Source organism: Eriocheir sinensis, unplaced genomic scaffold, assembly GCF_024679095.1.
Source record: "Eriocheir sinensis breed Jianghai 21 unplaced genomic scaffold, ASM2467909v1 Scaffold1263, whole genome shotgun sequence".
Taxonomy (NCBI): domain Eukaryota; kingdom Metazoa; phylum Arthropoda; class Malacostraca; order Decapoda; family Varunidae; genus Eriocheir; species Eriocheir sinensis.
In genome coordinates, this window is record NW_026110588.1 from 42,501 (window position 1) to 97,138 (window position 54,638).

At 51.1% G+C, this 54,638-nt stretch overlaps 2 protein-coding genes and 1 long non-coding RNA gene across 3 annotated transcripts in view; 2 read left to right on the forward strand and 1 right to left on the reverse strand.

Moving 5' to 3' along the window:
* LOC126989660 (uncharacterized) overlaps window positions 1-1,147 on the reverse strand; it is a 1,155-nt gene extending 8 nt beyond the window's left edge. Inside the window, exon 1 of the mRNA XM_050848269.1 lies at window positions 1-1,147. This exon is cut by the window's left edge and continues 8 nt beyond it. Within this exon, the coding sequence (XP_050704226.1) occupies window positions 1-1,147 (1,147 nt within the window).
* A 26,198-nt stretch (window positions 1,148-27,345) lies between these two features.
* On the forward strand, window positions 27,346-29,190 carry LOC126989662 (uncharacterized). The gene is made up of 3 exons (XR_007743576.1): window positions 27,346-27,404; window positions 27,685-27,832; window positions 29,023-29,190. It is a non-coding gene; the product is annotated as an uncharacterized LOC126989662 (long non-coding RNA).
* A 4,333-nt stretch (window positions 29,191-33,523) lies between these two features.
* On the forward strand, window positions 33,524-34,362 carry LOC126989661 (uncharacterized). The gene is made up of 2 exons (XM_050848270.1): window positions 33,524-33,709; window positions 34,069-34,362. Exons 1-2 carry the CDS (start codon window positions 33,524-33,526, stop codon window positions 34,360-34,362), a joined length of 480 nt encoding a protein of 159 aa, XP_050704227.1.
* The last annotated feature ends 20,276 nt before the right edge of the window (window positions 34,363-54,638 follow it).

Here is a 54,638-nt window from a genome sequence, read left to right on the forward strand (position 1 = left end):
GGGAGTAGTGATTCTCGCCGGCAGCGCGATCAGCAGCGTCGTTGCCCACCATGCCTGCATGGCTGGGCAACCAGTTTATGTGTACTTGTCGGCCGGACCTTCCCAGTTCCTGCAGCCGGGCGTAGATGCTCGGGAGGAGGGAGACGTTGTCATGCAATGGGTCCTGGTACAGTGATCGTATGGCCGGCACCGAGTGGCAGTGTACCAGGACCGGGTCCCTGCCCCACTCAACCGCATGTCCCAGCGCCCTGTTGATCGCTGTCAGTTCCGCCTGTGTTGAGGAGGAGCCGTCAGGCAGCCGGAAGATCTCTGCGTGGCCCACCGTGACGAACGCCGCCCCGACAGCCCCGGTGAGGTGGTTGACGGAGCCGTCTGTGTAGTAAGCGACTGCTTGGGGCACGGCCGCCTCCGTCTCTCTGTCCCTGGCCTCCCTCGCGAGGCTTTGCGGTGTCAGTAGGGCCTTTTTTTTGTTGGCAGAGGCTTGATGGTGGCCGTGAACGTGACTGGTGCCCACGGGGGAGGTGTGGTGTAGCCAGGGGGGGGGGAGCTCTGGGACAATCAGGAAACACTGGGAGAGGAGGGTGGACCTGAGTTTGGTCGCCGCTACCGTCGCCCAGGTGGCCGACGGCGAGCTGATTGACCCTCGCTGATTGACCCTCATGCATAAGCATTTGGTCCACCGAGGGGCCCCTAAGATGGTGCGGATCGCCGCATTCTGGGCCGTCTCCAGAGGGCGGAGAGCAGCAGGGTCCACCGTCATTAGGCATGGCGTCCTGTAGTCAACACAGGCCCTCACTGCCTGGAGATAGAATAGCCGCAATACCCGGTCGCTGGCACCTCCAGCAGTCCTGGCCAGGGCTCGCATGATGTTGGTGCGGGTCACTACGGTTTGACTAAGTTGGTTGACGTAGGGGCCGAAGGAGAGCCTGGAATCTATGGTGACGCCTAGATGTTTATGGACGTGCACCCAGGGGACAGGTGTGCCGTCAAGCTCAAGGGGCTCGGGGAGGCAACGGTGGTGGATAGCCATGGCCTTCGTCTTTCCCTTGTTTATTACGAGCCCGAGAGACGCACAGGTCTGTGACAGGCGGCGGAGGAGGAGACGAGCCCTGGCCACGTGGTTCGGGCCGGAAACCACCATGGCCATGTCGTCAGCGTAAGAAAGGACCTGTGCGTACCGGCTGTGGGACATGGCTGTCAGCTTTTCCACAAGCATGTTAAAGAGTACGGGACTCAGGACCCCACCCACCCTGTGGCGTTCCGTTTTCGAAGGTCCGAGTTGTGGACCTGCAGCCCTGGAAATGTACTGCCGCCCTCCGATCCTGAAAGTACTGGCCAATCCATGCCAGCAGGCGGCCCCGCACGCCCTTCTCGGCAAGGATGGACAGCACAGCAGGCGCCGAGGCCAGCTCGAACGCCTTCTCCAGGTCCAGGAACACCACCACAGCCTGTCTACACAAGACACCAGAGTGGAGGATGGACACACAATTTCTGGTGCCCATGCCCCGGCGGAAGGCAAACAGGTGGTGGTGAAGGGGGCCCATCGCCCACCGAAGGCGAGAGAGGAGAATCCTCTCCAGCGTCTCCCCCAAACAGCTCAGGAGGGAGATGGGGCGGAACTCACCTCCGTTACCGCTCTTGGGGATTGTGACGATGGTGGCAGTTTTCCAGGTTGCATGGACAGCTCCGCGTGAGTAGGAGGCGTTGTAGAGGCCAACAATTTCCTCAAGCATGGCAGACCCAGCATGGCGAAGGAAGGCGTATGGGATGTTGTCTTCCCCTGGGGCGGTATCGGTAGCAGGGATGGCTTTCTCCAGCTCATGGAGTTGTATGGGGGCGTCGGTGGCATGTCCCTCACGACAGGCCTCCCTAAAGGCCCTCATTCTCGCCGGGTACGCCGTCCTCTGCAGTTCCCTGGTGTTAGGGGGAAGTCTCTCAGAGGCAGCACGGGACACAAAGGCATCAACGAGCCTTTCTACCTCCTCTTGTGGCTGTGGGTGCAACGCCGGCCTGGCGACCGCCCCCCTGGCCACGGCTCTCAGTTTGCGCCAGAGCACAGCGGTGGATATACTGGCGTCAAGGGTGCCGCACCACCTCATCCAGTGTTCTTCCTTCACCCTGGCCGCGGTCGCCCTGGCAAGACGGATGGCAGCCTTTAAAAGGTCCCTCATCGCCTCCGTGTTAACCCGGCGGTTGAACTTCCGGGCCTGATTGATACGGTGGTTGGCCTCACGAGCCTCCGGACAATAATACCAGCGGTCACGACGGGCGGGCACCGCAGGCTGAGAACGGGGGATCGCCTCATCCGCCGCAAGTCGGAAGGCTTCAACCAGGCGCATCTCTGCCCCCTCTATGTCGTCTGGCCGGATAGTGTCGGCGAGGTGGTGGTTGACGGCTCTGCGAAACCTTGCCCAGTCCGCCAGGCCCAGTTTCCAGCGCACAGGTCTTTGAGGTGGCAGTGGCGGCGAGAGTGGAAGAGTGACGTCTGTTGCGAGATGATTGCTGGCAAGGCTGTGATAGATGGCCTACGTAGCACCAACGTCGAGTGGCCGCGTGACCAGGGATACATCAAGCACCCCTCCCCTGACATGAGTAGGTTCCCCAGTGTTCAGGATGGCGACCCGAGGCACATCCCCCAACGCTGCAGCAAGGTGACGCCCATCTCTCATGATGGGCGTTGAAGTCGCCCCCGATGAAGGTGGGCTCATCGCTGGCGAGGGTCAGGCCTGGTACAGCGGTGGGGTTGCTGTACACGCAGCAGAACGTGACAGTTGTGCTCGGAAAGGCCACCTTAACCGCCAATACCTACACGCCGTCACCGCATATCGCGGGGTGAAGCACTCTGGTGCAGGGAAGTACATCCCTGACCAAGATGCCACACCCACGCGTTGCACCGGCAACGGCATGGAGGTAGAAGGCCCTGAAGCCCTTGAAGGACACCGACTGGCCTTCCTGAAGGAGTGTCTCCTGCAGGAGGATGATATCGAGGCCGTCGGTGCCGATCGCTACTCGCAGGAGGTTGACCTTGCCTCGCACGCCACACACGTTCCATTGCAGGACTCTTAACGGCTGGGCCCCAGCGATGTCCCGGGGCTGGACACGGGGGCCGTCGTCTGCATGGATCGGATCGGAGGGCGGGGACGGCCGGGCGAGCCAGCCAATGGGAGCGCGAGCCGCCTCGCGTCCCCGCGATCCAGAGTAAGCGGCTCCGGTATAAAGGGGGAATCCGGAGGCTGGCGGCCAGCCTCCGGATTCCCCCTTTATCCTTTACATAAGACATAAATAAAAATAAACATGAAAATTACAAAAATAATCGGTTATCAAAGTAGACTCTAAACAAGCAGCCTGCCCGATGTACAATACATACATTACACTAGATACAAATGTTCAAAATTACACATGGGAAAATGTCTTGGTATTCAAAGGTCACCGGCGTAGTAGCTTGCGAGCTCCGCGTCGGTGAGGTCCCTGTCTGCGTTCAGGAAGAGGTTTTCGTCCACGCCTCCGACGTCGACCTCGTCCTCCGAGACGTCATCTTCCTCGAAGGTCGCCCACTCAACCTCCCGCTTGTGGTCGAAGTGGCGTGGGGGGTTGCACAGTGGGCGTGGCGTGCGGATGGAGGCTGGGAGTGGCTTCCCGTCACGGAGTGTCTTCCTCACTAAGGGGAGGGCTGTCTCGTGCGGGATCCTCTCGAACCTGGCCTCCTCCTCTTGCTCAGTGAGGTGCTCAGCGGATCAGGAGATCCACCAACTCGCCCTCGCTGAAGGTGTAGGTCCGTGGGGTCTGGGTCGCCTGGCAGCTACTGGGGGCCTCGCGGGGTGCTGGCTCCTCTGTAGTCGTCGGCTGGTACCTCTCCTCGGGTGTCTGGTCCCTGGTCCTCTTTTCGCGGGTACATCCGGGGACACTACTGGGGTGTCACCTCGGCGGTCACCGCTATCGTCTCCGTCCTCGTCTGCCGTGGTGGGTCCACCTCTATCTCCCTAGCGGAAGACTTTGGTGTCGGGACATAGCTCTGTGGGTCCCGTCCTCCTCTAACGTCTGCGGCGCCTCCTCTTGCGTCCTTCTGCTTGGGTTGTCGTTCTCTCCTCCGTGGGCGGCTGCATTGGCCGCGCTGCTGCCGGGTCCGCCGAAGACGTCATCCTCTGCAGCTCGGCTCCCGGGATTCTGCGGAGTCGAGCGGGGTACCTGCGGTTCCAGGCATGGTGCCCGGAACTGCAGTTGGGCACACAGCCACCGGGCGCGCCACGCCTTCCCGATGGCGGCGAACGCAGTCCCTCGTGGCGTGGTCCCTGCTGCACACGCCGCACACCTCTTCCGTCCTCGTAAACTGCCGCTGCCTGTGGCCGAAGGCCTGGCACTTGTAACAGCGCACAGGCTCCGGCACGTAGCGGCAGCAGATGAAACGTCCCCAGCATCCGAGGTCCAGCGGGGCTGGGACACGTCCACACGTCGGCAGGGGTCCGCTCGATCGGTCTTCCCTGCCGTCCTCGTGCCGCGTCCTCCTTCGGGCCCGCTTGCTCTGCACGCGGGTCCAACCGTCCCCGTCGTCAGGAGCAGACTCCGTGGGCCGCTTCCTTGTTGCCGCCATAGCAGAGGCGGGAGCGGAACGCTCAACCTGGCCGTCTGCAGGGGCAAGGCAGGGGGAGCAGCAGTGAGGAGAGAGGGTCTTCACTCACTACTGTCTGCGCTGGAACTGGTGTGAAGAAGGGGAAGAAGAAAGAGAAACCGAGCCGGGAAGCATCCACTGGCGGCCGAGACTTCCTATTGGGTCAAACCCCAGGAGGTGCGCGCGCAACCAGGATCCCACCACCGCAGGCTCTCGCTTGGAGGCCTCGGGACACTCACGAGTTCCGGCGCAGACAGCAGTGAGTGAAGACCTCTCTCCTCACTGCTGCTCTCCCTTACTTGCCCCTGCAGACGGCCCGGTTGAGCTTTCAGCTCCCGCCTCTGCTATGGCGGCAAGACGGAAGCGGCCCACGGAGTCTGCTCCTGACGACGGGGACGGATGGACCCGCGTGCAGAGCAAGCGGGCCCGAAGGAGGACGCTTCACGAGGACGGCGGGGAGGACCGATCGAGCGGACCCCTGCCGGAGTGAAGGCTGGTGTCTTCGGACCTCAGCACCCACTACCAGGCCATTCGGTGGATGGAGGACGAGCGGAAGCTGCGACTCCGGGTGACGGTCTCCCGCGCGGGGGACTTTCTCATCCGTGCGTGGGACTGGGACCACGCCACCACCCTGGACGAGATTGCTGCTGGACGGACCCGCGGCATCACCCTGGAGAAAAAGGAGGCGGCGGTGAAGGGTGTCCTGCTTGGATACCCTACCCACCTCCCATTGGACCCGGTGTTGGCGCACCCCTGCGTTGCAACTGCAGTGAGGTGCCACTACAACGCTGGCCACGGACGACGCCTGCCCACCCGGAGCGTGCAGCTGACGCTGCGGGGACGTGTCCCCGCCTCGCTGGACCTCGGATGCTGGGGACGCTTCACCTGCCGCCGCTACGTGCCGGAGCCTGTGCGCTGTTTCAAGTGCCAGGCCTTCGGCCACAGGCAGCGGCAGTGTACGAGGACAGAGGAGCTGTGCGGCGTGTGCAGCAGGGACCACGCCACGAGGGACTGCGTTCGCCGCCTTCGGGAAGGTGTGGCGCTCCCGGTGGCTGTGTGCCCCAACTGCAGTTCCGGGCACCATGCCTGGAACCGCAGGTGCCCCGCTCGACTCTGCAGAATCCCGGGAGCCAAGCTGCGGAGGACGACGTCTTCGGCGGACCCGGCAGCAGCGCGGCCAATGCAGCCGCCCACGGAGGAGAGGACGACACCCCAAGGAGAAGGACGAAAGAGGAGGCGCCGCAGACGGAGGAGGAGGACGGGACCCACGGAGCTGAGCGTCCCGACACCAAAGTCTCCCGCTAGAGAGATGGAGGTGGACCCACCACGGCTGACGAGGACGGAGACGGCAGCGGCGACAGCCGAGGTGACACCCCCAGTAGTGTCCCCGGAGGTACCCGCGCCGAAGAAAAAGAGGACCAGGGACCAGACACCTGAGACGAGGGACGCGCCGGCGACTGCAGTGGAGCCAGCACCCCGCGAGGCCCCCGGCAGCTGCCAGGCGACCCAGACCCCACGGACCTACACTTTCAGTGAGGGCGAGCTGGTGGATCTCCTGATCCGCTACGAGCACCTCACTGAACAAGAGGAGGAGGCCAGGTTCGAGAGGATCCCGCACGAGACAGCCCTCCCCTTAGTGAGGAGGACACTCCGTGACGGGAAGCCGCTCCCAGCCTCCATCCGCACGGCCCGCCCACTGGGTAACCACCCACGCCACTTCGATCATAAGCAGGAGGTTGAGTGGGCGACGTATGAGGAAGAAGACGTCTCGGAGGACGAGGTCGACGTCGGAGGCGTGGACGAAGACCTCTTCCTGAATGCAGACAGGGACCTCACCGACGAAGAGCTAGCAAGCTACTACGCCGGTGACCCGTGAATAACATGACATTTTCCCACGTGTATTTTTGAACATTTGTATCCTGTGTAACCTATGTATTGTACATCGGGCAGGCTGCTTATTTAGAGCCTGCTTTGATAACCGATTATTTTTGTAATTTTCATGTTTATTTTTATTTTTTGTATCTTATGTAAAAGTTATCAATAAACTATTAAAGCACAAAAAAAAGCAAGGTTTCTCAGACAGTTCCGGCGCAGACAGCAGTGAGTGAAGACCCTTTCTACTCACTGCTGCTCCCCCTGACTTGCCCCTGCTTTCAGCTCCCGCCTCTGCTATGGCAGCAAGAAGAAAGCGGCCCACGGAGTCTGCTCCCTGGACGGTTGGTCCCAGCCTCCATCCGCACGGCACGCCCACTGTGCAACCCCCCACGCCACTTCGACCACAAGCGGGAGGTTGAGTGGGCGACCTTAGAGGAAGATGACGTCACGGAGGACGAGATCGACGTCGGAGGCGTGGACGAAGACCTCTTCCTGAACGCAGACAGGGACCTCACCGACGAAGAGCTTGCAAGCTACTACGCCGGTGACCTTTGAATACCAAGACATTTCCCCATGTGCAAATTTTTACCCTTTTGTATCACGCGTACTTATGTATTGTACATCGGGCAGGCTGCTAGTAGAGTGCCTGCTTTGATAACGGTTTATTTTTGTATTTTTAATGTTTATTTTTATTGTGTCTTATGTAAAGGTTATCAATAAACTGTTGAATTAGGTTCCTGAGACAGAGAGAGCCTCCACGGTAAGCAACGAGGCAGCAATTCTGACTTTTTTTTATTTATTTATATATTTATTTATTTATTTATCTATTTATTTATTTATTTGTTTGTTTTTATTTATTCATTTATTTATTCATTTATTTATTCTTATTAATTTTTAATTATTTATTTTTTATTTATTTATTTAAACTTTTTTTTATATATATTTATTTATTTTATTTTATTTTTGTATTATTATTATTATTATTATTATTATTATTATTATTATTATTATTATTATTATTTTTATTTATTTATTATTTTTGTTTATTTATTCATTTATTTATTTTTCATTTTTATTTATTTATTTATTTATTTATTTATTCATTTATTTTTATTATTTTATTTCCTTTTTATTTTTACCTCCTCTCTCCAACACCTTCGACTATACATGCGTGGTTCGAATGACCCACTTTAAACAAATGATCCCTTTGCTATACAAAGGACCCTTCCAACTGTCACTTATTGTTCAACCTTTCGGTCTCCTTCAAGCCCCTCCGTTCCGCTCACCTCCTCTGGTTGGACCCCACCAAAAAGGTCTGTTTCTAATGCCTCCCACTTTACTTGCGTGGTTCGAACGACCTACCTTAAATAAATGATCCCTTTGCTATACAAAGGCATCTTCCTCCTGTCATTTAACTGTGCCGCCTTTTACCCTCATAAAATTCCCTCCGTTCCGCTCGCCTCCCTCCGACTATCAGGGCTGGACCCCATCAAAAGGTCCCTCCGCTATACGGAGTACTTCTCACACTATCCACTCTGCAAAATATACGTACAAACCACTATCGCCCTCTGACTTCCTTACTTTCAAATATTCACACCTTTCAATCCTTGGGACCTGGAGTGGGGTTGGGTATGTCGCTCATGGTACGCTGCACACTGGTTGTTGTAGCTGCACTGGGTGCGGCTCTGGCGTTTTGGGCCTATGGCATGTAGCCCGTGAGGGCTAACAACCCTCGAAACGGAAAGGAAGGCCCACTACTCCAACCGCGCTCCCCATTGGTCCGCGCTGCACCCAGCAGGCCAGGCCTCGGGAGGAGACTGCCGCTCTTCCCACACCCTTCTGCTGCTACTTTGATGCCTCCCTGACTCTGCTGCTGCTGCTGGCGCTGTAGCCCGGTACGATGCGACTGCAACCAGGAAACGTCGAGGATTCATCTACTGCATGATCGGGGCTGGAACACCATCGGTTTCCGTCATCCCTCGCTGACACAACAAAGAGCCCTTGCTCAAACAGAAAGATATACTGTGTTTGTTTGTTTACCTACTCCGCATCGCTTCTGCCTTTATCCACTTCCCCCTCTCATCCTATATCCTTTTTTGGCCAACGCCCCAGACGCTGCCCTGTGTGAAGGTGAACCCCGCGGCTATATGCACAAGGGGGGCTCTTCTAGCTGCCTTAAGCACAGGATCAGCAGGGCACCAAACTGCTAGATTAGCGCTCTGTCCCACAATCCCACCGTAGAAGTGGGCTCCCTTGATCAACATAGCATCGCGACAGAGCTAGGTAGGAGGCCGCTTTCCTTCCCTCATGCCATGGCGAGAGTAAAAATAAAACACCCCTCCCCTGCCGAGACACAAAACTGCTGCTCCTGGAAGTTTTGGGACAGCATAACATTTATGCCACAAGACTCGTTCCCCTACAAGATGGTTACTTCCTTATCACAAGCCGCGATGAGGAGGTTGACTTACTTTTCAACAACGACTGCAATGACGCCCTCAAAGCCGAAAACTTCACTGCAATAATGCCCCCGGACCTGAAAGCCAAACGCACTGTACTGCTCTTCAGTGTCGACGAAGACGCTTTCGCCCACACCCCCGAAGAAATCACCAATGAAATATACCGGTCACTGAATACACCGAGGACTCCATCGACTCGATGTACAAATTCTCCACCAGCAAGGTGCTGAAAATCACCTTTTGCACCACTGCTCCCGCGCTCAGAGCCCAGGACCTTGGGATAAAGCTCTTTAATACAAGAGTCCCCCCTCACCAAATACAACAAGAAGAATACCACGCCCTAAAAAACTGCATGCGCTGCTACAAGATCGAAGATCATGTTGCCAGCCAATGTGACAAGCCCAGGGATCACAAGGTCTGCTCTGAGTGCGCTGCAGAAGGACACACCTGGAGAGAGTGCACTTCCTCCCCCAAGAGATGCATCAACTGCGGTGGAGACCATCGGACCTTGGCATTCAAATGCCCTCTCAGGAAAGCTGCCCTGACCAAAGCAAAAGAAGAATCGAAGAATAAACCAACCTCCTACAGCCAAGCGGCCTCGGCTCCAGCCCCCCTCATAAGTACTCCTACCCAACTCATCCCTGCTGCAACGGGTGAGAAGATTTACACGGCAATGATGATTGCCATGTTCAAAGACGTAGCCGAGCCTGGATCGTTCGAGAACACACTGAACAGGCTGCTGAAGAAAAACAACATCGCCCAGCTCATTGTGGGGGAAGAGCTCGACTCAAGAACAATCCTCAACATCCCTGCAGCTCCTACTCCACCCCTCCCAACACCTTCAAGTCAGCTCCACGAGGACGTAACTGACCCCCCTCCCCCCCTTCAAACCTCAACCCACCTCCCATCCTCCCCTACCGAAGAAGCTACACCCTCCACTCTCCAAGCCCAACATAGCCTCCACTCCCCAAGAAAGCCAAACCCAAAAACAAAGCCAACCCACCCACACACTTCTTGAACCCTAACTTGGCCAAAGCCGCCAGCCTGGCACTCCGCGAATCCACCCTTCTCAAACCTGACCCTCAACGTCAGACACGCCACTCCACCAAAAACAAAAATTCATCGACCTAATCACCGTAGTGCAACATAACGTCCAACTGGAGGGAAAGACGATACCAACTGACTGAGACTTATACTAAGACCCTAAACGCCGACGTCATACTGATCAACAGCCACGGGGTCCCTGACGACACTCCACTAAAAATACACGGCTACACCGTACACAAACGCAACCACACTAACACTCCTTCTGACGGCACTGCCATAGCCGTCAGACACACCATTACACACAGGATACTTGAAGATTTAATTTCAGACACCCTTGCCATAGAAATAGACACGGTTACGGGCAAAATTCTCCTTGCTACACTTTACCAACCTCCTGCCCGTAACTACTTACCAATCCCCGACTTCTTTACACTATTCCGACGACACATTCCTGTATACTTGCTCACAGACTTAAATGCCAACCACCCTATCTTAGGATACAGACAAACAAACACTAAACGTCTCCAAATACACCACCTTATCACAAACAGAACACTCCGACACAATGGCCCACGGTCCTCTTCCTGCCAGATCCACGTCCGGGAGTATGAGTCGGGTCGCTCGCTAACCCTCGTGCCCACGTCCTGCCGGTGAAAAGCCTGGCGTCCTGTGCTAGAGAGGATAGTAACCTCCGTCTCGCAGGAGTGTCGGACAGTCTGACGACTGTTTTGGCTGCCCAAGCGGCTGCCACCTGTTCGATCCGGAGCATCAGGGGAGGGTGCTCAGCCTCGGCTCGCAGAGCCTCTAGCTTCGTCTGCAGCAGTCACCGCTTGAATCGCGTGTTCCCTCCCCTCAGTGACACATACGAAAATGGTCCACTGCATAGATGACTTTAAAATTGTATTTTCATGTTCATCGTTAGTACTTGTCTCTGTCCGCTTCGTGTCTTCAATGTTTATCTTTCTTGTACTCGTTTACCTTTGACTGTCTGTCTATGTCCTTTTGTTGTCCACCGTTACACATTGTTATACACATACACCAACACTTAAATGTTAACCTACACAAACAACATTCACACAGACGCATACCCACACAAACAGCTTCTCCTTGTGTTGTGTTTGTCTCAATGACTTGAGGTATTTTTGTCCAATAAAGTAACCCTGACGGATATGAGTTTCTCTATCCGTGAACCGATTAGCACTTAGAACACTCGCTACCACCAACAATTGGTGACCCTGCAGTCTTGCTAAGGTTCTAGGTGGCTTAAAACCAGTGCAGTTCAAGGGCACTTTCTCCGAGAGGGTGTACCTGAGTCAGAAGTATCTGATTCATTTGTCCTACCCTCTCCTGGGGCAATAAATCTCACCTCCGCCTGGGGTTCGTGGGATTGAGCCACGGGTCTGGAGAAATATTACGCCGTAGGCGTAGTTGCCACCTACAGGGTTTCTCCCCCGCCCTCCCCCAGGCACCCTCAGTGCCCCTTCCCCAGGCACCCTCTGCGCCTTCCCCCAGGCACTCTCTGTGCCCCTTCCAGGCACCCTCTCTAGGCACCTTCAACGCCTCCTCCAGGCTTCCTTAGTGCCCCCTGGTGCTCCTCCCAGCCTTCACCCATCCACCCACCCACCCATCCACCTCCTTCCTGCCTTTCCGCTGGTCCGGCGACTGAGACACGCACACTAGACTCAGTGAACACTCAAACACAGTGCGACACATTACTGAGACACAGTGCCACACACTCAGTGTACACGCCATACAGACTCAGTGTATACGCCACCACACACCACACAGACTCCGTGTACACGCCATACAGACTCAGTGTATACGCCACCACACACCACACAGACTCAGTGTACACGCAGACACAGTGTGACACCCCACTGGGATTACTAGCTGCCCCTTGGATTAACCACCGCCTCCTGGATCTACCACCGCCTTCTTGGATTATCCTACACTTGTGGATCTATGTGTACAGTGCAGTGTGTCCATCAACAGTTCAGTGCAGCAAGTCCCCAGCAACAGTTAGTGTCACAGTGTTCCCACTAAGTGTACAGTGTTGTTTTACAGTGCTTTCTTGGACACTGGTTCACTCCTGGGCCACTGAGGTCCCTAGCACGCGCCAGTGCCTATACTACACGCAGTTCGTTCTCTCACGGACTGCCGTGGCTCCTGGCCCGTTGTACGCCAGCGCCCTTGCCTACACCGTTCAACTTCACCATGTCTGACGACGACAACTCTTCCGCTGCGGCGGCGGTGTCCTTCAAAGCGCCGCCCTTCTGCTCACAGGACCCGTCCATATGGTTCTCGATTTTGGAGTGCGGATTCAAGACTGCCAAAATTACTAACAGCCTTACTCAGTACACTCACGCTGTTAGCCTCCTGCCCGCCGACGTCCTTCCACAAGTCTCTGACGTCATCGCCTCAGCCTACAACTCTGATCATGCCTATGAAGACCTGAAGACGGCCCTACTCCAACGCCTTCAGTCTTCTGTCGCCACCCGCCTCCGTGAACTTCTCTCCAAAGAAGAGTTGGGTAATGAGAAACCGACGGACCTCCTACGCCGCATGAAGCAGCTGCTCGGCGAAAAGTACCAGTCTTTCGACCCAGACTTGTTCAAACAGCTGTTTTACCAACGTCTGCCCCCTGCTGTCCAGCGCAGCCTCTTCAGCGTTAAGGACGACCTGAAGCCCGACGCCATTGCCAAGTTAGCACACGAATTAATGGCAACTCTACCTGGACCGCTAACTTCCTCAGTGTCTTCCGTCGCCTCCGAAAGGACCACTCAATTTGACGAACTCGTCAAGCAAGTCTTCCTGCTCGCGACGAAAGTCACCTCTCTTGAAGAGCGGCTCGATCGCCGCCGCTCTCGCTCCCCCACTCCTCACCGATGTCGGCGCCGCTCCCGTTCGAAAAGCCCAGGACTCTGCTGGTACCACAACAACTTCGGCGAGAAAGCTAAGAGGTGTACCACCCCGTGCACTTACAAGGCGTCAAACTTCAAGGACGAGCCCTAGTGCAGCATAGCGCTCGTCATCAACCCTCGGCGCTGCTCCACCTTCATGATTGCCGTTCCAACACAAAGTTCCTGATTGACACCGTCGCTGGTGTCAGTATTATCCCAGCAACCGCCAGTCAGCGAACTCTACCTTAACTCTTGCACCTGTACGCCGCCAACGGTACCAAAATACCTGTCTACTCGCGACACACCATGCAAGTGGACCTTTACCTACGACGTTGCTTCGAATGGACCTTCTACGTCGGGAACGTCTCGCAGGCAATCCTTGGAGCTGACTTCTTAAGGCACTTCAACCTCTTAGTCGACGTCAAAGGACGGGGGTTGGTTGACCCGCTCACTTCCATCTTCTCCAATGCTCAACCAGCACCAGGTGACAGCTCGCAACTTGCCGTCGTTCACAAGGACCACCAGTTCGCCGCCCTGCTCAAGTCCTTTCCCACGCTGACACAGCCCTATTCAGCCAGCCTGCCCGTCAAGCATCACGTTACGCATCACATAGAGACTACAGGACCTCCAGTACACGCCAAGGCCCGTCGCTTAGCTCCTGAACGCTACCGTCAAGCCAAGGCCGAATTCGAGTCTCTGTTGCGTCAAGGTATTGTACGACCCAGTAGCAGCAACTGGTCATCAGCCGTACACGTCGTCCCCAAGAAGAACGGCGACATACGTCCCTGTGGAGACTACCGAGCCCTTAACTTGCGCACTAAGATGGACAGATACCCGGTGCCAAACATCCAGGAATTCTCGTCTCAACTTGTTGGTTCCACCATCTTTTCACGTGTGGACCTCGTCAAGGCCTTTCACCAGATTCCAGTCCATCCTGACGACATACCGAAGACTGCCGTCATCACGCCCTTCGGTCTCTTTGAATACGTCAGGATGCCGTTTGGACTCATGAATGCGGCCCAGACCTTTCAACGCTTCATCGACGAAGTTCTCCGCGGCTTAACCTTCTGCTTCGCCTACATAGACGATCTACTCATCGCTAGCCCGGATGAAGCCTCTCACAAACAGCACCTTCACGAAGTCCTCACCCGCTTGCAAGACTACGGAGTACAGATCAACGTGGACAAGTCTGAGCTCGGTGTTACTTCCCTCACCTTCCTTGGTCACACTGTTACTCCAGAGGGCATCGCTCCACTCAACTCGAGGACTGAAGCCATCCAGCAGTTCCCGAAGCCGTCCACTCATCGCCAACTCAAGGAATTCCTGGGTATGGTTAACTTCTACAACCGCTTCGTCCCACACTGCTCTCTCATGCTCCAGCCCCTCTACGTCATGGTGAAGCCCTGCAAGCGTGGCCAGTCTGTCACTCTCGCCTGGACTCCGGACGCTGACGCCGCCTTTCTCGCTGCTAAGAAGGCTCTCAGCGACACAGTCATGTTGTCCTTCCATAGCAACAGACGCCTCCGACACTGGGACTGGTGCTGTCCTACAACAGTTCATCGACAACGCCTGGAAGCCGATCGCCTTCTTCTCCCGTAAGCTCTCTAAGTCTGAAGCCAAGTACAGCGCTTACGACCGGGAACTTCTCGCCATCTTAAAGGCTGTAAAACGTTTCCGCTACTTCATTGAAGGCCGGCGTTTCCACGTGTTCACCGACCACAAGCCCCTCACTACAACCTTCCTGAGGAACAAAGACTCTTATACCTCACGTCAGCTCCGCCACATTGACTACATCTCGCAGTTCACCGCTGACATCCGGTACATCAAAGGTGCGGACAACGCTCCAGCTGACGCCCTTTCACGCAACATTACCGCTGTGACGTCCTCTTCACTTGATTACGCCGCCATAGCCGCCGATCAGTCCGGCGACGCAGAGCTGGAGAAGCTTCTGGACAACCCGGCGCTTAAAGTGATGAAAATCACACTCCCATGCACCAAGGTCACTCTCTACACTGACGTCTCCACGGCCACCGCTACCAGGCCTTCCGTCAGCTTCATGACCTCTGTCATCCTGGCATTCGAGCCTCGCAGCGCCTGATAAAGTCCCGCTTCATTTGGGAGGGAATTAACAAAGACGTCAGACTGTGGACCAAAACCTGCAAAACCTGCCAAGCCTCCAAGGTAACGCGACACACACTCCCCACCCAGCACCTTCACGCCCGTCACGGAGAGGTTCGACCATGTCCACATCGACCTTGTTGGTCCCCTGCCACCCTCCGCAGGCCACCGCTACATCCTCACCTGCGTGGATCGTTTCACACGCTGGCCCGAGGCCGCCCACATCGCTGACATCACTACGGACGCCGTCGCCCACGCCTTCATCGCTACTAGGGTTTCCAGGTTCGGCGTCCCTCTCAGCCTCACCTCAGACCGCGGCGGCCAGTTCGAGGCTAACGTGTGGAACAAAGTTATGACCCTCCTCGGCATCCGCCGCTACAGAACGTCAAGCTATCACCCGCAGGCTAACGGCATGGTCGAGCGCTTCCAATGGCAGCTGAAATCCTCCCTCATGGCCTCCACCCAACGCGACAACTGGTCCCTGGCTCTTCCCTTGGTCCTCCTCGGCATCAGGTCCTCCCTGAAGGAAGACCTGCACCACTCTTCGGCTGAGCTAGTGTACGGCACCAACCTCCGGCTCCCAGGCGAACTTCTGACGCCCACACCTGACACCGCCCCCTGCGGCGTCCAGGACTTCGCCGCCCGCCTCAAAGGTGCCATGAGGAGCCTCCAGCCGGTGCAGCCTCGCTCTTCCCCGAAGAACACCTTCGTCAACCAGGACCTCCACACCTGCAACCACGTCTTCGTGCGCTTGGATGCCGTTCGGCGGCCCCTGCAGCAGCCCTACCAAGGACCCTACCGCGTCCTGAGACGGACCAGAAAGACTGTCACGATCGACAAACATGGTTCTCAGGACGCGGTCTCTATAGACAGGGTCAAGCCGGCGTACCTGCTGGCCCCAGACCAGGCGCCCCATCTCTCCGTCGCAGAAACAACACCGTCTGCACCAGTCCGCACCAGGAAGATATCGTTCCTTCTATGAAGTCACTTTTTGGGATATTCAGCAGTCACCGCTCGAATCGCGTGTTCCTTCCCCTCAGTGACACATAAGAAAATGGTGCACTGCATAGAAGACTTTAAAATTGTGTTTTCATGTTCATCGTTAGTACTTGTCTCTGTCCGCGTCGTGTCTTTAATTTTTATCTTTCTTGTACTCGTTTACCTTTGACTGTCCGTCTATGTCCTTTTGTTGTCCAACGTTACACATTGTTATACACATACACCAACACTTAAATGTTAGCCTACACAAACAACATTCACACAAACGCATACCCACACAAACACCTTTTCCTTGTGTTTGTCTCAATGACTTGATGTATTTTTGTCCAATAAGGTAACCCACTTTGATCTTTTTTTTCTTTCTTAGTGCCACCGCTCAAGAGACATAAGGGAGGCGGTGGTATCTTTGCTTCGCAAACAACACTGAATGGAGGACGTGAGGTTTGATGTACAATGTTTGACTGTCTGACACCTCCTCGAACCGTTTGACAAGCAGGTTCGACAACCGGGTTTGACGCACAGTTTGACCGTGTAAACCCGCCTTAACCTACGAGAAGCCAACTAACCTGCAACAGCGGGGGGCTACAGCTCTCCCACCCTCTAAAGGGCTCGGTAGGGGCCGCTGTTGCCCCTTGCGGGTTTTGGGGGGACGTAACTAGAACTCCGGTGCTTCCTATAACCATCCCTTTATCCTAAGGGGCCCCCTCGTGGCATCTGCCCTCGGGGTTCGGCGTCGTACCACACCGGAGTCTAAACGGCACAAGCACAAAAAAAGCAAAATAACAAAAATCCTCAAGCACAGAGCAGCAGGGAAAGGCTGCGGTCGCTTGTAACGTGCGACGCGTGACCAGTGACACAGACAGTGTACACTGGCACGGCGGAGCGCGGAGCAGGGTGAAGTGTGCAGCGCGGGGCAGGGAGGCGGCGTGCGCGAGGTGGAAGGTGCGTGGTGAGGGCTGGCAACTCAGGGGAGTGAGTAACACGTGATCAGGGAGCACTGACAAGGTGACTCACAGCCTGACAAAAGCAGAGCAGCTCTATCGCTCGCCCGCGAGAGCTGTTGCTAGACGATAGGGAAAAGGTGTGAACGGTGCCAGGTCCGGGAAGCCAATGGACCCGCCACTTTCTTCTTCTTCGTGGGATTTGCCCCCTAAATAGTGGGAACGGGCCTTTGTCTTACGGCGGCCACTTTCTTCTTCTTCTAATGATTTACCCCCTAAATAGGGGGAACGGGCCTTTGTCTTGCGACGGCCCGTCGCAGGGGGGAGCCCGCCGCTGGCGTGCGGCTGGTGTAGGGACACCTCCGCCGCCGCCACAGCCACGGATAATAGCCGGCGAGCAGCGACGGAGGCACGGGCTCTCTGGGCAGGCGCCCAGCAGACACCAGTAGCGGTACTCGTGCGAGCAGCCGACTGGTCGACTTGACCGCGGAGGGGTGGCCCAAAGCGAGGATTATCCCACGGGTCCACCTCGCCTCCGTAGAAGGGCCACCCGGCTGCTCGCCCGAGGAGTGCTGGCGTTCCACTGACGGCCACTTTCTTCTTCTTCTTAGGTTTTATCCCCCACAGCGGGAAACAGGCCTTGGTCTCGAGAGACAGCCTGTAGCTGCAAGAGGTGAACATAAGGTTCTCTATCGGGGCGGGGCACACTCCTCCACGAGCCGCAGCAGCTGGGCGTCACTGAGGTACCCGAGAAGGCTAGGGGCCGGTAGCCCCTCCAGGTTGTTAATTAATTACTGAGTGCCGTCACACCCGAGGAGGTAGTGGAGGAGTGGTTGGAGAACTTCCTCCCCACAGTGCGAGCATGCGACAGGGACTGGATCATCGGGATTCAGCGTAGAAGCACACTTATAGCAAAGACGCAGGCGGCGGAAGCTGGTTTCCGCCCTTCGTGGGAGGGGCAGCGGTATTTCGCGTTGACCGAAGTCAGTGGCTGTGGAATACCAATGCGCTGATGGCGAGCCCACCGCCACTGCCTCCTCGAGCTCCCTCCTGCTCTCGGCTGAGGCGTGCTTAGCTGCGCCCCGGGGGAGTAGCCTGTGCTTAACCACAGGGAGCAGTGTGGCCTCCGCAGCAGCCTGGTCCGCAGCCTCGTTCCCTGGAAAGCCGGCATGGCTGGGCACCCAGCTGAAATGAATTACCCGCCCCTCCCTCTGCATTCCTTGCATCCGGGCGTGGATGCTGGTAAGGAGGGAGATGTTGTCGGTAGCGGGTTCGGCGAGGAGGGACTGAATGGCCGGTACCGAATCGCAGTGGAGGATGACAGCCCCAACGCCCTCCTCCTCAGCGTGTTTCAGGGCCCAGCTGATGGAAACAAGCTCCGCCTGCGTCGATGATGAGCCATCCGACAATCGAATGAGCTCTAATAATAATACTAATAATAATAGGTTTATTAATGTAAGGCCGCCGTCAGGCTGAAAATACACAAATTAAATTTAAAATACAAGAAACTAATAGTAAATAGGCTACACTAGAGGAAGAGAGAGGGTGGGGGGTGGTTTGGGAGAGCTAAAAATAGAGACATAAGGGAGAGGGAGGATGGCGTGAAGGGGGAACTTAGAGGGGTAGCGGCGAGGTGCTAAACTCCACCGCGGCCCTTTGGGTATGACTGTCACTGGGCATTGTTTATCCTCCGCACCATCGCGGGCACTGCGCTACGTTTGTAACGGTCGGTTCGCGGCGCCCTGAAGGGGTTGAGTTTGTTGTAGTGTCTGGTGAAGCGGGTGGGAGGAGGCGCGTCGGGGGGCAGAAGGTGGCGAAGGCGAGGATGGTGAAGCAGGGAGATTCCGAATTTTCTGATGGCGTCCTGGTGCCTGTCAGAGAGCCTCGGGAGACTCAGGGTGGCCAGGGCATTGTCGTAGGTGCGGTAGTCAGGGCCTAAAATGACCCTGAATGCCCTCTTTTGAACCCTCTCAAGCTGCTGTTGTTGGGTGAGGGTAAGGGACGATGACGACGCCGGGGAGGCATACATTAGCTTTGGCAATATGAATGATGAATAAATACTGCACAGCTCAGCAGCTGGTGCCCCCAGCGTCCTGAGTCTACGCAGCATGTACAGCTTGTAGGAGGCTGCTCTGACGGTGTTGAAGACGTGGAGCTTCCAGTTGAGCTGGTAGTCCACAGTGATGCCTAGTAGTTTGGTGGACTGGACGACCTGGAAGTGGTGTGAGCCAATAGACAGCAGCGGAGGTGGCACATCTCTCTTGGACGTGCAAACGTGCATCACCATGGTCTTGGTGTGGTTGATAGTGGCACTGTTGTCAACCGCCCATGTCTGAAGGTTGTCGAGCGACGCTTGAAGAGGTGCATAGTCAGGATCCCTGTTGTTGACGGGGACGCCCAAGGTGCTGTCGTCAACATATTTCCAGCGATGCAGTGTGTCCATGAGGGCGTTGTTAATGAGCACCAAGAAGCAAAGCGGACCCATTTTGGTGCCTTGCGGGACGCCACACGTCAGCTGAAGAGGAGTGGAGACCGAGCCCTGGGAGCGAACTATTTGCTGGCGTACGCTGAGGAAATCAGTAAGCCACGGTATTAAATTAGGGTGAAGCCCCAACTCAATGACAACAGTGTGGTCTACAAGGTCAAAAGCTTTCCTGAAGTCGACAAAAGCAAGGGCAAGGGAGGTGTCTCGTTTGTCTAGGTGGCTGTGTATGAAATCTAGAAAGCTGACCAGGCAATGAGTGGTGGAGGAGTGCTTCATGTTGCCAAATTGTAGGATGTCTATGAGGCTACTAGTATCATCATAAGCCCAGTTAAAAATAAAATCTTCACAAATGAGGCTGGGAATGGGTGTGATGGCGATTGGCCTTAGGTCATTAAGGGACTGTGGGCTGGAAATTTTGGGGATGGGAGTGACAAAGGAAGTTTTCCAGTCGCTAGGGCAAGTGTTTTGTTCAAGTGAAGCATATATTATAGAGCAAATGGGGGTGGTAACTTCAGGGGCAAATTCCTTATAGACTTTGATTGGGAGGTCAGTGGGCGTGGTGGCTCTGTGCATCCTTAATTACTTTAATTTATTGAAAACGTCAACCTCCTGGACGGAGGGGGGTGGGGAGGGGGATGGTAGGTAAGCGGGGAGGGCGGTGAGATCAAGTTTTGGGAGGCTTTGACTGATACCCGCGAAATGGGTATTTATCTCCGCGGCCGCCCGGTCAGGTGATAAATGTTAAGTGCAAGGGAAGGAGGGTGAATGTTTGCCGAGTCCACAAAGAGACCTGACCTTGTGATACCACGGTCTGTTGTTGGCCTGTTTAAGATGGTGTATTTTTTTCAGGATAATAGGCCGTGACAAACGCTGCACCGATGGCCCCTGTGTGGTGGTCGACAAAGCCGTCGGTGTAGTAAGTAGCTGCCCGAAATTGCGAGACTTCCCCCACCCTCGCTGCGGCCTCCCTTGCCAGCCTCTCCTCAGACAGAATGGCCTTTTTTGATGGCAGGGGCTTGATGGTGGCGGTGAAGGACCGTAGAGCCCAAGGTGGTGGAGCCACATAGGCCGGGTGGGGCGCGTCAGGCGTCACGATGGAGGCACACGCCAGGGCATGTGGCCTTAGCCTAGCAGCTGCTACCGCCGCCCACAACATTCGTCGGAAAAGGTCTGGGTCTTGTAGGAGGGCCTGCCCCACGGAGTCACGGAGTGATTCAGACCCCCTGAGGCGGAGCAGCTTGACTAGGTGGCTGATGGAGAGCTGGTTGACCCTGGTGGAGATGGAGGGCAATCGGGCCTCCGCTCTTAGGCACACGCATTTTGTCCATCTTGGGGCCCCGAGACTGTGGCGGAGTGCCGCGTTCTGGGCCACCTCAAGCGGCTCGAGTGCAGCGGGGCTAACGGTGAGGAGGCATGGCGACCCATAGTCCACACAGGAGCCTGTACATAAAATCGCCTCAGCACGCTGCCCCTCGCACCGCCCTCCGTCCGTGCCAGGGCGAGCATGATGTTGGTGCGGCTATTCACCCTCGCACTGAGAGAGGCGATGTATGGCACAAATGAAAGCCGTAAGTCGATGGTCATGCCCAGGTATTTGTACGAGGGCACCCACGGTATCGGCTCGCCGCCAAGCAGGAGAGGCTCGGGAGGACGCCTCTGCCGGAACATCATTGCCTTGGTCTTTTCCGTGTTGACGACGAGGCCGAGGGAAGCACAAGCCTGGGTGAGGCGGCGGAGGAGCAGGCGAGCGCTGGCCACAGGATTTGGCCCCGTAGCCACCATGGCCACGTCATCAGCATAGCACAGCACTTTGCAATACCTGCTAGTTGGGAGGGCCGCCAGTTTCTCGACTAGCAGGTTAAAGAGAACGGGGCTCAGCACTCCACCCTGTGGCGTACCGTTCTCCAGGTGCTCAACAGCAGAGGTACAGCCCTAATAGCGCACTGCGTCCTGTCGACCCATGAGGTAGTGCCATATCCAGGCTAAAAGGCGGCCCCGTACACCTCTGTCCACCAGGATCGAGAGAATGGCAGGCGCCGATGCAAGCTCGAAAGCTTTTTCTAAGTCGAGGAACACCACTATCGCCGCCCTATCGAGGATGGTTAAAAGGAGGGTGGAGACGCAGTCCCGTGTCCCCTTGCCTTGCCGGAAGGCAAACAGATGGTGGTGCAGAGGGCCCATGGTCCAGAGGAGGCGAGAGAGGATGACCCTCTCCATCGTCTTCCCCAGGCAGCTGAGAAGGGAGATGGGGCGGTGTTGGCCATCTTCGCCCTTGGGGATAGGGGCAATGGTGGCTGTTTTCTATGCCGCGGGAAGGGCACCGAGAGTATAGGACTTGATAAAAGTAGCCGTTATTTCGTCCTGCATCTCCGCCCCAGCGTTCCGGAGGAATGTGCACGGTATGGCATCATCTCCAGGGGCCGTGTCGGCAGCGTGGTCCTCCTTGCAGACTGCCGTGAATGCCTCGATCCTGGCAGCGTAGGCTTCCCTCTGAAGCTCCCTGGTGGCCGGAGGCAGCCTGGCAGACGAAGCCCGGGAGACAAAGGTGGTAAGCAGTCTCCCGGCCTTGACTTGAGGCTGCGGGTGAAGCGGCGGCCTAGGCCTGGCCCCTCGTGCAACCGCTCGGAGCTTCCGCCAGAGCACGGCAGTGGATACACCGGCGTCGATGGTGTCGCACTAGGATAGCCAGTGCTCCTCTTGCACCCTCTCTGCAGTTGCCTTAGCCCGGCGGATGGCCGCCCGGAGGAGGCCCCTCGTGGCGTCGGTGTTGTGACGCCTGTTGAGTTTACGCGCCTGATTTACTCGATGGTTGGCCTCTTTTATGTCCGCATTGTAGTACCACCGGTCCCAAAGTTCCGCTTCGCAGGTCTGGTGGTGGGGATGGCCTCGTCAGCTGCACTGCGGAACATCTCAATCAGGCGCGCCACCGCCCCCTCTAAGTCGTCAGGCCTGTCGGTGGTCGCCAGATGACGGGCAACCGCCGCGCGGTACCTAGGCCAATCAGCCCTGCTCAAGTTCCAGCGTGCCGGCCGCTGCGGAGGCACAGGCGGTGCCACAGGTAGGGTGGTGATAGTGGCAAAGTGGTCGCTGGCTAGGCAGTCATGCAGGGCCCACGTCGCGCCGACAGCAAGAGGCTGCAACACCAGGGAGAGGTCCAGCACCCCCCTGCGGACGTGAGTGGGCTCCCCCGTGTTGAGCAGAGTGACAGTCGGCAGGTCCACCAGCGTTGTTGCGATATGGCGGTCGACACGGTTGTTCTGGCGGCTCCCCCACCTTTCGTGGTGGGCGTTAAAGTCGCCGCCGATGAAGGTGGGCTCATCGGCGGCGAGTGAAAACAGCTCGGATAAGTCGCCAACCGCAGCCTGGCCACTGTACACACGGTAAAGCTCTATGGTCGCGCTCGGCAAGGACGGCCACTTTCTTCTTCTTAGTAGGTTTACACCCTAAAAAGGGGGAACGGGACTGCGACGGCCCGTCGCAGGGGGGTAGGGAAGCCTCCGCCGCCGCCACAGCCACGGGTAAAAGCCAGCGAGCAGCGACGGAGGCACGAGCTCTCTGGGCAGGCGCCTAGCAGACACCCGTAGCGGTACTCGTGCGAGCAGCCGACTGGTCGACTTGACCACGGGGGGGTGGCCCTAAGCGAGGATGACCCCACGGGTCCACCCCGCCTCCGCAGAGGGGCCAGCCGGCTGCTCGCCCGAGGAGCGCTGGCGTTCCACTGACGGCCCTCAAACTCTTCTTATGGGATTCACCCCCTAAACAGGGGGAACGGGCCCCCGCCCCACGACGTCCCGCCGCAGGGGGGAACCCGCCGCCGCCACAGCCACGGGCAACAGCCGGCGAGCAGCGACGGAGGCACGGGCAGGCGCCCAGCAGACACCCGCAGCGGTACCCGCGCGAGCAGCCGACCGGTCGACCCGACCGCGGAGGGGCGGCCCAAAGCGAGGATGTCCCCACGGGTCCACCCCGCCTCCGCAGAAGGGCAACCGCCCGCTCGCCCGAGGAGTGCTGACGGCCATTTTTTTTTTTTTTTAAAGTGATTTACCCCCTAAAAAGGGGGAACGGGCCTTTGTCGATTGACGGCCCGTCGCAGGGGGGAACCCGCCGCTGGCGTGCGGCGGGTGTGGGGAAGCCTCCGCCGCCGCCACAGCCACGGATAGAAGCCGGCGAGCAGCGACGGAGGCACGGGCCCTAAGAGCAGGCGCTCAGGAGCAGCCCGTAGCTGAGCCGAGCGAGTAACTCAGCAGTCTATAGGTGGCCCAGAGGCCGGGAGAGTTGCTCGCTCGACGAGTGCTGGCGGTCCAATGTCGGCCACTTTTCGTTTCGGTTTGGTAGGGATTTACCCCCTAAAAAGGGGGAACGGGCCTTTGTCCATGGACGGCCTGTCGCAGGGGGGAACCCGCCGCTGGCGTGCGGCGGGTGTGGGGAAGCCTCCGCCGCCGCCACAGCCACGGGTAGAAGCCGGCGAGCAGCGACGGAGGCACGGGCCCTCCGAGCATGCGCTCAGGAGCAGCCCGTAGCTGTGCCGAGCGAGCAACTCAGCAGTCTATAGGTGGCCCAGAGGCCGGGAGATTTGCTCGCTCGACGAGTGCTGGCGGTCCACTGTCGGCCACTTTTTTTTTTTAGGGATTTACCCCCTAAAAAGGGGGAACGGGCCTTTGTCCATTGACGGCCCGTCGCAGGGGGGAACCCGCCGCTGGCGTGCGGCGGGTGTGGGGGAAGCCACCGCCGCCACAGCCACGGGTAGAAGCCGGCGAGCAGCGACGGAGGCACGGGCCCTCCGAGCAGGCGCTCAGGAGCAGCCCGTAGCTGAGCCGAGCGAGCAACTCAGCAGTCTATAGTTGGTCCAGAGGCCTGGAGAGTTGCTCGCTCGACGAGTGCTGGCGGTCCACCAGCACACTACTGCTCCTGACTTGCACACTCCGTGTACGTGTACACACGTTCTGCCTGTGCGCTACCTGTTTTGGTATTAAGACCAGTGCTACAGCTGCCAATTAGAAACTCCCACTCTTTCCGACGCCAAACCCTGAAGGGGTGCCAGCGTAGGGCACGTCCTCGAAGGGGGCCCTCAGAGGGCTGGTTATAGGAAATTGTGGGGTGGCCGTAAGGGACCCTGTTAGGTGACAAAGATCCTAAAGGGGCAACGACGGGCCCAGTCTGAAGACTAGTTAGCCATCCGTCGTTGTAGGTCACTGGCATCTAGCCCTCCCCCCTCCCCCTTAGCTAGCTATGTTCCCGTTGGAGGCGGTCTTGTTGTTAGGGTTTTAGGTGTACTGCTTCGTGCTTCTTCGTCATAAGAAAGCATAAAGGCCGGCGTAAGTACGCCCCCCCCCCCTGCTACCCGCTCTTCTCCCTCTCCTCCGCCCGCTCGCGGTGCTACTTCCCGGTCCCGCTCTCCTCCCTCTCCTCCGCCCGATCGCGGTGCTGCTTCCCGTTCCCGCTCTCCTCCCTCCTCCGCCCGATCGCGGTGCTGCTTCTCGGTCCCGCTCTCCTCCCTCTCCTCCACCTGCTCGCGGTGCTGCTTCCCGTTCCCGCTCTCCTCCCTCTCCTCCGCCCGCTCACGGTGCTGCTTCCCGCTCCCTCTCTACCACCGCTTCTCAGCACTTTGCTGCTAGTACTGATACTGACCCGCCCCCCGCTGACTCTGACTCTCTCCTGGCAGCCCTGCTGACTCTAACTCTCGCCCTGGCGGCCCTGCTGACTCTGACTCCGGCTCTACCGGCCCCTCCCCCTGCTGACTCTAACGCCGGTCCCGGCCCTATCGGCCATGCTGCTCCTGGCTATGGCCGTGGTCCCTGTTGCTCCGCTGCTCCTGACTCCGGCGCTGGCCGTTACGTTCACCATAAGCGTGCCCGCTGCTCCTCCTCCTCGTCCGCTGCCTCCTCGACTGAGGGCTTGCCTCCTGACGAGCCCGCCGACCCCTCTGCCTCTCGGGCGTGTAAGTCGCGGCGAGTTCATAAGCACATGAAGGACTTTGACTCGGAGTCGGGCTTGATGTCTTCATCCGAGTCAGAGATTATTGTGTATTATGACCTCAACCCGCTTCGCTGCCGAGTTCGAAACAACCCTAGACCTCGCCGAGGTGCTGGAGCCGCAGCTGCGGCAACGCCTCTCGCTCAAGTTCCTGGAGTCGGGGTGTGTGTTAATCACACCTGCAGACCGTGTCCAGCACGACACCCTGCTCGCGGTGAGGGAGGTCTCCGGCGTCCCTGTTCAGCTGAGGGTGGCTCCCGGGCCGAACACCAAGGGCGTGCTGCTGGCTTACCCTGTTGCCATGCCCCTCAAACCGCTGTTGCGCCACCCTCGCGTGTTGGAGGCAGTGCGCTGAACTACCCGGGACGGACCGACGCGCCAGGTCTTTGTCACCGTCGCGGGACCGCTGCCGGGCTCGCTGGACCTGGGGAGCTGGGGGAACTTCTACACGCGCCCTACAGCAGGGAGCCCCTCAGGTGCTACAATTGCCAACAGTTCGGCCACCACTGGGACAGGTGCAGCCGCCCCCCGGTCTGCTGCATATGCTCTGCCAGGCACGACACAGAGCGGTGCCTGACGAAGGACAAAGCTGGCCAGGCTATCACCAACAGGTGCTCGAATTGCCAGGAAGAACACCATGTCTGGAATCGGGCCCGCGCCAACAGGCGGGAGCTGGTCGACAACAGCGCACAGTCCAACAGCGCTGGGTCGTCACTCACCGCCCTGCTCCTCTCGGCACCTTCCGCTGGGGCGACCAGCAGCCTCACGCGTCCACGGCTGCTCCAACGGCCCGCCCCCCCCAGATGGCCCCGCCGGGCTCTCTTGGACCCCCGCCACCAGCTCCGTTCGAGGAGAGCTTCCTCCTCTTACTCCCCGCCATCTGCCACCGCCTCCGCCGGCCCAGCACACCTCTCCCAAGCGCCCAGCGCACCGCCCCGCGCCCCTGCTCGCCACCCTCTGCCCGCCAGCAGCCAGCACCTCCCCTCACCACAGCGACTCCACTGCCACCCCTCCTGGTTGTCTCCTTATCACAAGGAGATGATGGTGGGCCTGTTAGAGGGCTTCTGGAGGATAATAGCGACGGTACTCAAGTCGGACGCCGAACCGAGAGTGTTCTCGGACGCGGCCAAGCAGGTAGTGGGAAACCTCTTCCCGTAAACGCCGGCCCGGCAAACTGCCGAACCACCTGCCCAGGCTCCCTCCCCCAGCGGACCGTCATCAACCCCATCCACACCGCCCCCTCGTGCTCTGAAGACCCCCCCTCCGCCGCCTCTCGCCCTCGTGCGCACGAACAGTTCCGCGCTCCTACCGACCCCCCTGCCCGTTGCAACCAATCAGCACTCTCCGTTGGTGGCACCGCCCCCTGCTCCCACCACCCTGAACGCGGGCGGGCTGCCGACCCGACTGGTGGTGGACCGGGACCCGCGCTCCAGGAAGCTGTCCATGTAGATGCCCACCGCCTCACGGTCCTACAATGGAACATCTGTGGCATCCGCGGTAGGTCCAACCTCCTGCGTGCCGCAATGGTGCGAGAGTCTCTGGATGTGGTTCTCCTGCAGGAGACGTTCCTTCCAGAGCAGCGCGTGCCCTTCTTCTGGGGATACCAGTCTTTTTACCTCCATGCCGTGGACGGTCAGACACGCGGGTGTGGTATCTTGGTCAAGGATTCACTTCCTTGTTCTCGAGTGCGTCACCCCGTGGCTTGCGGCGACGGCGTGGAGGTATTGGCGGTCACCATCGCGATTGCCCGGACGCGCCTGTGGTTCTATTGCGTCTACTGTGTGCCGGCGGCGGAGGAGCCCGACTTTGGTGAGCTGTTCCAAAGCCATCTTTATATAAAAGCCTTAGCCTGGCCGCGAAAACCATCGATGACGTCACGCGTTGGGTCCGTTGGCTGGCGGTGGCCGGCGCGGGAGTGGGGGGGGACAAGGAGCATCAGTTGCATTTCAAACATTGTGGTGGTCGGATGTACTCGCTCCAACACAGTGACACTCCATGTACAAGGTGAGAAACTTATTTAGTTGTGAATTAGTACAGTACTTTATTATCATAGTACTGTATAAAACTGTAAAAATCACGTGAATATCATGTGTCATATCATTCCAAACACCGTGATGAATGCCACAGCCCCTGATATAAAAAAAGTAAAATATCTCCCTTTTCAGGATATTAAATTATAAATGTAATAACTGATGATGGAAGTTCCTATGAATTTTCTATTTGCTGAGGTGAATGATATAATACACCTTGACAATACGCATGTTAATTATCACTTTGTTTCTAGGTAGACTGAATCTACTGCAAGGCATCATGGACCGGTTTCATACATATGCATCTCTGGTTGGCTGGCATAAGCATGATCCTGTGAGCTAGTGTTACTCCTGGCAACTACTTTTGACTAGTTCTTCCTGTGAAACAGCTGTCTTTCAAAGGTGAGAATTTAAAATTTAACATTGCATAAAAAATTAATATATGACTGATAGGTGATAGGAATAAACAAGATAGGATTAGCAACGGGAGTACTTACTGTATAGATTTTAGAAACTGTAGCCACGTGCCAACAGGTGAGAACAGAATTATGAAAAAGGGAACATCTAGGATGATATACTTGAAATGTTTATGCTAAGGCTACAAGCCTGAGAAACAAGAAGGATGCGTTATTTAGTTATATAATGGAGGAAGATTTATGTGTAGTATGTATTATAGAGGCATGGATACCTATATAATGAAAAGTTTAAGGAGAGTAGGAAAGAGTATGATGTAGATGGGTATACCATATACCTATATTAATCAGAGAGCTGATAGGAAATAGTGTGGGTGTAGTGACTTACATGAGAAACACATTTCCCTTAGTTAGGTTAGGGATCAGATAGAATATAATCTTTGTGGGTTGATGATAGCGCAAATAAAAACAAGGTAGTAATTATATGATCTTAGTATACACCACCAAATCAGTCACATGAAGTAGATTAAATTATAGGTAGTAGGTGAGGTAAATAGGGGATTTCTAGGCGGGCACTTATTATACGGGATTTTGATCCTGCCTCAGCAAACTGGGAAACAATTGTAGGTGGTACTCGTGCAGAAAATAAGATCATAGAAAGTTTTCAGGATAATTATTCAGTGCAGGTTGTAGACATACCTACTAGGACAAATATATTAGACTGTATTAATTAACATTGAGCATTGTGTGAGGGTTGTTGAGGTGTGTGTGTGTGTGTAGTCTCTCTCTCTCTCTCTCTCTCTCTAGGTTATACCTAACTACTTAGATATGAGTATATACTTTATTTACACTCAAATGAACGCATTTGCTCAAAACGAGTAATGTAAAATTTAGTAGATATTAAAGGCGATATCAGTTGATTATATTAACTTATATTTTAATATACAATCTTTACTCCATACATTCCAAACGGGTTCTAATCTTTGATTACCACTTGTTATTTATTAAAATCTATCTATATGCCAGGCTCAGATTCCCCAAACAAGGGGGTTGGCCTTAGAAGAGGCATCGACAGATCCACACTTGGAAAGGGTCCAACCTATAAATAAATCCATAATATTTTCAATAACTTGCCTATCACATTGTTGCTACAAGGTTTCATAAAACTTGTATTTGCAGATGCCGAGGTCATGCTGTGTGCCAGGATGCAAGTCCAACTATAAATCTGCAGATGCCTCTGCGTTCAGTTTCCCTAAAGATGAACAGCGACGGCAGCAGTGGATGAGGGCTATCCACAGGAAAGACTTTACTCCAACAGAAAATACAATTGTTTGTTCCAAGCACTTCCAAAAAAGTTTCATCATTACAGAAGACAGTATGACACGCGCTGATGGAACTGTAGTAACAGCAAAGAGAGGCAGGCCATCTCTACATAAAGATGCTTGTCCAACCATCTTTGAAAACCAGCCCAAGTATATGTCCAAGGAAATACCAGCTCCTCGCACCACTCCACAGGAAAGGAGAGACAAGCTAGTTGAACGTGATGAAATGGTGTTCAGTGATTGGATTGAGAAAGACCAAATAAACAGCTTTAAAGAATTTTGTGAAGGATTTACTGAAAAGCTCTCTAAAGGTTGGCTGCATCTTTCCAGTGATGACTATGTGTCTTTCCTTAGAATTAACTGCGATGGCCAACCAAAGCTAACAGTGTCCTTTAAAGTTATGTCAGATTTAACAGTTTCAGTGTGGCTTGAAAATAATACCTTAAAACCAAGAAAGTTGAAGTGGCTTTTAGGAGAAGCAAATGCATGTGATTTGTGGTCAAAATTTGAGAATTTACTTAGTCACCTTAATCTTGAATCTGCATCAACTTTAACTGTCACTGATAAACTTACTCAGTGTAAAGAAACTATTGAAGAGATTTTGGAAACTGACAATGATGAAATGAGCTCCAAAAAGAAAGTGATGTGGTTCTGTGCTGAACAACTAGGTTTGATCTGCAAAGATAGTATGAAATACAGCTGTGATTTTTGGTTTGGTCTTACAGTGTGTTTATGACCAATCCATCACTGTACACAAGTCTGCGTGACAGTGAAGTTCTCGTTCTTCCTCACCCTAATTACCTTAGGAAACTGAGTATATCTACTGGTGCTAAGTGTCTAAATACAGAAAATTCACATGAACTGTTTCTGAAGGAAACATTTTCTAGTCTGAAAAGTGAAGAAAACTGGTGAACGTACTGCTTGATGAGATACATGTAAAGAAGGGTCTTTCTTATAAAGGAGGGAAAATTTATGGTGCTTCTGTGAATTCAGATGAACCAGCAACAACAATTCAGGCTTTCATGATTTCATCACTTTTATCAAAGCACAAGCATGTTGCTGCTTTGTATCCAGTCTGCAAACTGACAGCTGACACCCTTCTTGACTTAACACACAAAGTTTTGGCATTCCTACATGATATTGGATATAAAGTTGTTTCATTGATTTCTGACAATAACAGGGTTAATAGAAAGATGTTTGAAAAGTTATGTGATGGGCCTCTTACCCCCTCCATTTCAAATCCCTATGATTCAAGTGAGCAACTTTTCCTCCTGTTTGATTCAGTCCATTTGCTAAAATGTATACGAAATAATTGGTTCAATCAGAAGAAACCCATTCAAACTTTTGTAATACCTTCACCTTCCAACCTCACAATTCAAGAGGAAGCAAGTTTACAGCCACTGAAAGAACTGTATGCCAAAGAAAGAAAGAAATGTGTGAAGCTAGCTCCAGGCTTATCAGAAAAGTACTTTTCCCCAATAACTTAGAAAGGCAGAATGTACAGCTTGTTGTGAGGTTGTTTGATGAAAAGAATGTGGCTGCACTGAAAACTATGAATTTGCCAGGTGTGTCAGGCACTGCTGCTTTCTTGCAACAAATCATGTCATGGTGGCATATAGTAAATGTTAAAACTCCAGATAAAGGTGTTGCCCTCCGTCAAGCACAATGTGACCCCATCAGGCAGGATTCATCTACAGATCCAAACTTGCTGTTTCTCACTACCTTTGTTCAGTGGCTTGCAGCTTGGGAGGGAATGGAATTGGTGCAGCATGAAAGGATTGGTCAGCTCTCGCGAGAAACAGCTTTTGCTCTGAAGCACACTACAGCAACCCTAGTTAAGTTATGTGATTACCTCTTGAAAGACCATGACTTTCGCTATGTTTTGTTGGGAAAGTTCCAAACAGACAAACTGGAAGGTAGATTTGGACAATACAGGAAAATGAGTGGTGCAAATTATAATGTGGCTGTTGCTCAAGTAATGGAATCTGAGGGGAAAATCAAAGTGATTAATGTTCTTTCAATGGGTTCATCAAAATTTGGACCATTAACTCTCACTGAATTGAACCACTCTCAACTTGAATCTCAATCTCACTCTGAATCCGTAGACTGTCTGGAGAAATTCAAGGGTGTTGAGAAGTATGTCAAAGAGCAGAGTTTGTCAAAGCAAGATGAAAGTGTGATGATGTACATTGCTGGTTATGTAGCTCATGTAGTCAGGAAAAGACTTAAGTGTGACCTGTGTGTGAGTCGGATTTCTCTTGATAAAGTAATGGAGGCAGAAATTCCTGAAGAATGTCAGTATCTCCACAGTCTTGATAGAGGAGGCTTGAAATGGCCAACAGATTTCACTCTGTCTGTGTGTATCCACACCTATCAAATATTTCAAGCTCTCCTAAACAATTTTAAGACAGAATTTATTCAGTGCACCAGTAACCAACGACTAGCCCTCGTTAGGTTATCACTGAATTTTCAAGGGACTCTGGTTGATGTAGAGGAATGTTGTCCATGTAATACATCAGTAAGTCAACTTCTGAGGATGTGTATTTGGCCTGTGACAAATATTTTGTTGAATAACTTCACAAAATCATACAATGATACAGTAGGCCGAAAGGACGATAAAAAGGAAGCTGTCAACATTGAAAGAGTCTTAGAAGACAGTATATAGGTTATCTCTTAAGACATTTTCAATTAAGGATCAATGTAGGTATTTTATTGCAATGGAGGATGGTTGTGTGACTGATGATATATGCTCTGTAGAGTGGTAGGGATTGATTTATATAAATGCTTTCAGTATTTACGTATTGCCCTTTTTTCTTGAGCATATTTTCTATTTTGGGGCACAACATTTATCTACACAAATATTGTTTTGACCTGATATTTACTCCCTGAAATATTATTGATTTATTTTTTTCCATTAAAGTAAATGGTATGTTTTCATCAATATTTTTATTTCCCTGACTAATGCTATATCTGGATAAAGGTAAGTGATACATTTATTAGAGAAACCAGGATCTAAATTAAAAATATAAAAAAACCTAATGGAGATCTAGATTTACTATACAAGATGAAGTAAATATAAAATTACTACTAATACATGCAATCATGTACAGTAATAATAATAATAATAATAATAATAATAATAAATACTAAATAATTAAAAGGTAATAATAATAATAATAATAATAATAATAATAATAACAATAATAGTTATCATAATGATACTATTAATAATGTTAGTGGATAGCGTGAAAAAGGTGGATGAGAAATTAGAAGAGTTTTAGTGAGTGAGGCATTGCGGACCCAACGCGTGACGTCATCGATCCCAGGCTAAGGCTTTTATATCAAGATGGCTTTGGCTGTTCACGCTTGCCAGCAGGGAGCCCACTTTCATCGGGGGTGATTTTAACGCTCACCACGAAAGATGGGGCGATGTCAGGCGTAACCGGGCAGGGCGCCTCCTATCTGCCACCCTCGACGAGACCCCTTGGGTGTTTTCCCTTAACACTGGTGAGCCGACACACCAGCGGGGGGGGTCTTAGACCTCTCCTTTGTGTCGAGGCCCTTAGGGGTAGACGCGGCATGGTCGCTCCATCACCACCTCTTGATCGACCACATCGCCTCCGTGGTCACCCTCCCGGTACTGCCGACCTTTCTCACGCCCGGTCATCCGGTCTTTAATCTCCGCAGGGCTGACTGGGATAAATTCCGCCACTGTCTCACCACCCACCTGGCCGAATCTCCGCCCTGCCGAGGTCCGCCTGGTCGCCGCCTTCCACTCCGCGGTGGACTCCGCCATACCCGTCTCCCGGCGACCCACTTTCCACCACAGGGACAGGTGGTACTATGACGAGGAGATCCGGGTGGTAAACCACCGCGTCAACATGGCAAAAAGGCTGAACCGCCGCCATAAAACCGAGGAGACTCGACACCTCCTGGGGGCCGCGGGCCGTATAGCCAGGGTAACGACCGACCGGGTGAAGGAGGAGCGTTGGCTAGCCTGGTACGCCTCCCTCGACTCCGCCACGCCTGTCTCCCTCCTCTGGCGAAAGATTCGCTCCATTTGCCGAGGGGCCGTTAATAGGCCGGCGCTTCACCCCCGGCCTCGAGAGGAGGCTGAACGCCTCGCCGAGCTCTTCGCCTCCCGTTCTGCCTCCGCTCGTCTCCCCCCTGCGGTCCAACTGAGGCAACGCCGGGAAAACCCTGGAAGGTGGCTGGCGTACCAGCGGACTTGCCTCCTGTAACATCCAGCGGACGCTGCCATTCTCGTCCATGAGCTCCAGCGTGTTATTCCGGGCCGCAATACCTTGCCAGGGGAGGACAAGATCAGCTATTCCATACTGCGCAATGCTGGTCCAGCCATGGAAGCTGAGATACTCTACCTCTTTAACGCCTCCTACGCCTCTCGCACTGTCCCCGCTGCCTGGAAGTCCGCTGCCATTGTCCCCATCCCGAAGGCAGGGGATGCCACGCAGTACCGCCCCATCTCCGTCATCAGCTGCCTGGGCAAGACGATGGAGCGGGTCCTCTTCTACTGTCTCGAGAGGGCACTGGGTCCCCTTCTTCGCCACCTCTTCGCTTTTCGCCGGGGCAAAGGCACGCGGGACTGTGTGCCATCTCTCCTGTCGGGGGTTGTTGGCAGCAAGGCAGTGGTGGTCTTTCTCGATATCGAGAAGGCCTTCGAGATGGCCTCCACTTCAGCCATTTTTTTTTAATTTTGGCGGCTAAGGGCGTGTACGATCTTCTTCTCAGCAGGGTCGGGCAGTACCTATAGGGTCGGACGGCGACGGTCCGCTTCCAGGGAACTTCCTCAAGTTCGAAGGACTTCGAAAACGGGACGCCGCAAGGGGGCATTCTCATCCCTCTTCTCTTCAACCTCTTGGTGGAGTAGCTTGTACGCCTCCAGGGTAACGGGCAGGGCCGGGTCCTGAGCTACGCGGACGACATCGCCATCGTCTCCTCAGAACCCAACCACGTGGCTCGGGCCCGCGCCATGCTCCGCCGCCTCCTTGCCTCCTGCACTGAGTTTGGCCTCGTGCCCAACCCGGCCAAGTCGAAGGCCATGGCCTTTGGTTTTGTCCTTCCCCGGGACCCCCTCTACATTGACGCCGTCCTCGTGCCTTGGGTCCCTCAGTTCACCTACCTGGGCATGCTCCTCGACTCTCACCTTTCCTTTAAGTCCTGCATAGCCTCCGTCTGAGCGAGGATGATGTCCCGCATTAACGTCATGCGGGCCATGGCGAGTCCCTCCTGTGGGGCGGGAGACCGTGTTCTGCGCTCCTTTTATGTGAGCACAGTCCGGTCCTGCCTTGACTACACTGCTCCATGTCTCTTCACGCTGCCTCCCTCCTCCCTGGACCCGCTCGAGACTGCACAGAACTGTGCTCTCCGCATCCTGCTCGGCACCCCCCGCTGGACGAAATGCGAGTGTCTGCGGGTGGAGGCCTTCATCTGCTGCGTCGCCGAGCGTGTCAAACAGCTCGGTGTGGGCCACATCGTCACTCTGCTACGCAGCGCTGAGGCGGCTCCCCTTGCTGAGCGAGTGAGACGGTCTCTCCACCATGACCCACTCCTCTTTCGCCGGCAGACGTGGCAGTCCGGCGTCGCCCGGATCATCAGCGAGCAGAGACTGGCGCACATGTTGACAGCGCCCCTTGACCTCCCAGTGCCGGCCTATGTTCCCCCTCCTCCCTGGAGACCCCGCTCCTTTCTTATATCTCTCCGGCCCCTTCCTGCTAAGAAAGCACTCCTTTCCGCCGAGGAGCTTCGGCGCGAGGCTTTGGGACGTGTCGCTGGTGCGCTGCCTCCCCGTGCCGCAGTGTACTACACTGACGGCTCCATTCACCACCTGACGGAGGCTGTTGGTGTTGCTTTTGTGAGTGGGGGAGAGACTGCCCTTTTCCGCCTTCCCGATGGAAGCTCCTCCACGCAGGCGGACCTGGCGGCCGTCTCGATGGCCCTCCTCAACGCTGAAGAATCGGCTACGGGGCCTGTAATCGTCTACTCGGACTCTATGACTGCCCTTCAGGCCATCGCCCGGGACAACATTGTTGACAACGTCCGCCTCATCACCTCCATCTGGCGGACTCTGGGGGCCTTAAAAGCTGCTGGCCGACGCGCAAAACTTGTCTGGTTGCCAAGCCACTCGGGTGTTGTGGGCAACGAGGCAGCTGATGCAGCGTCGAAGGATGCTACCCTCCTCCCTGCAGTCAACATCCACCTGCCACCCAGTCTCAGCCACCTCCGCACCACCTTGCTGTCGAATTACGGGCGAAGCATCGCTGCTGCGCTGGAGCACTGTGTTACTGAGGGATCTCCGTCAGGCTGCTGGTACGCGGCCGCTACGGACATGGGACGCTGGCGGTTAGCTGTCACCGCCTGCGTCTCGGCTACAAATGCTCCTCGGAGCTTGATCCTGAAGACGTCAGGTGGAGGAAATGGGACCATTGTGACGAAGAACAAGATTGCCCGCTACTACATTACATCTTAGAATGCCCGCTCACAAGAGACCCTGCCCCTAACACTGAGGGACACTCTCCCCCTGAACTCCTCTTCCACCTAGAAGAGGGGGCCCTGGAACAGCTCGTCAGACGATACCCGCCACCTCGCTAAATCTTCATGGAGTCCACCTAACGGGCCGTCCATAGACTAGGGCCAGTTTCCCCTGGGGCTACCCAGGCCAGCTGGTCGAGTTCTGTTGTCGTTCATCAAACGGCCGCAGAAAACGTTACTGCTATCCAGGTGCCAGAATGGACGACATCACCGCAGCGTGCGATGATGTCACGAGAAATGCCGAAATACCGCCGCATGATCAAGCAGTATAAACGTAAAACGGATGCCAGTAACATCATAATCTCAGGAATCCTCCCGAGGGTCGGTGCCGAATCTAACTTTTACAATAAGGCCTTCAGCACAAACAACAGACTTCAGTCCCTTTGCTCACAAGAAAACGTCCAGGTCGCTAACTTGTGGAAATTTTTTTACTACGATTCAGACTTGTTCCTTCCTGATGGCATTCACTTAAACCCTGTTGGAGCAGCTCGTTTCGGGAGGCTACTCTGTGACCAAGTGGCTCTTCGAAAGCCAAAAAACGCGTAGGCGAGAACACCAGCAGCTCCACCGTAAGGGTGCACTCAACCCGCAAAACTCCCGACTCGAATCACATTAATGCTTGCTATGCAAACGCTCGTAGCCTACGTAACAAATTTGAAGACTTAGAAGTCCTCGCAACTACAAATCATTATCACATCATCGGAGTCACAGAATCTTGGATAGACACTTCAAATAGAGATTTCATTGCGGAATATAGATTACCGGGTTATACCATTTTTAGTCATGAAAGAGAGAACAGACAGGGTGGAGGCGTTATCTTTATATCCACAACTCTCCATCCAGTATCCGTGAAAACAGATATTATAACCAATGCAGACACGGTCTTCATTGAAATTAAAACAAATCTCGTAAAATAGTAATTGACTTATGTACGGACCGCCAAGGCAGACTCTTGATATCAACCACGCATTAAGTTATTATTAGAAACAAGTAGCAGTTGCGAGGCAGTAATTGTTATGGACTTTAACTTGCCAGTGAAAAGATGGGGTGAACCGTTGAACTGTCATACAGGGCTCGACCTGTACAAAAATTTACTAGAAAATGATTTGGATCAACACGTTCAAGAACCGACTCGGGAAAATAATATACTTGACCTTATCTTTTCAACGACAGCTGATCTAGTTAACGAAGTAAATGTTGGTCCAATTTTTAGTTCTAGCGATCACCGAACAATCTCATTCAGCATCAATATGAAAGAAAAGACTCCGATCAATTCTAAATAATTCTGACTGGACTGAAATCACGGCGGAAACAGATATTGATAAATCTTGGGGGGCCATCACCACAATATTGAACAATGCCATAAGCATATGCGTATCCTATCGTAACAGACGTTCAGCTTCTAAGAAGAAACCCAAATGGTGGAAAAACGAAACTCAAAATAGCCTATCTCTTAAAAAATGTGTATACAGTAGATACATATCAACTCAGAGCGAGGCTGACAAACTAGAGTTGGACAGAATTCGCCGCGAAACCAAGAAATTAATAAAACGAAGCAAGAAAAATCTTGAAGAATATATAGCGGAAACAAGTAAATCTAATCCTAAAGATTTTTTTAGCTATGTAAATAATAAAAAAAAATCACTCACTTGTGGAATCGGACCGCTTGCTAAGGAAAATGATAACCACACGAACGATGAAAATGAAATGGCTACAATCCTAAATAACTTTTTCGCATCCGTATTTACCGACGAAGATTGTTTATCACCTCAACCGCCGGAGGTTAGAAGGGCCGATAAGATGTTAAGTGGCGTGCTCATCGTAGAAAGTGACATTTTACGCACAACTGAAGAGATTAAAGTAAGCAAAGCTCCTGGTCCAGACAAAATTACCCCTAGGGTCTTAAAAGAAATCAAACATCAAATGTGTAAACCGTTCTCCATCATATTAAAAAAATCTTTAACAGCTGGAAAAGTTCCGTCGGATTGGAAACTTGCAAATGTCACACCAATTTTCAAAAAGGGGGACAAGTCTCATCCAGGAAACTATCGACCAATTAGCCTGACATATATTGTTTGTAAGTTAATGGAGACTATCTTTCGCGACAATATGGTGAAATTCTTCGAAGAAAATAATATAATAAATAATTAGCAACATGGCTTCCGTAGTGAACGTTCGTGTTTGACTAACTTACTTGATTTTTTTCACTATATCTTTGAGGTGTTCGATGAAAGCAGATCAGTAGATATCATATATCTGGATTTTCAAAAGGCATTTGATCAGGTCCCCCACCAACGATTGCTCAGCAAACTACTGGCGCTCAGTAGCTCGGGTAACATTCACAATTGGCTTGCGGACTGGCTCTCTGACCGGAAACAGAGAGTAGTTCTAAACGGTGTTACATCTAACTGGCTCGATGTCAAAAGCGGCGTACCTCAAGAATCAGTGCTTGGCCCCATGATCTTCTTAAATTATGTTAATGATATCGATGATGGTCTCACTTGCAAAATTATCAAAATTTGCTGATGACACAAACATTGCTTGTAAAATAGCTGCGACACTCGACGAAGAAGTTTTACAATCAGATCTAGATCGACTTGCACGTTGGGCCAATCAATGGTAAATGAAATTTAACGTTGACAAATGTAAAGTGTTGCACATCGGAAAAAAATAACAATCGCGTTCGGTACGTAATGAATGGCCAACAACTTTCTGCAGTAACTAAATAAAAGGATCTTGGAATCACTATATCAAGCGATTTAAAGCCCGGTCAGCATTGTTCAGAGGTAGTTAAAACTGCAAACAAATTGGTTGGCTTCATCGGACGAGTCTTTAATAATAAATCGGAAAAAAAGTAATATTAAAACTGTATAATTCGTTGGTTCGACCCCGTCTAGAGTACTGTGTACAGTCCTGTCTCCCTACTACAGAAAAGACATAGAAAAGTTGGAACGGGTCCAACGAAGAGTAACAAAGATGATTCCTAGGTTGAGAAATTTGTCATATGAAGAAAGACTTAAAGAAGTAAATTTATTCAGCCTATCAAAACGAAGAATGCGAGGCGATCTAATAGAAGTGCTTAGAATGTTTAAAGGATTCAGTGATATTAATGCGGAAGATTACTTTACAATTGATCGATCAAATAGAACAAGAAGAAATCACAATTTGAAGATAAGTGGTAAAAGATTCTCGTCGCACGAAGCTAAAAACTTCTTCTTCAATCGAGTTGTTAATGTTTGGAACTCTCTACCTTGTGATGTCGTTGATAGTACAACAGTTACGGCCTTCAAAAGTAGATTAGACAAGTGTTTTGAATCCAACCAGCAACTAAGATATTACTCATTGTCGTAATAACGTTAAATTCTTTCGAATACTGGTGTCCTTGTTCGCTTTTATCGCCCGCTTAGTGGTAGCAGTAATGGTAGTTCTTTCCTCTTTCCTACATAATTTCCATGCAGTTTTTCCATGCTGCATGGTTCTTTTTCCTTTCCTGTCAGCTTTGGCTGGAGGGATGGGGGGGTGGGGAGGAGCCTTCGCCTCTGCTCTCCTTCATCTTCCACCCTTGATTAGATAGTTAGTGTAGCTTGTCACAAACAACCTCGTAAGGACCAGCAGGTTTGCTGTTGTTTGTTCTTTCTTTGTGTTTGTTTGTGTTCCTTTGTGTACGGGACGCCACGCACGGCAAACACGTGGGGAGACAGTTGTCCTGCCCTAGATGGTAAAAGGGCGGGCGCAGGCAACATCACCAGTAGGCCTCCTCTACCGGTGAGGGAGGAGCACTTGGTCCACGAGGCCAGCGGACATCGAGCCCTCTCGAGGTGGGCAAGCCACCACGGTAGGTGGTGCCGCCGACCTCAATTCAAGCCCCTTCACCACGTCAAGGTGACTCCCCTTCGACGGGGTGGATGTATGTGATTGTAAAGCACCTTCATAACTTTGGTCTCCGTGGAATAATGATGAAGCTTATTGAGGGATTTCATGGAGAGCGGACCTTCCGCGTAAGAGTTGGTACTTCCTTCTCACTACTCTATGAAAAGCATGAAGGAGTTCTCCAAAGAAGCGTCCTGAGTGTCACCCCCTTTGCCGTGCCTCTATGTCGACGACCTGCCAATCTGGTACTGAGCGTCTCGCATGTCCACCGCGGAGCGAAGACTGCAACATGCCATCCACAGAATGTCCAGATGGGCAGATAATCATGTATTCCTATTCTTACCATCCAAGTCGGTTGCCATGCACTTTTTCCGCCTGAGAGGCCACCATTAAGGCCTTGATCTCATCATGTGCGGCTCACGTCTACCTATTGTAGAAGAACACACGTTCTTCGGACTGGACTTCCACACCTAAAAGCATTAAAAACAAAGTGCATGAGATCGCTCGAGATCATCCATGTTCTGTCATGCACTTCATGGGGCGCTAACTCCACAATACTCCTACGGCTTTACCAGGCACTCATTTGGTCGAGACTGCCCTACGGTTGTGAAGTATACACGTCAGCAATAACCGCCAGCCTCCCCACACTTGATGCAGTCCATCACGCGGCAATCCAACTGTCAACAGGTGCTTTTAGATCATCCCCCATATCAAGTATTTTAGTTGACGCTGGAGTGCTACCATTGGACTTACATAAAGACGAACTCATAACTAAATACTGGTACAGACTACAACGCCAACCTAACAACCGTGCATACACCGTTGTCCTAGACAAACATTTAGATGTAATATACAGAAAAAAGCCTTTCCTACCGCGCTCCTTTGGTTTCCGTGCACGGAGTGGCATTGGGGACCTCCCACTACCATACTTCCTTATAGCAGTTTTCCAGGTACCCCCCATCGCACCGTGGGAGTTCCCAAACACACATTTTTGCCGGTACTTCAACTTCAACACATCAAACATGTCGACAGTAACTGCTCGACAGCTTTTCCTATCCTACACAGCTAGTCACGCCAATTATGTACCATTATACACGGACGGCTCCAAATCCGATGCTGGCGTTGGATTTGGAGCAGTCTTTCTAGACTTTTCCCGTTCCGGAACTTTACCTGCCTCAGCCTCAATTTTCCAGCATTAATATACATCAAATTAAAAAGACAAATTTCCACCTATCCCCCGATCGTAACGAACGTGGATGACTGACATCTGTGACGTCAAAAATAATTCCCGTAACGGTTAACAGTGGTATGCCAAGCAAAGGGTAAGTAAGACTTGTCTGCTTACTTCCAAAGCTTACAGGTATTCACATGCTGGTTACAGTAAAGTTAGGGACGGCACCTGCTCAAGTTTAGTTAAGTCTGTCTTCGCAAAGAAAAATGTATGCTTCAAGCAGAAGCACATGAGGTTCAAGGTTAAAAAGTACCAATTCCGATGTTAGTCTACAGTCAGTGATTCCCAAAGTAGTACTGCGGCACACTAGTGCCGCCATTATCTCCTTGGTGTGCTGAGAAAATAATATAATTTTGCTAGGTTTCGAAAATTCCTCACATAAATCGGCGAGAATAATACTTGTAATGCGAATGTCATACTGGTCAAGTACGTATCCAGTACGCGTCTGTAAGCACCCTGCTTCCAGCCGCTCCCCACTCCCCAGTGTGTGTCAGTGTGGCCTTGACCGTGACTAGAAAGTTGCTCTTTTGGTTGTCATATTCATATTTTTTTTTCAAAACCTGAGAAAAATGGATAAATTCATCATAAAGAAGCGTAAATGTGATGAGGAGGCTAGTGGAAGTAACGTGATGGTTGATGATGAGCGTAATTCTGCTGTCCCAAGTGTAGACCTAACGAAGACAATGGCAGTTGCTAGCAAAAGTAAGCCACGTCGCTCATATCAGGACAACTACCTAGCACTGGGGTTCACATGGTGTGACGATGAACTTGGTCCTAAGCCAAAATGTATTGTGTGTGGTACTGAACTATCGAATGAAGCCATGGATCCTAGTAAAATGAAGAGACATTTAACTACAAAACACAGTTACCTTTCTGATAAACCTCTGGATTATTATTTCAAGAGACTCTTAAATGATAACAAACAACAAAAGTGCAGTTTTGAGAAAAAGGTTAAAGTAGCAGAAAAAGCTCAAAAAGCAAGCTATTTAGTAGCAGAATCAATTGCCAAAACTATGAAGCCCCATACAATTGCTGAATCTCTCATTATTCCATCATGCTGTGCTATAATAAAAACAATGTTTGGGGCTGAAGCTGAAAAAGAAGTCAGGAAAATTCCTCTCTCTGATAATACTATTAGTAGGCGAATAGAGGAGATGTCATCTGATATTGAAAAAAGTGTATGTGAACTTGTAAAAGAAAAAGGAATGTATGCCTTACAAGTAGATGAGTCAACTGACGTTGGAGGAAAAGCACATTTACTAGTGTTCATGCGGTATATTACTGGCAATAAAATAGCAGAACAGTTTTTATGCTGCAAAGAACTAGTGCAAACCACAGGACAAGATATATTTTCTACAGTGAGTGACTATTTGCAGACGGTTGATTTGACATGGAAATCATGTGTGGGGATTTGCACGGATGGTGCTCCTTCAATGGTAGGATCAGTGAAAGGTTTTGTATCATTAGTGAAAAAGAAAATCCAGAATTGATTTCAACCCACTGTTTTTTGCACCGTGAAGCTCTTGTTACTAAAACACTGGGATGCAAACTCAAATCTGTTCTTGATGTATTCCTCCTAATATACCGCGGATATGCAAATCGAACCAACCTCATGTTTCTCACTAATAAGGTAAGTGTGCATCATCAATAATGAAATTTACATGTAGTATTTTAAAAGGTACTGCTAAGTTTAAGAATATATATATATATATATATATATATATATATATATATATATATATATATATATATATATATATATATATATATATATATATATATATATATATATATATATATATCAAAGGGCAGGTGTGCCAAAATATTAGTTGTTTAGTGTGCCGTCATACTAAATAGTTTGAAAACCACTGGGACTCTACACCCTCGATTATTACGGTTCCAAACAACTAAGGAGACGGACTGCCTTACATCAAGAGTGAAAAGTATTACTCAAGCACTCTCCTCTCGCATGAAAAAAAAGATGCAGGCAAAAGCTCATGAACCAAACATAAATTAATAATTGCGAGGACGCAGGTTATAGTCGTGTGGTGGAAAGATAGACAAAGCATCGTCAGGCTGAGGCAAACAGGCGGTTCTCGCTGGTTCAACTAAAGTCGAATCAAGGACCTCTGGCTGGGTGTCCGTCTTTTTGAGGCGATCACTATGAACAATTTCATATGAATTCAAAATGAGGTCATAAACCTCAAAGTTGTGTCCACTTAGTTGTCAAACTATCTGGCGTGGGCCCACGAATTTAGGGGACAACTTCGAATGTCTCTCTGGGACTCGAAGCATAACAAAGTCACCCACTTTCAAGGAAACAGTGGCGGCACGCTTGTGTTGCTGGAATCACATAGCCTCAGATGTAGCCTATAGTCTCTCTCTGACGTTCCCCTGAATATCTGTGAAAACTTTGAGTTCAACCTTAGAATAATCATCTACATTATATACAGGCGAAGGAGAACTACTAAGCAAGTCATATGTAAGTCTCTTCTCAACCCCAAAAATTATGTAGTGGGAGATTGCCCCGTTGTCTTACAAACACGGCTGTTTATGCTTGTTGCAACATATGCTAGCCAGTCCTCCCAAGTATGCTGAAGTCCGCTAACGACCGGGCGCAAGACATCTAAAATCTTCCTATTAGTGCGTTCAACAAGGCTGTTGCCGGTTGGGTGATAACTGACTGTAAAACTTTGTGTAATGCCAAATTGTTTGCATATTTCTGCTAAAAGTTGATTGTGAAACTCAGTTCCATTATCACTTAACAACACTCTAGGTGTGGAGTATGGACAAATTAGATGAGTTATTAGGGCATGAGCAATGGACTTAGCAGTTTTTTTATCGCCCATCGTGTGGATTCCATCTCCAACAACAGTGTGGCCTAAAAAGGTGATTTTTGGCTTCAAAATTTCACATTTAGTCAACTTGGCCTTAAGGCTAGCGTCCCTAAGTTAAAGCAGAACTGCTTCTAGGTGACTGACGCCATCCTTGATACAGATGATTAAATCATCTAATAGCATCTTCCATTTGACACAAAACCCGGAACCAGGTTCGGGGATAAACCCAGGCCGAGGTCCGGGTTTTCGCGCCGTAAATTGAACGCATTTAGGCGGATATGTACACCAAACATTCTTCCTCTTCTTCTTTTGACCTGTCCTCCTCCTCTCGGGCGTCTCTCCTGTTTATTCACACACTTTTCCTTTCAATTCTGCTGCGTAGCTTAATTTTTCTTCACTGCAATATACTATCACACTTTACTTTTCAGTTTGTTGCTGGAATAACTTACTGACATTGCTTATCCGTGCGCTTATTCAAGCATTTGTACCCTTTTTTCCCAGCACTGCATCTCCATCCAACACGTACCATGCGATGGCCCCGTTGTCCTTCTCTAGCCTCTTAGCCCACTCCTCCCTGGTGCTACTAATAACTCCCCTCTCTGCCTCTCATGGTTGCTGCATTCTACTATTGGATGTTCCACTGATTCTTTCTCCCCTGTCCTACAGCAACAGTTCTGGTTTCCCCCTTCCCTATTCCTGCCATTTAGCTGCGGGGTTCTCGTTCTTGCTTTAAACATCAGCCTGCTCCCCCAGTCTCCTACATGCCAGTCTACTCCCTCTAGCTTCTTTGTCTTGCTGTACCATCTTAAAGTCGACTATTTTACTCTAAAATTCATAGGCCCAGCCTAGGCAGATGGCACACCACCTGTTCATCTTCCCTTTTTTACAACAAAGAAGGCAGCTTAAGGGCACAAAAAAAAGAAAACAATAATAAAAAAGCCCGCTACTCGCTGCTCCCAAAAAATAATTAAAAGAGGTGGCCGAAAGAAATATCAATTTCGGGAGCAGAGGTGTCCTGATACCCTATCAGGCTGATGGATAAATGGGTTTTCTGGGAAAGCAAACTCTTTTAACTTAGACATTAGATACTTGCCAGTGTCCCAGGGTAATAGGTTCTCACTTGACGCAGGCTTAAGGGCCAGAGAGAAATAAGCGCTGATGAACAACACACTTGTGAGACTAACACTAGCATGCTGTTCCACGGTGTGGGATCCTTATACACACACACAAACATTTATAAGTTAGCAATAATCAACACCAAGGTGGCTCGGTTCATTATAAACAATGAACTTGAACACCAGGCATCATAAGAAATCAAACAACATATTAATATGTAACCTCTTCACATGTGCAGACAAGCACACACTTAAAATTATGTACAAGATCACATACACTTGCATTGACATTGACTCATACACATACTTACAGGACGCAAACAGTCAGCGTACTCGTAACACACTCAGCCAAAAGACCAAACATATCACACAAACACTGACACATGTACGGACTCATACTTTCCACGCACCACACGTGACTGGAACAGCCTCCCCCTACAGACTTTACACTGCGGTACAATAGACTCATTCAGAAAACAAATACAGACTCACTTGTCACAACACACCAGGACTAACCAGTAGTACACCTATTAATTTCCCTTCCCTACACACTCGGCACCCCAGTTCCCCCAGCAGCCAACACAAATATCCGTGTTATGCACCTGTACTGGTGCCCTGTGCATTACTTGTCAAGATCAAGACAACACACAGCTTATCAAGTGCCTCCAACCTTACCTAATGATAACACTGCTGAGCTATAACTCTCATTCACTCAGCACAAATAGGGTCATGAAAATCAAGATCAATTCTATCCTCCGGCATAAGAAAATATAGCAAAACAACTGTACAAATGCATTTATTTAACTAATAAAAACATTGAGCACAATACTCAACAGGTACAAAATTTTTATTTTTTTTCTTATTACACAGATTAATCAAGAAAGAAACTGAATTTCAAGACATTGCTGGGTTCCCAGGTGTGATTTGGGACATAAATGGAACACGTTGACACGAAATTAAAAAAAAATACACAAAACTATTAATAATGATTATCATAACTGGGTACATGTTAACTTTACAGTTTTGACTCACTCTAAGATCAGAAGAAACTAATAATGACACCTACAGAGTTTGTGACTTGAGCAAGTTGATAAATTATGAGGAGGTACTCAGGATGAAAGGGGGCCCTGCATGGAGACTTGTCCGAAGGGACTCTAGGACTTGGCGTTGTAGGGTGGGTGAGGCGACACCCACCCCAGCATATGCCACCTTTGATAGATGACTGTATATTGATAATCCAAATTGGATACTTTCTACAACAATTGAAATACTTTTCATGCCTTCAAATTATACCTTGGCAACAAAAATATGATGGAATATAATTTTAAACAAAACTCGTCATTTAGGAAACTTAACCTATTTGGACCTATAGCCGCATTATTAGTTATCTTGTACTTATCTTGAACCCGCGATGTGCTCTTCTGATGTCAATTAATTATTTGTCTTATTAGGTTAAGTATTAATAATAAGTAGAATCACAATTTACTTTCACTTAACCCGGTAGCTGCGGGGGTCATGTTTCTTAGGTTAGGTTAGGTTAGGTTAGGTTAGGTTAAAGGCCCCTCTAAGTAAAATTAAGTAAAATAATGAGAAAGAATCACCACTCACGCAAACCATTTCATAATATATATCAACGCATGTGTGATCAGTTTATGCATCATCAATTTTGAGAGGTTTATATCGTGGCAGAAATTTGGCCCATCGCTGGTACACGGTAATGCCACAAATTTGGCCCGTCGCTGCTACCGGGTTAATCATACGATTCTGTTATGTCACAGTTAGCTATCTTTTCAACACAAATCTACCCCTAGACGTCAGTTAACTGTATTATTAACATTTGGGTGCCTCTGTCTGGGAGATACACATAGCTTACACTTTGCTACATTTTCAGCCCTGAGTGCTTCTGGTTGTTCACATTCTTATTGGTGATCGTGCGAGTTGTGCCTTTAAAATTTTCACTACACGAAGGCCTGGTGTAGAGGCGTTAGACATCTTCGCACGTGCACACGGTATGAGATAAGTGTTGACGTCGCGTCGAATTATTCCCCAGTGATAATTACCTTTCACCCCAAACTCGAGACTCAGATTAACTTATCGGAACCAGCGACGTTCCAAATCAAATCTTTAAGCTTGAAAGTAGCGTTCACAGTCCTCAAACTCTCAAGAGTACTTAATGTTAGTTCTTGTTAAATCGCTCAGTATCGATTTATCGCTAACATTCAACTGGTTCGTAACCTCTTCAGAAGCACACACTTAGGGGTCGCTCCCCTCACCTCGAGGCAACTCACTTAACTCGCCTCATCCCGAGTCAATTGACTCAACTCGACTCTCCTAAATACGAGTCACTCTTTAACTTCAATCGTTTTGACTCTAGTCAATCTTACTAAACTAACATCAACTCAAGCTCAACTTAATCCTAACTCGACTCGAAGTCAACGAAACTTGTGTCACGAATTAACTTTGGGTAAGGACTCGAAGTACTTAAGGTTGATTCCTCGACATCTTATCAAGCTCATAAAGCTTCCTTGCATTAGCAACTTGATTCATCATGGCGGACGTTCCCAACTTGATGAATTTGTCGGTAACCTGTCGGTCGCCGAGCTGAAAGAGGCCAACATAACTAAAAATGACTTAAAATATATCGCTTAGAACTTTAATATCTTTTTCCCTTCTGACATTAGAAAAGAGGAATTAAGAACCCTCATTTTAGCTCATTTTGGGAAAGAAAACACCTGTCCCAGTCCACCTAAGACTCAAGCCTTCTGCTGAGATCGAGAAAGTAAAATGCAATATCTGCAGATGAAACTAGAATATGAAAAGCTAGAGAAAGAAAGAGAATATGCAGAAATGCAATGGATGGAAAGATAAAAGAGAGAAAAAAAAGAAAAAGGAGGAGTAGAAAAAGAAAGAGCATGAATTGCAAATGTTTCAATTAAAATCCACTATTCAGCCTCAGCCTCAGCATATAACTAAGATCACTAAATACCTACCTTTACTCTCTCAGTTATCTGATAAAGATCGAGAGACTTTTTTTGGAGAGTTCGAAAGTTCAGCTCAACACTTCGAGCTCCCTAGAGAAGACTGGACATGGCTGCTTAAACCTAAACTCACTCCAAAAGCCTTAACTATCTTGAACAGTCTCGAAAACAACACTGATTATTACCTCGTTAAAAAAGGAATTTTGGCAGCCTATTCCATAACAACCGAGGGCTACCGACAAGCCTTCCGCAAGATGTATAAATCTCCTCACCAGACCTATTTGGAGTTTGCATCTGAAAACATCGGGCTCTTCGCCGTTGGCTTAAATCAGCCGCTATAACAACTTTCGACGAGCTTGTTAATAGTGTAGCACTGGAAGAGTTCAAAAGGAAGTTGATTATTCCATAATGCTCCACATCACCAACAATGAAGAAACTAACTTAATCAAAGCCGCCCAGTAAGCGGACGTTGTTGCTCTGATTAATCACCCTACTGCCACGGGAGAGAGAAAAGCCAAGGCTGCATCAACTGTAAAGTAAGGCGAAGGTGGTTCAGGGTCGGTTAAGCCCGTAGGTTGTGGTTCCAGACAGCTCTTTTTGCTCATTTTGCAAACAACCGGGCCACCTCATGAATAACTGTCCTAATCCCAAATGCAAAGCAGCTAAAGCCCATTTTCAAAAACCAGTGGCTTCTCTTCAAGTTCCCTCACATCCACTCCACCTAACGATCCCTTTAAGCCTTTTAGATCAACAGGGACTGTTCACCTTGACCCCAATTATGTTTATAAGGTCAAAATCGTAAGAGACACTGCCTCCGCCCAATCAATCATACTGAAGTCAGTATTCCCGGATATAGAGTAGTGTTATACAGGTGACAAGGTGTACATCAAAGACTTTCTTCAACCCTTTTCATTCCATTAGCCGAGTACACCTTGACAGTCCCCTCGTAAAAGAAGAAGTAATAGTGGGAGTAAGTGACGACTCATCCTTGCCACTTCCAAATTCTGAATTCCTGCTAGTCAGTGACTTAGCCGGAGGTTCATTCCTTCCACCTTTGATCAGCGAAACGTTGTTAACTCCAAACCCCACCGAGCACCTTGAGAAACAGCAACCTTATATATTTACTGCTTGTGTGACCACTCGTGCACAATCTAGAAGTTCTGATCAATTACCACCTTCACCCCTAATGGCAGTCATTCCTCTGTTGAAGGCAATCAGCTATTCACAAATAAAGTACTTACAGAGGCTCAGCGGGAAGACTCCACCTTGGCAAAGTTTTACGATAGAGTCACTCCCAAAGACCAAATCACTCACTATCCCTCCTTCTACGAGCAGGATCAGATTCTTATGAGTGTTTCTGACCCGCCAAAGTCTCGGATGAAGCTACTTGGACCAACCTAGCCTAACCTAACCTAACCTAGCCTACTGTTCTACGACAACCTGTTCTTGAGATCGCTCATGGAAGTTTTTGCGGCCACCTGGGGATCAAGAAAACAAGTGAGAAGATCCTGACAGACTTTTATTGGCCAGGACTTAGGAGGATGTCAAAATCATGTTAACTCGTGCCATACTTGCCAGGTTGCAGGCAAACCTAACCAAACTATTCCCCTATCCCCTTCATCCCATCGCTGTTCCCTCGAACCCTTTCAAAAATAGTCATTGACATTGTTGGTCCCCTGCCGAAAACAAAAAGGGTAATCAATATATATTAACAATTCTTGATCCCACAACTAGGTATCCTGGAGGCCTTTCCCATCAAAAACATCACTTCTAAACTATTGTCTCAAAGCTCAGTCAATTGTTTACATCGTTCGGGATTCCTCAGGAGATCCAGAGTGACCGAGGCACAAATTTCACCAGCGATCTATTTAAAGCAGTCTTGAATGAGCTGGGCATCACACAAACGCTGTCCACTGCTTACCACCCGCAGTCACAGGGAGCTCTAGAGAGGTGCAATCAAACACTAAAAAAATCTCCTACGTAAATTTTGTCACAAACAAGACCTCGGGTGGGATGACGCTCTTCCTTATATGCTATTTGCCATCCGAGAAACACCTAATGTGTCTTTAGGAGTCTCCCCTTTCGAGTTGTTGTTCGGAAGGAAAGTGAGAGGGTCACTAAGGAATGTTAAAGACAAGCTACTTGGCTCAACCTCTCATAGTCTTGTCTCTGTCACTAACTATCTAGATCACTTAAAAGCAATCCTATCTAAAGTTCAATCATTTGCCCGAAACAACATGAAATTAAATTTTGACAAGAAGGCTACAATCAGAACATTTAATGAGGGTGATCTAGTTCTTGCCTTCATTTCATCCCCTAAATCACCCTTGCAAATTAACTATCATGGTCCTTATAACATCTTGCAGAAAGTAGGAGACAACAATTATGCCAACAGCACCCCCGTCGCAAGTCAACTCAGTTAATTCATGTAAACCTCTTAAAACTATATCAAAGTAAGCATCCAGCCCCTGCATCCCAGCTACTGGTGCCGATTCACACGACTCAACTGAGTCATCTGAACCTGGCTCCAAACCAAATCATGCCCCTGACTACCGATATGTTTGTTCATCTAGTATTCCGCGTGTTTGTCATGAGAACAGTGTTATCCCTTTGTGTATGTCAAATACCACCACAACACACCCTACAGACACACAACAAAACTCTCACATCCTTCAACACCTGGATGAACACTTTGCTCATATCTCCCCCTCACAAGCTCAGGACATTGCATCACCATGAACCAATTCAACGCCATCTTTGGCGACAACCCAAAACTTTCCAATGTTCTCTCTCATGATGTGCAGCTATTTCCCGGAACAACACCATTCGCCATGCTCCATACAGGCTCAACCCTCAGAGGTGAGAACAAACGAAGGAGGTGGACTATCTACTCGAACAGGGTTTGGCCGTCCCCAGAAATTATCCATGGGCGTCTCCTGTCTTCTCGTTGCCAAGGAGGGGGTCAGCTCCGCTTCTGCACAGACTACCACAGAGGAACGTCGTAACCGTGCCAGACGCCTACCCTCTTCCCCGGACCTTATCGATGAAGTGGTAATGCTAACGACTGGCAACACCATCTACAGCAGATCAAAGAAGTGTTCCACAAGCCAGAAGAGGCGAACTTCACGGTCAAGCTGGCAAAATCAACGTTTGGAGAAGCAACTGTATCCTATCTGGGCCTACAAGTAGACAGCGGCTGCGTGCATCCCAAAGCCTTCAACGTCGCTGCCGTCCTTCAATACCCGGTTCCCGATACCCGAAAGGAGCTGCGTCGCTTCCTCGGCATGGCAGGGTTTTACCGCCGCTTCTGTCCCAACTTCGCAGAAGCCGCTGCCCCTCTGACCAAGCTCACAAGCGGAACCGTAGGGTACAAGTGGACCCCAGACTGCCAGCAAGCCTTCATCCAACTAAAGAATATGCTAGCTCAAGGACCGGTCTTGCAGGCTGCTGACTTATCCAAGCCCTTCGTCATGCATACCGACGCCATTGACTTCGCCTCAGGTGCCGTCCTCCTCCAAGAAAAAGACGGCATCCTACACCCCATAGCCTACCATTCCACAAAGTTAAAAAATCATCAAAAGAACTACAGCAATGTGGAATGAGAACTTCTGACCATCATAAACTCCATCCAGAAGTTTGAGCACTATTTACAAGCCGGTAGCAAGCCTCTACATGTATTCACAGACCATAACCCCCTGACCTTCCTTCATCGCAACAAGTTCTCTAATCAACGCCTCCTCCGGTGGTCTCTTATGCTACAGTCCTACGCCATCGAAATTCACCACATCAAGGGGCGTGACAACTGCAACGCCGACGTCCTTTCTCGCCCACCTAATACCTAATGAAGAGGGTCCCACCATCCTTACGCCTCACTACTGCACTTCTTACAATCGTTACGTCGTTCCTAAGCTGGGGGGTGTTATGGTACCCTCGTCCAACCGAGCCTAGAAGCGCGCCATCAAACAACATCACATCACCAATAACTAACTCACGCACGACTCCTCGAAGCTCCAGCCGCACCAGCTTCACCCATCATTCAATTCAATGTCACGAAGGCTCACACTTCGCGGACCGTCTCGCCCGCCGAGGTTATAAAATGCCTCCACTAACTCACCCCATCTGTCCCACCTGAGATATCTCTATCTTTCTATGACGCTTGGGGTATTCACTTGGTCGAGCAAACAGTATTCACCAAGGGGTCTGACACACACACACACACACACACACACACACACACACACACACACACACACACACACATCAAACCACATATCCATTCTCACGTTTATATATATATATATATATATATATATATATATATATATATATATATATATATATATATATATATATATATATATATATATATATATATATATATATATGGGTTCATCATGCAATTCTAACTCTTAACTAAACACCTTCAGTGAACCAATATTTCGTTCCTCAATTGTAATTATCATATTTGGTTCCTCAATTGTAATTTCATACTTGGTTCCTCATGTAATTCTAACTTTAACTAAGCATTTCAGTGAATCCAAACCATTTACTCTTGTCATTGTAGCATTCCCTATTTTGTCATATGTTCTTCTGATATCAAGTAACCATTTGTCTAATTAGATTATTAATAATAAGTAAAAATCACCATTTACTTTCACTTAACCAATTATGTTATGTCACAGTTAGCTATATTTCAACACAAATCAACCACTAGACGTCAGGTAACTTATTCATAACAAAGATCAAAAGTGGAGATTATTCAACGCCCCTGCCCTCCCAGAGGGTTCTCACACTTTCTGGAGAGGGCTGTTTAGTCGCTGACTCCAGAGGACCGCCGCCGTCCGGATCTCGTTAGACGGTCAGCCCATCGGTGATGGGCGCCGTCTCGCAGGAGGACATCGCGGCGGCAATGAAGGCCACCCCAAAGCGTCGGCAAGGGTCCCAACAGTCGCACCATTAGCGACCTGATAGGCCTGGACGGCCAAGCTTGCCTGGGTGGTTACCTGTTTCTGGCTTGGGGCTCTTCCCTAACTGGGTCAAGGGCAGGACCATTCTGCTCCCAATTTGCCAAAACCATCGGCACCAGGATCTTCCCCTGTTACTATCACCCACTGATAACAAGGCTAACTAACCGGATCCTAGCAAGGCGGCTGGACCGGGACGCCCTGCCGTCCGGCGCAACAAAAGGGGTTCAAGAGGGGAAGGCTGTGATGCCAACATCGCTGTGTTGAAGGCGGTGGTTAAGACAGCTCAGAAGAAACCCTCTAACGTCTTTGTTTCGTGGTGGACTTTAAGAAGGCGTTTAACTCGGTGAGCCACCCTCACTGCAGGCTGCCGACAGGAGATTGGGTCCAACATCCAGACTCATCGAGTACATGTCAGATGTACGAGTCGGCAGCCACCGAACTTGACGCAGGCGACCCATCAACATCAAAAGGGCGTCCTGCAGGGAGATCCCTCTCCCCTATATATTCAACATATGCCCAGACTGGGCCCTGCTACTCCCCAAAGACATCGGGGTTAAGGTGGGTGGTTGCATTATCAACTATGTCGCCTTGCCGACGATGTGGCGCTCCTAGCCCGACTCGCCATGGACTCCAGGCCGCCCCAACAGCCCAACAGAGGCTGCGGTGGTATCAGCTCGAGGTGGAATTGGCAAGGCACCACTCTCGGCATAGTAGCCGACAAAATAGGAAAACATAACAAAGATGCAACCCCTTAAATCTTCGGGGAGGCTCTGTCCAAGCTCTGGCACCTGGGGAATTTTACAAGTACCTGGGGAGTCCAGATGGTCGCATAGTGGAGGGGTTATTGAGTGTTCCCCTGCGTGCACGAAGACTTGCAGTGCGCAAGCTTGCCAGGCTTAAGAAACCACTCGGCAAAGCCCCAGGAAAAACTGTGGACTTAAATAAGATCATTGTTCCTCAGTTGCTGTACCCACTTGGCGAACATGGCTGCTACGGCAATGCTCAATTAGGCTTTCTGTATAGGCTTGGTGCATCAAGCGGGCTGTCCGGACTCACTGGTCTTCACAACTGCCGATGGATACCTCCTCGTGGGTACTTCCATGCGCTGCAAGTGGAAGTGGACGGGGACTGGGCATACTTTGTCCACACACAGGTCCCTCGGCTCAAGGAGGACCTTCTCCAGCGGTTGAGGGATTCTGAGGACCCGGAGGTTACAGCTACTGCCGTGGGAGCTGGTGGCAGAAGCGCCTCCTTGCGCAAAAAGTGTACATTACGCCTGAGGAAGGTAGCTGTACGATGGTAAATTGATGGGCAGCCCTGGAAACACCTGTCCTCAAGCGGTTGATCAAGACGGCAATTTCTTCTCCCTCAAAGGGCGACTTCAGCCGAGCGGTAAAGCTTCGGGGCAATCTGCTCCTGGCATGCGAGAGGGAGGCGGGTGACGGACATCAACTGCGACCTCAGCCGCAGATATCCGGGAGAGCTCTGGGGCCACATAATGCAGCGTTGTCCTGCGGTCCAGGTTACTCGTGCACGTCGGGACACGATCATATAGTGATACTCTTGTAGCGGTAGGCTTGAGGGATGCGGGCTTGAACGAACTTCAAAGAACCGGAAGCCATTCCAACCACGGCCGGAACCCGGCATCCCTCGACATCGTAGCACGCCCCGCGAGATCAACTGGGCCTTGTAGTGGTATGCCTGTTGCGGAAAGTGTTGACGCGGCTGCAGGGGACGGAAACTGCACAATTAGCCACAGAAAAACACCTATTACGATGTCCTCCTGGGACATCAGGCGGTGGCGGCCCAGGCCAAAGCAGGATTCCTCCAGCCTTCTCCTCCATCACCGTGAAGCAGATGTAAATCTCAGCTCCACCGCCCAACAGTTGTTACCTCTGGGCAGGCGCTCAGGCTTCGAAAGTCGGA

Excerpts from the sequence above, each read along its gene's own strand:
- LOC126989661 (XM_050848270.1), top strand. The coding sequence starts at position 33,524 with ATGGAAGCTGAGATACTCTACCTCTTTAACGCCTCCTACGCCTCTCGC. Across the intron at positions 33,710-34,068 it reads TCTTCTACTGTCTCGAGAGG|GGTAACGGGCAGGGCCGGGT; the intron begins GCACTGGGTCCC and ends GTACGCCTCCAG.